General features: G+C 40.6%; 1 pseudogene; it reads right to left on the reverse strand.

Moving 5' to 3' along the window:
- Window positions 1-3,807: 3,807 nt before the first annotated feature.
- LOC109679459 (uncharacterized) lies at window positions 3,808-50,448 on the reverse strand (annotated as a pseudogene).
- Window positions 50,449-72,089: the final 21,641 nt, after the last annotated feature.

A 72,089-nucleotide genomic window follows, 5' to 3' on the forward strand; every position in this document is an offset into this window, starting at 1 on the left:
ACAAATGTAGGCTTTGAAAGAAACCAAGGAGGCCAAATCAAGAAATGTTTCTTTACACAATATTAGCAAATTGTAGAACTTAATGAAACCTTACAAGGGTCACTACGATTACATTACACAAGTAATTAAAGTAGACTGTAAAATTGTGTCATGGAAGGAGACCTGTAATAACTGTTAAGAAGCACCACAGATGTTTTAAGGTCAGTAAGGAAAGAGGCTACAGGCTATTGGAAGGTCATTACACCTAGGGTCAGTAGGAGATGGGGTTCTTTCCTAGTGTTAGGCATCACAAATTGAACTGCCAGTCACATTTGGGGTTTCCACAAGGATTGTCCACTCTTCTTCCAGATCTAACTCAGAATCCTAGGCTGGAACACAGTAACAGATGTGGGAAGACCTGTGCTATACTTAGAGTAAACACCTTGTGGTAGAAACCTTCCAAAGATTGTATTTACGAGTTGGAAGAAGCAAACATTTATATAAGGTTTATAGTTTTAAACTAACATTTAGCTCCATGATGTATTGTGAATTAATTTTTGTATGTAACACCTGAAATGAATTTAGGATATTTTTCTTTAGCTTTTTTGTTTTGCACCAGCTGTTGAAATGATTGTCCTTTTTTTGTTTATTTGCTTTTGTATCTTTGTCAAAACATAATTGTCCTATGTGTGGACTCTGGTCTCAGTTCTGTCCCATTAATCTGTTTATTTTGGTCAATGCCACACTCTCTTGACAAGTGAAGCCTTGTAATAAATTCTGTAGCAAGCAGTAACAGTCTTTAAGTTCATCCTTCTATTTCATATTTTTTTGGGCCTTTTATGGGTGCCAGGATTATTCTAGAAAGAATCTACAGTAAAGTCACCTCCCTCATGCATGATAATGGTAAATTTTATCTGTGTTGAATATGTGGGTTGTCCCAAAAACCAAATGCTTATTTCATAACTTTATTAGTTTTCTAGTGTTTATTTCATCATTGTCTGCTCTGGTATCTAGTATTTTCTTTTTGCTGTCTATTTAAAATAACTTTTCTTTCCTTGGTTCCTTCACAAGAACACTAAAGATGCTGGTATGAGAGGCACCTTTCCTCTCTAATCTAGGTATTTATTGCTATAACAAACTACAAACTAGTCTAACCACCCCCTAAAAGTTTGGATGTATTTAATTTTTCTGCATTAAAACAGAAATCTTAATTTCTCACTTCTCTCATGTATAGGTTCTTTAGAGGTAGATTATTAGTTTCTAACATTTAGGATTGTCAGAAATATTTCTATTATTGGTTTCTCACTGAATTCCTAGTGGAAATAAAATACTCTGGATGGATTGACTTCTATGTTTTTGAGATTTATGTTACCAACCAAAACATTCTCTATTTTGGTAAATGTTTCCTTTTCACTTGAAACAATGTACATTCTCCTCCTGTTGGGTAGGATGCTGTAGAAATGTGACTTAACTAAAGTTTGGTAATATTATTTAAATATTCTGTGTGTCACTGATCTTCTGCCTACTCGTTATGTCCAGTATTGAAAGGAGATGCTCAAATCATCAAGCATAATAGTCTAGCTGATTACTTTTTTCCTTGTCGTTCTAACATTGCTTCATGTATTCTGAAATGTTGTTATAGGTTCATAAATCTTAAGGACTGTGAAGTATGGATACATTTACTCCTTTATAATTTTTCAGTTTTCTTGGGTGGGGTGGGGAGCCGTGCTCAGGATTGAACCCAGGACCTCATGCATGCAAAGTACCTGCTTTACCACTGAGCTACAACCCAGCTCTTATACTATATATTATAAATATATTTATTATAGATATAATATAGTTTGTTACCTCCATTTTTTAATAGTTTTTTTTGTTGTTGTTGTACTAGAGCTTGAACTCAGGGCCTACCACTTGAGCCACTCCAACCAGTCCTTTTTTGTGATGGATTTTCTTGAGATAGGGTCTCACGAACTATTTGTCTGGGCTGGCTTCAAACCACGATCCTCCTGATCACTGCCTCTTGAGTAGCTAGGATTACAGGCAAGAGCCACCTGCACCTGGCTGTTACCTTTATTTTTTTAATTTGCACTCTCTGCTTCCTAATTTGGTTTTCTTTGGCATTTATATTTAATGCTATTTTTAATATGGTTTGGTTTAATATATTACCTTGTTTTCTAATTGTGCCCTCTGTTCTTAATTTCTCTTATCATTTGTTTCTGATTTTGTTCAAAATAATTGGTTATTTTTATGATCATATTTTATCTTCATTTTGGTATATTAGTCATCTTATTTATCAGAATCTTACTTTTTATGATGTCACACCATGCCATGAACAGTACAAGAAGCATACAATCATAAAATTTTATTTCCTCACCTCTCATACATGGGGCATATGTTTGAGGTTTACATTATATCATAAACACAGGATGTTCTTATTTTATGTGATCAGCTGAAGAGATTGGAAAGATTTAAGTGAGATTTAGGAACTGCTCTAGGGCTCTTCATTTCATTGTACATAATCAGTTTTCCTGGTATCATTTCCTTCTCTCTGAGTCGCTTCCTTTCACATTGTTTTCAGTGCAAATCTACTTGTGATCAATTCTTAAAGCTTTTATAGAAAGTATTTATTTCATCTGTGCCTTTTTTTAGCTTATTTAAAAATTAATTTGACCAAACTGCAGAAAAAGTGATAGCATTACATATGACGCAGGTGCAGGAATCTAAAGAGAAATGTGGGGTTATTCAGTTGCAGTTTGCTGGTTCGTCTCCTGGGTAGTGTTCTGCTCAGCTCTGCGATGTCAACAGAGAAAGAAAAATACAAGGAAGCCAAAGTGTGAGGCCCTGGAGTACAAAATATTCCATGTCCAGTTTAATCAAGAGTTTCTTGGTCTTTTTTGTTTGTTTGTTTTTAATCAGCTTGGTACCACAAGAGGAATTTAAATCCTAGGTAAGTAAACATTCAACTGAACTATGAAGATGAAATTAGGCCAACTCCTTTTCTGATCTCTGCTTTGTTGCCAGAAGGACACCTCTTACCCAAAACAAAACAAAACAAAACCCCCTCTCTTGCTCAGGTTTTAGGTGACTAGTGGTGTTTGTGAAGTGGTCCTGAAGTCTACCACACACCTGCTGAGCAGAGGCCTTAGATCTGGAAGGAAACATTGGTTCTCAGAGAACAACTTGACAGAGATCCAGGTAGAAGAGCTTAACATCAAGGATCTATCCAGAAGGCACCTGGGTAATTACTGACTGTTTGCTAAGCATTCTGGTACTGACTACTCAAAGGACATTTGTTGTGGGTTGTGAAGTGAGGACAAGGCCAGGGTGACTAGGTTGTCTGAGAGTTAGTTGACTATTGTTGACTTTCCACAATAGCCTTTTTCTCCCTTTGGATGTAAACTGTCTCCCATTTTGTTGTGACAGTCCCTAGGCTCCCATAATTTCACCAGTCGTGACCAGAAAGGGTGACTTTAGTAAAAAGTCAACTGGTGACTAGGTGATTGGAGTCTGTTCTTACAATATGGGGTTATTTTTCCCAGGAACTAACTGCTATAGATCTTAAAAGAAGATGCCCAGTGTGATAAACCCTGCCTATCTTAGGAAGAGAGCTGGAAAAGCTGGTAACACTAAAAAGAAAAAAAAAAAAAAAAAGGAAGTAAATTTAACATGCTCAAAGCTGGTCTGATACAAAATATTTGGTCATGAATTCCTAACTTGCTGGACATTTCCAACAAAGTGAGGAAGACGCAGTTACAAGAGAGACTTCTTACAAGAAAAGAGAGAAAGTCTGGGTGCTCTGGTTTCTCAGAACCCAACTTCTGGCTTTAGCTACACAAGGTTCAATTGGTTTAGTGTCTGGTCCAGAGCCAGGTGTAACCCATGTTCTCTTCCTTAGCCTGTGACAGTTTTTCTTCCAGGTGGACCATTGTCTTTTCCAGCTTGGAGACTGTTCTCGCAACAAATTCAGCCCTTGTCTCAGCCTCCTTTAGTTTGTGGGACCGAATTTAATCTCTTCTTCATATCCATGCTCCTTGTCAGAGTACTTCTCACAGGCAGCCTCCAGCGATGTCAGTTGCTGGGGACATTTTTTTGTTCCTCCTGTAGGCCTCCCCATTTTAGCTCAGACACCTCGCACACCCTTCAGCTCGGTCCAGCTGTCCCTCCAGGATGACCAGCATCCGAGCATCCCCAGGTAATGTGCTTGGCATCCTTCAGCTGCATCTCCTGCATCTCCATTTTCTCCTCATCCTTCATGGCTCGGCTCCCTCTCACCTTCATTGTCCCCTCGCTCTGGTCCACAGTCTCCTGCAGCTTCCACTCCCGCCCTGTGTCCAGCTCCTCGTCCACCAGCAGCCCCGTCTCCCTCAGCCTTCCCACCCTGTGTCCTCCGCATGGTCCGCATGGTCCACCTGTGGCTGCGGAGCTGAGGTGGCCCTGGCACTGGCCGGGCTGGGAGATGGCACACACCTCATGGTGCTCTTCAGATATATTTGTTGGTGTTTTCTATGTTGACAGCATGTTTTCCTCTCAATACTTTACAGAGGGCAAACTGTTTTCAGTGAGGACGTTGAGGTCACCCATGTCTTCCTGCCCCTGTGTACAATGTGTCTTTTTTCTTCGTCAGCTTCTAAACTTCCTTGTTCCTGGTAGAGTTGAGTATTTTGATGATAGTGCACCTTAGAGCTAGGGTTTTTGTTTATTTGTTGTACTTACTATGCTTGCGATGTTGAGTTTCTTGGATCTGTTATAACATCTATCAAAATAAAAAAATTTCAACCTTTATGTCGTCCATGTTTTTCTGCCATGCCTTCCCGTGCTCACAGGGTCAAGGACAGGCACAGAGATGGGTTTCAAGGTACCCACAGATGGCATGTTAATTTTTAATACTCATTTTCCCTGTCTTTTTATTTAGTTCCACTTACAATGTCATCGAGTGCATGGATATTTTCCTCTCTCACGTTTGAGCTGAAATAAACCCCTTCTGCTGACTTCTTTAACCTCATTGGTGATGTTCGTCTCTTGAAGTTCGATTTGGGTCTTTATATCTGTCAGTCTTGCTGAGATGTAGAATCTACCTTTAAAGTTTAAAATTCCTCATTTTTTATTTCTGGCATCTGTGTAATATCTGGTTTCTTTTGACTGAGTGATTTTTATCTACATCGTAGCTTCTTTTTTCTTGCCTGTTTTTGATTTGCTCCTGGACAGTGTGGACTTTGCTGGATATTTCTGTTTCTATGAATAATCGTGATCACCTTTCTTGGGTCACAGTTCAGTTATGTGACATCAATTTGGTCCCCTCTAGTCTTGCCCTCATAGGTGGGATAGAAGCAGTGAGCAGTCTATGGCTGGTTCTGTCCCTCTACCTAGGTGACACACTCCTGAGAATTCCAGTCAACACTGGTGGATCACAGGTCTTTCTAGTCTGTTTGGTACAAAGGGCACCATGTAGCCTTGGGCAAGCACTGTCCCATTTAGTCCCCTCTGGATGTTCTGTCATAGCTTCTGGAAGTTTTCTCCCTTAAAGTTCTGACCAGTCCTAAACAGAATACTCTGATGGGACCTGTCTCCACAGTACTGTGTCTATACATCCCTCTCCTTTTTGGTGCCCTGTTCTGCAAAGCTGTAGCCACCATCCTCACGCTGGGTGCCCAGCTGCATCTCAAGGGATTCCAGGAACTTTACCTGTTCCACGCACACTGCCTCAATACAGTGAGCTGGAGCATTCCCAGGGCTTGCCAGGCTTCTTCATTGCTGGGTTTTCAGTGTCTGGGGATAATCTAGTATTTCAAATAGTTCATCTATTTCTCAGCTGTATCACCCGGAATCATGCCTGGTTCCTATTACTCTATTTCATTTTGAAGTGACTTCTCTAAAATAAATCTGTTTCTATAATCAAAACCCTTTTATGAGAGTTGGATATTTGGGTTCAGTTAGTGCCAAAAACAACAGATAAACAAATACATCTATATCATATATATTCCTATCCTATAATCTGTTCCATGGGTGAGGCACACAAAGTACCTGAAAATAACTGAAAATGTCAAGCAGCTATCAAAAGCTATCCTCTGATCATTGGTAGAATTGAGGGGGTCTTGACAATGCCTCTGCCACTGGCATTGTCTAAAACTGTCCTGGTACTAATAATACTGCTTATTTACATTACAATTTTTCATGCATGATGGCAATTTGTAAGATTTCATTCAGTACCCACTGACTAGTATTTCCTTCTAATAATTTTTTAGCCAGCGCTTGGAAAAAAACTCTTCCAAGTCCTACATCTTCAACAGTCCCAAAGACAGACAGACATTGTAAATACAGGTGAAAGACATTTTCTCATCGCTGCTGGTTTTTATACTTACTCACCTATCCCTTGATTTAAAACAAAGAACTACTCTGGAGAATCAAATTATATGCAAACCAAGTATTTCCTGCCCATAATATTTAGTGTTTAGATTGCTTGGTTTGTGATCCATTTAATTAACATCTTTAATTTAAAAAATAAATTAAAGTTCAATGGGGGGGATATACTTGCTAAATTCTCCCTGAGAGTTTCCTTCCACCAGCTAAGTCATTGGGATTCTGTTCTGCTCCATTGCACTGCTGGCTGTTTGGAAATTTTAATGGTGCTGTCTTATGCAAGGGGTGTGCTCGACAACTAAAACACATAAAGGGGGGGAAATGTACACTTTGCACCTTGGAAAGGTTGCGTGCAGTGGCACACAGGACTTGGGTTACAATAACATCTAAATGGAGCCGGGCAGTGGGAACGGCGTAACCGCTGTAGCACTGGTTTCAGAGGAGCCAGGTGACTAAGCACTGAGCTGATTTAGTACACCATCTATTATTTCCTGCCTGTCACTTAAGCAGGCTATCTATATGCATGGTAGGACCACAAGTGCAAAAAGAGGCAGGCGGCTTGATTTACGGGGGAGGGCTAACACCTGTGGGTTCAGCGGCTCAGAAATTGGCCACAAGTAGCATATTAGCGCAGCTCATCAGGCACGGTTCAGGATTTCAGTTTCTTGATTTGCCCATAAATAAGCTTCTGTGTGGCTACCCTGAGGCCATCTGGTGATTAACTGCTTTGACCCACAGTAACGTACACAGATCAAGGAGCACGATGGGCTTTGCAGGGCCGCACTGCTGTCATGTGATTTTCACCTTCTACGTTTGTGGGCAGAAAGGCTGCTAGTTTTGAGACTGGTGTTAAGGACCTTATCATAGCACTTAACGACCAATTTCCTTTTCAACCACTACTCCTGCTATTATGTTGACAACTTGTAGACTCAAGTGCCCTGTGACCAGTCACTGACGGTAAAATATTTTCTCCTGAGTGTCTCCTGTAGCAAGGGAAGGACCTTTTCCCTGGAATGTGTATGTGTTAATGTTGTCACTTTTAGTAAGATAGGAGTCATTCCTTTTATATTATCTTTCATTCTTTTTTTTTATGGGAGAGATTTTTTTCATGGACTGGAATGTCCAGGTGTTTATCTGGAATATCCCTTCACATTGACATCCATTTTTAGGGATGAGGCTAGAGAAGAAGCGTAAGTGGGTAGGGTGAGCTAGGAGACACCCTATTACAGCTATCCTGTTAAAAATCGCATACACATCCATTCATCAGTTATTGCCTCTTTCTTTACTCTTAGAAAATAGCCACAAAGATTAATAAAGACAAGGCAGTCAGGACCCAGTGGCAAATAATTTCTGAGTTTTAGTGAAGGCCTTGACATTAGTGATGAGGGTAAGCCAATTGTTGGAAGGTAAGTGAAAATGGACAGGCAACTAACCAGACACCAGGAAAACCAGCATTTCTCCCTATTATCAGTTTCTGCCCCATCTCATTTATTTTCTGCTGGTTGTGTAATTCCCCAAACTCCTACAGCCCATGTACAATTCTGGTCATGCTAAGTGAGTCAGGACCCCAGATCACGGTAAACTTTGGAAAGAAAAATACAGAACCACCAAGCTTCTTGCAGAGGCTCATTCTAAAAGTACATGATTCTGCATGCCAAAGAGACAGAAGTCAGAGGCTCTCAGAGATTATGAGCCTGGGGAATGGAGAAGTTCAGAAATGGTTACTGGAAGATAGTAAACCATTGTAAGTGTATTTCCATTCGCAAGTTAATAAATTCAGGAGAAACCCAGCTGAGATCTGAATGCTCAACCTGTTAGCTGTTTGAGTTACAATTTAAACCAACAGGACTGTGTGGATGATGTCCCTTAAGGCAAGTACATTGTCACATGAATTGCAAATGCTAAACTGCTAACAGCTTTCCCAGGAGTTTACTTCCTGTTAGGAGCCCTTCGATGACTTCATCCACTTATGTGTGGAAAACCCTTGCCATCACGAGTGTAAGCCCCACTCAGAATATTTCCACATTATGGCTGGTGTGCAAAGACCAGCAGTGTGGCACCACTGGCTGTTGGTCATATTCCTTGTGGCGAGAAACTGCAACCTCTGCCCTCAACAGCTCTTCTCTGAGTCCAGTGAAGAGCTCTTTAATTAGTCCTTTCCGTGCCCTAGAGCTCCTGCCAGTACTGTAGCCAGGAAGCATGAACTCCTTGGTCCATGGGCCTCTCTCACAGGACTGTGTGCATTCTGTTTCAGCTGAAGAATCCAGACACCAATGCCCCATGACAGAAGGAGGAAGCAGAGGCAATCAGCCAACATTAATCTTCCAGAAGTAATCACTGGTATTACCATAATTAGCATCAAATTCCAAATTCCATTGCTGTGTTTCTCAGGATCAATGTGGGGCCATGTTATATGGACCTTGAGTGGAATGGGTCATTCTTTGGTCAATTCAACTTCAATGTCCTATCTTCTACCTACAGTCCTCCAGCTGGAAACAAAAGACTCCATCCTGTGAAGCTTGCACTTGTTGATAGCCTGAGTCCCCTAGTCATGACTTGGAAGAGACCAGAAGTTCCACATAGTAATTCCTTGTTCTGCATTGGGCTTGTTTGTTACTGAAACACTGAGTGTATCCTGGCTGGTATACCACTTTCTGATGCTGAAACGCTAGGCAGTGTGTCCCTTTCTAAACAGTGCATGGAGTCAGTCAGTGATACCACTGAGAGTCAAATGAACGAACTCATGGGTTGGGCTGTAACAGTACATGATGATAACCTAAATGACAAAACAATAATGTCACCATTTATAAATCAGTGGCCATTTTATCCTCAGACCTCACTTGAGAAACTTCCAAGGACAGCCCCGCCCTTAACAGAAATTCCCATGCTCTAAGACAGCCCCACACCTACCAGAGACCACCGCACATGCACTAACTTCCTTAATCTTCCCCTTCTATAAAAGCCACGTCTGGCCCATGTTTGCTGCTGCAACATCTTTTCCCCGGCCAGCCTGGCAGTTTAGGCCTGCCATTAAACTTTGCTCTATGGACATGAGACTTTTCTCACGCGCTTTCTTTGTGAGCAGCGTTTTTCCTAACAGTTGGTGCCGTGACTTGGATTGGGTTGCGCTCCTGGCACTGAACTTGCTCTCCCAGCCTCCCGAACCCCATCCCCTTCTCTCTCTCTCTCTCTCTCTCTCTCTCTCTCTCTCTCTCTCTCTCTCAACTCCTATTCCCTTCCTCTGGGATCTGAGCTGCTTTACTGGGACCCCTGATCCTAAAAAACACCACTCCCTCACTAGCTCACGGGGAAGTTCCTCCACCCCAGCGTGCCTCCAACGGCCATCCACCACCGGCCAATCTTCCCTCAAGGTCCTCTCACCCTCAGTGAGTCCTCCTCGCACGCAGAGCTGTGATCTCTTTCTGTCATTCCCTCAAAACCCTAGTGCTAGGTCTCAGCTCAATCTCTCTCATCCCTAGGAACTGGGTTCCCCACTAGGAACTTTGGGCTCCCCATGGTGAAAACGGTCCCTCTGGGTGCTCCACATCTCTCTCTCTCTTTCTCTCCTGAGGACCTGATATCTTGGGGATGCCCGCCATATCTCTCCTCAGGTCAGGCCTTCACCATGGGAGTTGGACCATCCCAAATTCCTTCAGACTCCCCACTGGGATGTCTCCTGGTCAACCTTGGGCCCTGCTGTCTAACACCTGATCTTAAGCAACGAATGCTCATTTTTCTCTGTAATCAGGCCTGGCCCCAATACCCATTAGACAATGCCTCCAAATGGCCACTTAATGGCACTTTCAATCCCAATATTTTAAGGGATTTATACAATTTCTGTGAACGTGCTGGTAAATGGAAGGAACTTTCCTAGGTCCAATCCTTTCCCTATCTCTGCATCAAACCCTCCCTCTATACTTTCTGTTCCCCTGTGCAGATTCTATTAGTCTCTAAACCAGCTTCTAAATCAACCAATTCATCTCCCAAACCTCCTCCTTCCCTATGTAAGAAGACTTCTTGTGCTGCTTACCATGCCTGTCTCTTCCTATCTTCCTGAGGGACTTTCCCGTCATGGTGTTAAACCAGCCACTCCTTGCCAACTCTGGCCTCATGGCAATTCCGGCTCTGGGGAGCTCATGCTCCCTCCCTATGGGCTGAAACCAAGCCCGGGTTTTATTCAGGTATGCCTCATGCTACGTGGGGGGAGTCCTATTTGATTATGGCATCTGATGACTGCTTCTCCTTCCCCTCCTCCTGTCTGATGTCCCTTTTTTCCTGAGACAGTGACTGGAGAGTGGAGGTTTCATGTTGCTGAAAATGTTCCAGTGCCAGTCAATGGGAGCAACCAAGAGACACAGGTGATGGCTAAACCCCTCAGGCATGTGTCATGCCTCCAGGCTCTGCCTTCCCCTCCCTTACCTAAGATGTCAGGACATCTTTTCTGTTTCCTCCATGGTCTCACCACATGTCCTTTGTCTCTGTCTGCCTTCCCCTTCCTGGGCTTACTGGGACCCTGCCTCCCATAAAAAACTTGTAACATGGTACCTTATGACTTAAGTTATTCCAACTAGTTTGCCAGGCCTCTCAGTCTAAAATAACTTTAAGTTAGCTGCTAGCCAAAAGTGCTTACAAAAAGCTGTGGCTGCCACGCTTTAACTCCGCCCCCACAAGGGGAGGAGGAAAAGCAAACAGGCACACTCGTGCACAGGATGCCAGCTTCTGGACACAGCAAAAATGCCTGCCATAGCTAAGAAAATCCATAGAGAGGACCCAGCACATCCTGGGCCACCAGCCACATGTGGTGATGACTGTGGCCCACTGCCACTTCTCCTAGAATAAATGCACGCAGAGTACACAGGAAGGGGGGAGGGGTGACAGGCTGCAGGATCAGGCCTAGGCAGACAGGCTCACTTGTCCCAAGTGTGTGTGGAGGGCATTGGGGCCTTGCACAAGTCCTGCTCCTAGCCCCACCTCACACCTGGCATCAGACTCAGCCTTTGTAAACCAATTGTTAACTCAAGGTTATTGTCCCAGAAATACCACATTACTGTGGTCTCTAAGCTTCTCATTTAAAATTTTCTATACCTTTGGCCTCAACACAAATTTTTCCCTCCAAATATTAACACTAGTTGTCCCATATGGTACTGTTATTGGCCCGGGATGCCCTGTGAATGCCCTTCTCTAACTTTACAGATGATTTATTCCTTTGTTAAAAAAGTAGCCTTTATTAAAGAGGCCGCCTGCTGTTAGCTAAAAGACAGGATCCTAGCATTTTGTTCTTTCTAGATGGAATCTGCACCTTCCAGTCTTCTGGCTGGTAGATGTTGAAAGCTTTGTACTGAGGCCTGGCCTCAATATGCCTTGGGTGACCAAGAGAAGTGGCCTTCACAAGGTTCCTTAAATTACAATACCATACTCCAATTAGACCTTTTCTATAAAAGGAAAAAAAGTAAACTGAGGTCCCCATACAAATTTCTACCTTCTGAGCCACCCCAATACTCAAAACCTCCTAAAGGGTACTTTCCCCTTCAACAGATAATAGTAGAAAGAGGGAAAATCTATGTCCCCTTCCAGCTATCAGATCTAAGGAAAATTAAAAAACATCTAAACAGCTGTACTGATGCCCAGACCAATACATTCAAGCCTTTATCTCTGTGATCCAAACCTTTCAATTGACAAGAAAGGATATTATGCTTCTGATAGACCAGACTCTTGTCTCATTAGAAAAGCAATGGGTTCTGACCCAGGCCAGTCAAGTTGGAAATGATTACCATTTACAATCAGCCCCAATACCCATGGCACCTGGAAATGAGGGAATAAATGTGTCTACCTACAGGGGCACAGGCAGTACCCTTGACAGATCCACACTAAAAGGGGCTGATGATATGGCTCAAGCAGTAGAGTGCCACTTTTCAGGCATAAAGGCCTGAGTTCAAATCCAGTACATCCAAAAAAAAAAAAGATATTTGGGGCCGAGAAAGTAGCTCAATGAAAAAATGTTTGCCCAGCATGTACAGAGCCCTGGGTTCAATTCCCCAACATTACTAAATCAAAAGAAAAAAAAAAAGGTGAGGAGGATAAGTGGCATTAATGTCACTTCAGCCATCTCATAGTGGAAGAAAGTCATTTAACCTACACCAGATCCCTCATTCTTCAAGTGAGGAAACTGAGGCCCAGAATGGCTCAGAGACCTGCTCTCCAGAGTGTCAGGTATCAGTGTAAAATAACAACTTTACTTTACAGCAAAACCCTAAAAGAAAATCCCCTTACCTTTCTGCAGCATCTTAAGGATGCTATCAGAAAGCATACCACAGTGGACCCAGAGTCACAGGTGAGAGAGGTTCTCCTCAATGATAAATTTCTAACAGTCAGCCCCTGATATTTGTAGAAAACTCTGTGGCTTAAGGAGAAAAGTCACTGGATCAACTAATACAACTAGCCATATCTATATATTATAACTGGGACATTACTAACAGAGAGAAAGGTAAGAGACATGACCTCATTGCTGCCCCCACCCAACTGGGGCCTATATCTCAAGTTTGCTACCATGGTGGACAGGAGGGGCACTTCTGCAGAGAATGCTTAAGGGGGGACAGCTTGGGAGACAGCCCTGCCCCCAATCGGGACCCTGCCCTCTCTGCAAAGGTAACCACTGGAGGTCTAAGAGCCCCGTCTCCAGATGGAAGGCGAGGTGCCACCTCCTATGGATTGATGGGTCCCAGCCTCCTGTCCACACTCCACTTCTTGGAGCCTTGGGATAGTCGTAATTGTAGAGAAGCCAAAGGTCATTTTCCTCCTAGACAGTGGAGCTCATTTCTCTGTTTTACCTTTCTCTCTGGGTCCCCGGTCCAATGGCAAAAGTTATCATTTGGGACAAAGCTGGCCAGCCCCTAGAGCGCTAGTTTTCCCAGCCTCTGGCCTGCTCTTGGGGAGACCGCCTCTTCTGTCACTCTTTCCTCATAGTATCTAAAACTCCAGTGTCCCTTCTGGGACAAGATTTACTATCTCAACTAAAAACTCAAATTCTTCTCCCCCCAGGCAGCAATTTCTGCTGCCCCCTCCTTCAGGAACAAATAGATTCCACAGTGTGGGCTGATGAGATGAGTGTAGAACGAGCTAGGACTATCATCCCTATTCAAATAAAACTCAAAAATCCCTCACAGTTTCCACCTCCAAAACAATATCCCCTCAAGCCCCTCTGAGAAATGATAAGACCTTATGCTTATCATAAATTCCATAAAAAACAAGGGCTACTAATTAGTTGCTCCAGCCCACATAAAAATTTCAAAACTCTCACAAAAGTTAATTTTAAAATACAAGTTACAAAGTAAACAACTAAAAAAGATATAGATAGGTAGTAAATGTAGTTTTTGAGAAATTAAAGGAAAAAGGATTGTTTTTGGATGAGAAAGGATTTTATAAAAAAGGGTTTGTCCTAAAGATTGTTTCAAATAAGAGAGATAAAGACAAGCCATCAAAGGGTTTAGTGTGTTATATAAAGGTCTGAGTAAGTTTTAAAAGTATAATAAAAAGCTTTGGTGTGTGATAAAGTTAAAGTTGACTATAATCTAAGAGTTGCCTAAAAGATTTTTAGGGTCATGTCAAACTAAAATCAAATTCTCTATGTCTATAAAATAATGATTATCTTAATATTGTTCTGCTCTGAGTAACATCTACAAAAAACCATTACAGGGAAAGATTTTGTTGAAGAAATTATTTGTGTTTTCTGCTCATCTTGTCAAGCTTTAAGTACTACAAAATCAGAGTTCATTTACATATTCACTTATGTGTCTTACATGACCACCTTGTGACAATGTTGTGTTTATACTTTATCTAAATATGGTACAAACATTTACAAAATTATATACAAAATAATTTTGTATATAATTACACAAAATTATCCAAAGGTGTTACATTTAACCTAAATCCTGACAGCCCCTGCCTTCCACAGGTCACCTACCTAGGTGCGGCCTTATAGGGCACCCTTTATGCCCTTTATTTATGACTCCCTGAGTCATAAATGCATCAATCCAATCTTCCGTTTCCCTCTCCCCCATACCATAAGGCAGCTTAGAGCTTTCTTAGGAGCTACAGGATCTTGCAGAATTTAGATCCTAGGTATGCAGTTCTTTAGCAGACATCTTTTTATGCTCCTCCTAATACTCTTATTTAGGTCTTAAATAATGTATGGCCACCTATTTCTCTTAGAAAACTTGCCTCCAACAGACTCTGCTCCTCTGGCTGACTACTCCCTTATCTTAATCTTCTCAGGGAACTTCTCAGAGAGCATGCAGACCAGATCCTGCCCCACCCTATAACAATTTCTATTAAACCAGGGCATCTTGATCTCCTAAAGGACCTTCTATGCCCTCCATTGAGACTTTGGTAGACCAGCCCTCATCTGGTCATTCTCACGATACCCACGGCTGTCAAGCTCAATGGGATCCCCCAGTGGCGACATCTCTCAAGGAACAGTTAGAAAAATGGAGAAGGAAATTGGAGGACCCTTGATTGTCTAGGAAACAACATTTCACAGTGGTTCTCCTGGCCAATGCCCATCCTAATGCCTATGTTTCTTGCTCTCCTATTCTTAAGCTTCCTCTCTTGTATCATACCACATGTCTGCTATTGCTAATCAAGTTTAACCAGTTGTACCTCCAGGGATATCAACCTCTCCAAAACCGTCCAGAGGACTGCTCTGAGGGCCCCCACCAGGACACAGGAGCCTGAGGATCCTGCCCCATACAACACCCCCTGCCAGCAGGAAGCAGCTAAAGAGACTGATGCTTCACCCCAATTCCTGACCCTCAGCCCTTACCCTCATCATTATTAAAGAAAAAGTGGGTGAATGATAGAACAATAATGTCGCCATTTGTAAATTGGTGTCCATTTTATCCTCAGACCTCACTTGAGAAACTTCCCAGGACAGCCCCGCCCTTAACAGAAATTCCCATGCTCTAAGACAGCCCCACACCTACCAGAGACTGCCGCACATGCACTAACTTCCTTAACCTCCCCCTTCTATAAAAGCCACACCTGGCCCAGATTTGCTGCTGTGCCATCTTTTCCACAGCCAGCCTGGCAGTTTGGGCCTGCCATTAAACTTTGCTCTATGGATGTGAGACTTTTCTCGTGAGCTTTCTTTGTGAGCGGCATTTTTCCTAACACTAAGCATATTAATGGTTGCAGTTATTAAATACAGAATTTTATTTCTCTGTGAATTTACCAATAAATTGGTCTGAGCTTAGGTTGGAAAACATTCCTCACTTCTCAACATGACTTTTTCAATATGATATTTCCAAGTGGAAAATACCAGCTAACTCCCCTTAGGTCTCTCTTCTCCCCTCTCATGATTACTCTGCAATGATAAACTAACATGATCGGTTGTGTAATATTTTATAGTCTCTGATTTGGAAGCACATTCTTTTCTCATCAAAGCCATTGAAAAAACTCACTCCTCCAGGAATACTAAGTGAAAATTATTTGAAAGAGAGGAGGAAAAAAGCCTCAGGTCTGTTGTAAACTTCACATTTCCTGGGAGATCAACTTTAGCTGAGAGTGGTTTCAATTAATAACTAATTACTTCTATGTCATCTTTATAGCATCGGAGCAGGCTGATGGTTTGTGGCACTGTCTCTTGCACAGAGCTGAAAGAAGGTTATGGTTTATATGAATGCTACAGTAATGCCACCGATTATTAGTAATTCTTTACATCTGAGAACACCTCCCTCTGAGTAGCTTTGAGAGAGTAACTTCGCCACATATTTAAGGAAAAGAAAGACAACTGGGTGTCCATAATCCCAACTATTCAGGAGGCTTAGATCAGAAGGATTCCAGTTCCAGGCTCACCCAGATAAAAAGTTAGTGAAACCCCCTTCTAAATAAAGAAGCCTGGTGCAGTAGCATACATCTGTGGTCCTAGCTACGTGGGAAGCACTAGGTCCAGGTATTATGGTCTGAGGCTGGCCTGGGTAAAACTGTGAGACTTTATCTGAAATATAACTAAGAAAAATAGAGCTGGGGCATGGCTCACATGATAGACCCCTTGTTAAGCAATGGCAAGGTCCTGAGTTCAAATCCCAGCAGCGTCCAGAAAATAAAAAGAAAGAAAGGAAATAATACAACTTCACCATTTTCCATGATCATAGCAGCCAATGCCAGGCTTCCCTGGCATTGTTCAGCACACTCTCTAGAAGGAAGAACTTAAACAGCTGACATCATTAGTGCCTCTCCAAAGCTTTGCTGTAGAGGAGCCTCAAGTCAAGTCCACCTTCTCAGTAAGGTGCAAAGAAAGAGGTCATTCTCGGTCTCGGTAGAAACTACTCCAAGTGACAGGTGTGACAAGAACCAGTTTGGGAGAGGAGCCTCAGCATGCTGTATCTGACACCCATGTGCCTGAGATGTGTCTTGGGCTTCCTTCATCACCGTATGCTGGGATTTGGGGAGGATGCCGGTCGGAGACTGCCACAGCTGCCCTCGAACCCTTAGCTCTGAAGCAAAGCTGTTATTTGCCTTCGGTGGCATCCTGAAATAAATCTCTTAAGAATTGCGTATTGCATGCCTTTTCCACACAGGGATCTCTTAGGGACGCACACGTAAGTATCCTTCACACAACTGATCCATGTCATACCTAAAAATAACTGGTGCGTCATAATTTATGTTATAAATCAGGAGTTGTTAATCACGTATTGCAAAGGATTTTATACATTATTCTCCTCCTGTCTGTCTCTTGGTCTCTGTCTGTCTTCTCTCTCTGTGTCTCTTTGTCTCTCTCTTCTCTCTCTCAGTACTGGGGACTAAACCCAGGGCCTTGAACATGCTAGTCAAGGCTCTATCACCACTATCACCACTGAATCACACCAACAGCCCTTTTGCTTTTATTTTGTTTTTGAAATAGGGTCTCACTGTGTAGCCCAGGCTGGCCTCAAATTCACGATCCTATGTCTTTCTAGTATCTGGGATTGTAGGAGTGCACCACCGTGCCCAGAAATATTCTCCTATATTTTGTTCTGTATATACACCCTTTTGCGCTGAGCTCAAGTTATCCAGCCTCCTTGCAACTCTGCTCCTTAGAATCCATTAGGGTGAGATTTGCTTCTCCTTTGGTCTCTGCAGCCCTACAGCCCTACCTTTGGCCAGTGGGAAATGGGAGGCCTTCATTGGTCATGGGTTCAAAGTTGAGGAAACCTGAAACAAATAAATCATAGACTGAAAATCCACAGCTTTGCAGTTTAATAAACTGAGCCTGAGAAAAACTACCTGCCTTGCATAAGATCACAGAGTGTCAACAAGAAGAGGATGCTTAGGAATTGTCCCCTAAGGCCCAGGCCCAGCTAGGACAGTGCTGTTAGGTCAGAGCAGAGGAGAAATGATAGGTTTTCTAGCAAGCCAGCTGTGGCTTTGAGCTCAGCTTACATCTCGGGGAAGACAAGTGTGTCTGCTGTCTATGTGCTCCTGGGGACATAGACACCTGGGGACAGTGTTAGCAGGTGAGGATGCTGGCAGGACACAGCAGGGACTGTCATGGAGGGAACTCACATGCACCGGGGGCACGCCAGTGCTCAACAGCAGACTTTGCTCCTTTCCTCTCCCCAAGACTCATGGAAGGAACAGGAACTTCTCTAGGACGAAGTGGTGGTGACTGGGGTGTAGGACATCCCTCCAAAGGATCTTCGTCACTGCATTCTAAAGTGCTCTACCAATCGTCTTGCCACATAATTTGTTGACTGGGACTTTTTTTTTTTGCTGTCCCTTTTGGGGTCGATGTCCTCTCGGATGGCTCTCACAATCCCACCTCTTGGATCAGTGCTTCTGTGTCAACACCATTCCTCACTGTGATTGATGGTCTTATGGTTTGGCTTCTCAGGACTGAATGTGACAGAAGTGACGGGACATCACTGACTGCCAGGGTCAGAATGCTTTAAGAGTGTGGCTTGGATCCCCCGTGTCTTGGAGTGCCATCTTGGATCACCAGTTGTCATGCCTTGAGGACACTTGGACCAACTGGGGAGGGTTCTGGAATGGATGAACTGGTCTCAAGAGGTCCCTGAGTTGACTGCTGCCTAATGACAGAAGACCTCAGCTTCCTGTGATTCTCTGAAGTGACCCAGGAATGCTGTGCCCCCTGCCCAGGAACACAGACTCTGAAAGATGCTAATGCTTATTGTTTGGGGCCTCTGCATTTTAACTAATTTTTTAAACAATGGAGGCAAGTTGGAAAGCCATGGATTCGAAATCCCTTTCCTCTGTAGGCTGTTGTCAACTGTTCCATTTTAGAATAAAGCTAGACTCAATACATAGTATGGAGAGGTAATAAGATTTAAAATACCTATTCTTAAGCGGTAGAATCTCAGGAGGGTGACAAGATAAAAGCAACAGTTTGAGCCATGTCTTTATCTTGTCAAAATTGGTATCATGCACCTTGCTTTATTTAGACTATTTTAATATGAACTAGATTGATATCATTAGGATACTTGAATGCATCAACACTGTGTTAATAACATAACCATTCATTCCATTACTTGATGACTGTTTCTTGAGTGCCCTAGAGGACAGTAGGCACTCCTGTCCTAAAGGTAATTAGATCAGAGAATCTTCCTCCAAGAGATCACACTCCCTTCTTCTACATTTCTCTGTTTAACCTCTTCCAATTGAGCATGAAAACTGTCCAACAATTTTGATGAGTATATTCAGTTGAGGATTACCAGCTTCAGTTGTGAAATTAATTAGCTGAATTAACCAATGGGAATGGCCCAGTGACAAACATCTTATTTAAATCTACCTTTTTCTTTCAGCCCCAAAGCATCTTATTTCTCAAGCACAGGCGACTAAAAATGACTACATGAGATCAAGGAGTAGTTGGAAAAAAAAAGAAACCAGGAAAAAGGAATTTATTGTGAGGAGCCTGAACTGATATCTGATGATGCTTGGAACAGCCCTTGAGATGTCAAAGATGATAATACAGTAACAACATTTGGGAAGTATTTCTGGTCGTACACTTAGCCCTTTGGCAGGAATTTATTAAGATAGAATAAGCCTGTGACTTTTCAATTCCAAGTACAATTTGTTTCTCTAATACATCACAGGAGTAATGTGTGATGGAATTTTTCCTTCCCTTGCCCCTCCACTGAGGGTGATGATATGCTATAATAGGTTCTCACAGGCCATATCTCAGCTATATAAAACACAACACATGTACATCTGTGGCCCAGTGTCAATGCCTTAAATGTACATCAGAAATGCATTAAATCTTCTGATTGCTATTCTGTTTGTACAGCTTGTTGGTTCAGATGTTCCCCTGTAATGTCCTCTGCTGATTACCTTGAATTATTGGTGTATCTTTGGTAGAACAAGCACACCTTGTTCAGAAATACAGTCATACTGAAGTGGCTTGAGCCCTTTTGGTGTTAAGAGAAACCAACACAAGTATTTCTTGGAACTTAACACAGCCACCGTGTGCTTACTTAAAGTCACACTCAGAAGCCATTTCGCTTCTAGGCACTTTTCTTGTTGGGCACAATCTCTGCACAATCTTGACATAGTTCTCCATGTTGGATGTCCTGCAGGCAGATATGCATGCAGACAGCTCTCTCCTGCAAAGAGAGGGAGAAAGAAAACAGTTTCTGGTTGATCTGTGCCCCAAGCCTGGGGAATGCCCCCTTTGTCTTTTGCTACGTGACTTCAGGGCTTGCAAATATGATTCAACATATACAACACTGGAAAAAGAATTAGAAATGGTTTTTAGAGTCTAGCATGGTTGTGTTTGCAGTGGCTAATATAAAAGTTGAAAAATAATTATTTTCATAATGAACATCTGCAGTTCCCTCAGAAAGTATGTAAGAAAATGTCACAACAGTCCCCAAATGAAAATAAAACAGCCTTTGAGTCACCGAAATGCTTTTAATCAGTGAGTTTGTGTGTGTACATGTGTGCACAGGCATGTATATTTAATGTTCAGACAATCATCATACTATATTCCTTAAGTTCATTTTTGAATAGTGAAAATAAATTCATCTGATAAAACAACATGCCTTAAGGCTTCTCCTCTTATGACAAGTCGTTTGTACTATTTAGACATGTATTCAATGACTGAGTAAAAATAGAAGAAAAAGTTGACAAACCAAGATGGTGACCTAAAACCTTCACCATTCTGTTCTTCTTCACCATTGCTGTTCTAGGTATATGAATAGTGACAACCAAAGGGGCTGTGACATGAGTTCACACATGGAATTTTAGATTTTGATATGCTGTTGTCACTTATTATTATCATCTGAACATTAAGATCCAAAGGTTGATGATTCATTCACACAAAAACAGCACTCGTCCACTTAGCGGTTTTTGTGCCCAGCACTATTCTGGACCCTGGAGGTAAACAGGAGCCCTTGTTCTCATAAAGGAAAAAGCAGGGGGAGAAAACAGACAGGGAACAAGCAAGTTCCAAATGTAAAGCTTATGATGGGAGAAAACTGGGCACCTGCTCATGACGAAGGTGTGTCAGTCCCCAGTAAAGGATGGGGACTGCACAGGGAGGGGGAAATGTGGGTGCCGAGGACAGACACAGCCCTGATCTCCCTAGCAATGCTCTGCCAGGACAGGGCCACGCCTACTCTTGCTTGACTTCATGTATGTTTTCTGGATGAAAATTGTATCCTTTCAGTTCACTATTTTATTGAAGCTAGAGGTATAATATATGACAAAATATTGTGAAAATAACATTCTTGTATGATAGACAGAAAGATGCATTTCCTAATTTCTACACTGGTTTCAACTTTGGACTTTCCCAATGTGACAGATAAGGAAGAGACAGTGTGACCCACAATGTGAGGGATGTCATACTGAGGACTCACCGTTTCATTGATTAGACAAAGTTAGTCTAAGCAAAGCCTTCATTTAAAAAAAGCCTGTATCTGTGTGCTTCAAGGGTTATTGGTATATAAATAAACATTCTGATTAATCTAAAAATTTTCAAGATAACTTAAAAAATCTTTCACTAAGAAAATACATCATAGTATTTGGGAATTTTCTAATTGTTATGAAATGTTTTCAAAATGCAGATATTTCATAATCTTTAAGAGTTTGTCATAATTATGATCTATAAACAATATTAGCATTATTACTAAAAATGCTTCAGAACCTGTGCTTGTGACTTTGCTGTTTCAGGATTTGAGCAAGTCAAATGGGGAAAGTTAAGCTGAATATTGTCACCTTTGTCTATCTGTTACACAAAATGAGAAAACAAATTAAGAAGGGATCGTCCTTCTCACAGTATTGTCAAAAGCCTCAACGTTTTCAGTTCAGCTGGTTAAAAAGGTTAAAATTCTACTATTTATAACTCAATATGCTAATTAGGATAGGTTAGTCACATTCTTTGTAATTGGAGAGAATGAATTCCTTCTGATTTGATGAGAAAATGTTTGTCTTAGAACATTCATACTGCTGTAACGAAATACCTTAAACTGGGTAGTTTATAAACAACAGAAATTTAGTACCATTCTGGGTGTTGGGAATCCAAGACCCCAGTGCACACAGAGGCAATATCTTTGGGGTGTCTTTCTCTTTCAAAGATGGTGCCTCCTTGCTGTGCCCTCACATGGTAGAAGAGAGAATAAGGATAGTCTCCCTAGGGTGTCTTTTGTAAGGGTATTCATCCCATTTACAAGGGCTCCGTCTCATAAGCCAGTCACCTTCCAGCCCCCAACCTTTTCAACCTGTTGCACTGGGAGTAGGTTTCCACATTTCCTTGGCAGAGCACAAATATTCAGACCATATCACTATTTAATTTGAAATGGTGTGTTAACATTTGCTTCATACAAGCGGATATTTATTTAACTACAAAAGTGATATCTCCCATGTTCTCAACAGAGTTCACATATTTACTTAATAATGTTAGGCAAAATTATTGCCCTTTTTATAAGGATTTTGAACACATTCTATTAATGTGATGTGATATTTGACCAGAAGTTCCAAATTCACCACTCATATGATTGGTAACATGATTTTCTAATCAAATTGATGAAAACTCAACAAAATTGAAGAGAGAAAGGTATCAATGGTCTTCTTATTGAGCTAATGCTATGACAGAAGAAAGAACACTATTGAATGTAAATCTACTGCTGTATATTAGGAATGAATAAAATCCCAAGTACAAAATCTTCTGACTGGGTGTGGTGGCTTGTTCCTGTAACCCCAGCTACTTGAAAGGCAGAGATAAGGAGGATCATAATTGGAGGCAAGGCCAGGCTCAAGTTAGCAAGACCCCATCTCAATCAATAAGCTGAGTATGGAGCTGAGTGCCTGTGATTCAACTAGCAAGAGGCCACCTATAGAAGGATTGCAGTCTGAAGTTGGTCCCAGGCAAAAATGAAAGACCATTCCTGAAAAATAACTAAAGCAAAAAAGGACTGTCCTGAGAGAGCACTTGCCTAGCAAGCACAAAGCCCTGTGTTCAAACCCCATTACTATCAGAAAAGCCAATTTTCTGTTATGAGTTGGAAAGAGCCAAAAAACAGGTATGTACATCAGTCAGCTGTCAAATGTGATCACAGGTCAGGAAAGGAACTGAGTTATGGTGTGTGTGCATGGGTACGTGTGTATCTACATGTGTAATATGTCTAACATATGAGAAAGAGAGAAGCTGAATTACATCTACGGTGCTAAAACCTTTGCCTGTGACTTATTTCTCTACTGGGTCCTTTGCATAATTATCTACTTTTTAAAATACTTGAACATCTGGAAAATCATGCTGTAACCAAACTTTAGCCCCAAACGAAGCAACATCTCCAGAATATCCACTCCGCACATGAGGCGTCAGGAAGAGGCAGAAGGAGGAGGTTAGCAGAGAGTTATCACTAACCAGAGGTAGGGAGGTGGGAGTGGCAAGAAGAGCCAGATGCTGTGTGAGCTTTGCAGGATCGACAGCCAGGGCAAAGAAGTCTGGAGAAGACATGTAGCCCCAAGTTCAAGAGCCATTGGCACCTGATGCTTGTGTGCGTTTCTCATATGACTGTTTGTGATATTGTAGTTAAAAGGCAAAGACCTGTTTTAGATTCTAAACCCAAGCTGCTCAATGAAAGCTGCATCCAGGCACGACATTTTATTCATACATATATTTTATGCTCTTTTTTTTTTCTTGAAAGTAGTGAAAACATTGTTCAAAACAGAATATTAGTTTTACATGCAAAGGAAAGTGCATAATTCAACAGTCCTATCTCCTTCACCCATGGAATTCAAGGTCCCTTAAATCAGGACATGGGACACTAGCTTAGAGGTAAAATGTGCAGGCAGACATTGGTTTCCAAGGAAAAGCTGTTTCACTCAGTTTTACACTTTCACTACTCCTCCATCTTTAACATGAGGGTGAAAAATATTTACCTGTGTGCACAAATTTACTTAGCTAAAATCTATGAAGGCCGTTAATATTTGATCAAAATTGTAATTGTTTTCATGGTTAGTGTTTATTTACAGTCTTTTTAGTAAACATTTCTTCTATTTATATGCATTTGGACTGCTTTAAAATCACCCCAAATTATTTAATAAATGCTTTCTTGATGAGTCAAATACGAGAATTATTTATGCTGTGAGATTTTGGTAGGCTCTGCTTTCAGTGGTAATTTGTTAACAATTCTCATATTAATAAGGAGGAGACAAAAGTAAAGAGGAGGAAGAAGAAAAGGAAGGCAAGGTGCTCTAGTAGGTATTCTACAGCTTGGCATATTAGTGTCTTTAGATTTTCTGTTCTCATCTATACCATGTTGGATAAAGCAATCGATGCTTTATAGCTTCTGACTCATCCTCTTTAAAGTCGGTAAGTGACAACTTCCTTGCTATCCTCACAATTCATTAACCCACATCAAAGTGTGTGGAGATGTTTAAAAGACTGTTTAGAATCTGGTTAATATCAGCATAATGAAGAATGAATGAAAATAACAACAAAAACAGGCTAGCAATAAGAAGGATGTAACAAAATAAGCAAGTGAGTAACCTGAATTTTGCCCTAGTGTTTGCTTTTTGAATAAAAATGCAAGCATAGTGAAAAAGTTTAAAGGTAGCAGCAGCTGACATCCTCCCTATAGCCAGAGCGGCACATGTGTCAAGGGAATTAAATGTGTGCAGGAAAGTTAAAGAATTTGCAAGCCACAGAGCTCAGCTCTGTTACTAATGTCAAACACAGGACACTTAAAAGGCGTCGTGTTGAATATGGAATTATATCTCCCCAGTTTCCTTTGACATTTAATTTAGTTTGCAGACATTTCTGAGTGTCTCCTATGAAATTTGTCCTGTTATGAGACACAGGCATTTGAGATTGGTGTGATCACCAACAGTGTTGCTGGGTTGATAATTTTATGTAATTTGCAAATATTGATGTTGGGGTTGGCATGTTCATGTGTCAATATCCAGGCAACTCTTCCCCACAATTGCTCGTTCCACATGTCTGTGTCACCTGCTTTCAAGATATTCATAGAATAACGCCAAACCTCTGTTTTAGAGGACACACAGCATTCAGTACTGTGTGCACCTGTTGTGAGTTCTTGTGTTATGCATTTTCAACACAAATAGCGTAAGTGAGTAAACTGAATCAGCGTGGTGGGGCCTTGGATCTTAGATATCTATCTTCTCCCTCTTTCTAACAGCACCATCTGCGGAGGGCTCTTCTCCTCCTTTGCTTCTTCTAGTTTGATCTTTCTGTTAATATTAATTTAAGTTTCTGCCTCTGTGCATCCCTCTCTTTAAGACTGGAAGAAGTAGTTGGAACTTGGGTCTGTAACACACATGTGTCTCCAAGAAAGGAAGCTAATAGATAAGAAAAAGCAAGACCCTTGAATTTTATTCAGTTGCAGATGGCCTGCAAATTTTGATTCATGCAGGAGCAGAGACTCTGTCGTGGTGAGCTGGAGGTTGGAGGGCAGTTTTTGTACTTTTCAGTCTTACTATGCATGAAGTGTTAGAGAAATGGTCAAAGGTGAGTGAGAGTGAGGCGTATGCTCACAATGCATTTAAGGAACACTTATTGGTGCTGGGTGCTAACACCTGTAGTGTTCATGATCTAAACAAGAAGACAGCTTCATGCAATATTCTGGAGAAAGGGCTATGCTGTCCTCACACCTTCACACCTTCGTTGTTGAGAATGGAACAGACCAAAGAGGAATAACTCCTGGCTGCCTACACATATACAGCACCTGTTGTGGTGGAAGAGGGATTTAGGTAAATGAGGTGAGACCTTATGAGAAGGAAGGTAAATATCACAGTATTCCGACTAGGATCCTCCTGTGGGATGTATGCATTTATTTACTGACCATGAACACACCAGTGCTTTCTCCTGGCACTTTCCTCTACCTATGTATATGCCCACACTTTTACCTATACAGATATCAGTAACTACATCAATATGTATATATAATCTATGACTGTGTCCTTCTATCTACATCAATATATTAGCATTACTACTGACACCAGCCCTGCATTATCATCTGTCCATCCATCAGTTAACCTATCTAGCTATCTGCATTGACATTGACAACATCCACACTGATATCCATGATTATATTTATCTCTATATCTAATCAATATCTCTGCTAATACCTATTCTGATGTAGCTAACACTATCTATATCTATGTCTGCACCCACAATAAGTCTGCAAGTGGATAGAGTCCACATCATCATCCACACCAATGCGAACAACAGCAGCAGCAGCCACATCTAATCCACACCTGTTCAACAGGGCTGGGTATGCAACCTGTGTCTAGGTCCTGGCCAGTGTCTACATCTACGTGAGGAAGTCAACACTGACACTGGTATCAACACAGACACCTACAACTTGACCTCACTCTGTGTCTGCACTCACGTCCATGCCTTATCTCTCTCTGTGCTTAGGAAATCTCAGCAATACTGACATGTACACCTCTTGACGCATCTTTATATTTGTTTATTTTGGTTTCTACATCTAATCTACGTGTACCACTACGTCCATATCTACAGCAACAACTGACAACTCCATCGCTATTTCTATATCCTATTTCTATGTTTATACACGTATTGATGTAGATTTGAAGCTGATCTGCTTATGTCTCATCAAAATCTATATGTCAGCATCTATACCATATGAACACTGACACTGACATCTACATATTCATTTAGGGCTAACTGAAGTTTATGTCTGTAGTCTGCATCTGTGTTGGCATTGATGCTGACATTGTCAGTCTACAATTTTATGAACTTGTTGAGCCACACATTCATCTATACCTACATGTACATATACATCTAGTTCTGTGGCTAACATATACCTACATTTACATCAGTTTTGGCTTCTAGAATCTCTTTCTGTGTATCTAAATCTATCTTAGCATCAACATTAATATTTAATTTATGTATAAATTTATGTCTATATCTAATCAGTTTTAAATGTCCACCCAAACTTATATATCTATGTTTACATCTATATCTTCATACTCTAGATCTAACTCACCTAGATTTACACCTGTCTCTCCATATGTATTTATGGATATTTATCTGTACAACTTTCTCTAGATCTGTAATAGCCATCAACTTAGTGAGTTACTAGGGACTTCATGCAAGTCACCCTAATCTTCAAGGAACACAAGGGAAAAGGGAGAAGGCATGACCTTCCACTTTTCATCTCACAAATCAACTTTTCCTAAACCCAACCTGGGCAGCTGCTACAAAGAGCTTATTTTCTGATAAGTGTAGTCTTAAGGTTATTGAATACAGCTGTGTACCCTCTGTACTCACCTTCATCATTTCTAGATTTGGCAATACAGCATTAATAACCACTACAGAGAATGACACTCCACGGTGCCAAATAAATGCGTGCTGGATGCTGTTGGATGATAGGAGTCTGATTTTAATGTAGTTATCAAGCTCAGTGAGTTCAGTAGGAGGAGAACCGATAGAAAGTTTGAAGGAAAGCAGGGTAGGATGTTCCTTCTTTTGGTGTTTCCATGACTAGAGTGGCTGTGACATGCAGACCAAAAGCCTGGACACTTGGCTCATTACACACCACCTTACTTCTAGATTTTAACAGCTGCCTCCCCCTGGTGGTTCTTCAGATGAAACTAAGTGTGACTTTCATCAATCTTAGACACTGTACCTTTGTTGTGATTTTTTTGAAATATACCCACACTGTGACAAATGAGGCTACACTAGTCTCCCCAAGTTGAGGCATTTTGTGTGTGCCTTCAGTGTCTGCTGGAACTTGAAGGGTGCCATAGCTTGGAGCTTTGTCTTAGCACAGCCCTCCAGTCATTCATCCTAGTGGTTGGTCCCAGCTACATGTTAGTTTCAGTAAGACTTTGAATAAAAAGTACAGTAATTTTAATTTAACCTGAAGTTCATCCATTGCCCCAAATATGAATTGAGCCTCTTTTGTGAGCTAGGCACTCATCTGAACATCAACCTGAGTTAGACCCAGGCCCTTCTTTCATGGGCCTTACATTCTAATGGAACAAACAGACAAAAAGAACCAAAAGAGGTGGCCAGTGTTCTAGCAAGTATAAAGCAGGGAAAGCAAGACAGGAAAGTGGAAATTGAGATAGTTCTTGCTTTAGCTAGAAAGGTCAAGCAGACCTTTCTAATAAGATGACCCTGAGCTATTACCTGGGGAAATGGGTGATGAACCTCATTTATATTTGAGCAAGAGATGAAAAAGCAGGAGCGGCAATAAGAACAAGTGTCCAGAGATGGAGCTGACTCAGCAATCTCTAGGAGACCAGGGTGGCTGATGGACATGAGGAGAATTTGAGAAACATGGCTGGTGAACACTGAAGGCCACAGTGGAGCATCGGACCCATCAAAGGGAAGACATTAGGATCCTGAAATGACTAGGTGTGCAGATGGAAACCAAGGAGGCAATTGGAAGTTAGATGGAAGAGTGTCACCACGTGACTCACATACAGCAAGGATCAATCTGGCTATTTTGTGGAAAACAGATTTAGGTAGTCAAAGAGGAAGCAGAGAAATCTTTTGTATACATTGGCTGTTAACTTAAGTCAGTGCCACAGGCCAAGTAGATTGTCACCAAACCATGTCCTCTTTCTGAGCACTCAATTCAGCCTCATTTCCCAGCTACTTTGCATCCACAGGCAGCCAAGTCAGCAGAAAAATGTGGGTAATTGAACACCAGGTCTATTATAGTAAGTCCAAGGAAGTTAAGAGAAAAAATTTATTTTCTGTTCTTTCTTTCAACTCCTCCACCATCACCCCCCACCTTGTGCTGTTGAGATCCTGAAGCCTAGCTTCAGACTGGCATAAAGATGCTTTCTCAGGCTCTGCCAGATTGGATCCCTCCAATACAGCATGGAGAAGTGAATTATCTACCTCCATCAATACTAACCAGCTGCGACTTTAGAGCAAGCCTCCTGTATAGTCAGTGAGCAATACGTGAAGTCTATTATTGAATCTAGCATTGTATTCTCTGGTACTTCTACCTTGAAGTTGAATGCCATTAAACACTTAAAATACCTAAAAAACTAGATAGCATTTGTTGCCCTCAACGCAGAGAAACTAAAGCAGATACTTTAAAGCAACTGAGGCCAATAGGAGAAGGGGGCCAGGAACTAGAGAAAAGGTTAGATCAAGAAGAATTAACTTAGAAGGTAACACACACGCACAGGAAATCAATGTGAGTCAACTCCCTGTATAGCTACCCTTATCTCAACCAGCAAATACCCTTGTTCCTTCCTATTATTGCTTATACTCTCTCTACAACAAAATTAGAGATAAGGACAAAATAGTCTCTGCTGGGTAGTGAGGGGGTGGGGGAGAGGGAGGAGGTGGGGGATAAGGGAAGGGGTGGGGGAAGAGGGGAGAAATGACCCAAACATTGTATGCACATATGAATAAAAAAAAATTTTAAAAAAATGAATGCCAAAAAAAGAAAACACTTAAAATTCATTGACAGTAGCATAGTCATGTCAACTGGAAATATGGATAGCATGATTTCCTCCTTTTCTGTGTGAATGCCCCTTTTTCTTTTCTCTTGTCTTATTGCTTTGGCTAAGATTTCCAATTCTATGTTGAATAACCATGGCAGAAATGTGCATCTTTGTTTTGTTTCTGGTCTTAGATGAAATGATGCTAGCTTTTCTCCCATTCAGCATGGAGTCTTCTGTGAGTTTGTCAAATATAACCTTCATTATGTTCAGGAAATCATTTTGATACCAAATTTGTTCAGTTTTATCATGAAGGGCTGTTGGATTTTACCAAATGCTTTTCTTAAGTTTTATGCATCTTTTCCATAGAAATATTTCCTATGTGCTGCAGTTATTGCATGTGGTATTACTAATTACATTTGCAATTGGTTATTGTTACTATGGTTTAAAGAAATGAATTTGATTTTTTCATACTGACGTGTCAATAAATTCACTCATTAGTTTTAATAACTTTTTGTATATTCCATTAGACTTTACATAAATTAACACAGTCTGTAAGTGAAAACAATTTTACTTCTGTCCTAATGTAATGGTTTTATTTCTTTATTTTGTTTTATTGCATTGGCTATCAACTCCAGTATAGCACTGAATAAAAATGGCAGTCACATAAGTGCTCATTGTTTTGAATATTTTACACTTATGAGTCCATAGCATCTCCCTTTTACTTGCTAGCTACAACTCACAGGGTTGCTATTTTAGTGATTTTCATCAATTTATTGCTATTTACCATCAAGTTATATTAAAGTACTTCACAAATAGAATAAGAATCTTAATGCATTGAATTTTCTCCATCTCTAACCTTTGTGCTGTTGTTGACATAGGATTGTTACAGCTATTGTTTTCATGTCTTCATCTGGAAGTCATGAATTCTTTTACTTACAAATTCTATGTAGGTGTAAGACTTTATGAAATGAAATTTCTTCTCATCATGGTTATATTTTCTGCTGCATTGCTAGTTATCTCTGCTGGATGTGGACATTTTGAATTTTACCTTGCTGGATGTTGGATAATTTTCACCATAATTATGAAACAAAAAATATACTTTACTGCCCGAAACTCTGATCTTCTCCCGTCTCCTTCTCCTTTCTGTTCCTGTCTTTCTCCACCTCTTCACCCTCCCTCCCTTTCTCTCTTTTTCCCTCCCTTCCTCTCCTCTTTCCTTTTTCTCTTTTTTGGTAGAATATGATGTATTGGATTGAAGGAATCTTCTTTTGCATTCCACCTAGCTGTTGATTAATTTGCATCAGCAGGTCCACAAAGCTGTGATGAACAGATTGCTGTGTCACTGTCCTGAACCTCTGCAGGAGATATCACTGTGAACCTCTGTTGATACTTCAGTCAATAGCGTCTGCTTATAACTTCTGCAGAGGCTGTGTTTCTCATTTTTAAAATGGCTGGAATCTAATTTATTTGGAAGCATTAGGATGCAGTTTCCTCTTAGAACTGTCACAGAATAAAATGGAGGTTGACAGCAGTTTCGAGGGTACCAAGATGAGGCATAAAAGCACCTTAGGGAAGTCGTCTGCTCTGGCACCAGTGTTCAAAGGTGTTTCAGAAGTTTATCAATTTGTTTCTAGTTAGGTGGTACATAGTGTCAGTTTGCTCCTTTGAACAGTCCTCAGGCTGGAACCATGCTTTGTGATGAGTAATATGCATTGAGAATAATAAAACCCATCTCTAAAAGAGGCTCGGGGAGTCTGTGATGAGAAGGGGTGGCTAGAATAGTTTGAAAGGACTTTCAGGCTCCTGAAAGGTGCATCATGACAGCAACCAATGGAAAAGTTGGGGAACAAGTAAAGAAGAGCAGTTTTATGTCACTGCCAATTCTTTTCAGGTTTCTGGTGAAAGCCTAAGTTCCTACTTGAGGTAAAGTATGTTTGAAAATGTGCAGTGATCAGTACTTTCCAAACTAGTGTCCTGGTGGATGAGAAAGCATTTAAGTGACACTGAAAAGGAGACTTTGGGTTTGTTTTGTTTTGCTTTGTGATAGTCATTTGCATCCCACCTAGGAAGAGAAGCAGGCATCACAGGTCGTAGAATACACAGTCCTTGTAGTTGTGGGGCACACTGAATTTTGCTGTTTTAATCTTACTTGCAATCTAGGATAAGTCCAAAACTGGAGAAATACAGTTCAAATGAAAAAACGAAATGATATTCTGTCATGAAGCAAAGGAAAGCCAAGCTCGGAGCCATATCACAAACATATATTACAAGACAGAAAGTGTGTGTGCAAGAAATACCTTGACAGCACTCATCCTTATCTTTCTAGCAAACTATGCATTTGTTTAATGGCAAGACTTGGAATTGCTCACTTTGAAATTTTATGCTCTACAAATGTAGTCATATATTGATCGACACAGGGACCCTAAGTGTTTAACTGCTAGCTTAGCATGTGCGAAATGTAGATATGCCAGTGGGCATCGTGTACACAGACACAGCACAAAGACGATTGCTTTGATGCAGATTGTAAATGAGTCAGAGTGCACTGTACGAACTCACGCTCGTGTCTCCTTTCTGCCACGGATGAACCCCACCTGCTCCTGAAGGGATTGCTGACTGCGTGGGGAGAGGCAGTCATGTACAGAGAGTGTAATGCTGGTGTTTGGGCCCTATGCAGATTCTAGAAGATATGAGGAGAAGCGGACCACTGAGGAACCCAGCATGAGAGCTAGGAATGCAGGTCCACTCAGTCCACTCAGCCCGGGGGCATGGATTCCACAGGAGAACACTGATTTGGGCTGTCATGTCAATCACAGCAGAGGTTTCTATAAAGCGAGACCCCCTAGGCATTGGCTTCACTGCAGAGACTGAGGGCAGGATGTGGAGATGTGAAGCTGAGACAGCTAGGAGAATCAAACCCAGCACAGGGCCAAGAACGGCAGCTAGGGAATTCATAGACTTCCATTCTTCCATCTCAATTGGTTGAGGCAACTTTTAGTAGGTCAGCAAACTCAGTTTGGCATATGGGAAGGAATAAGCTTTTTATTCAATTGAGTCAACTATTTTGAGGTTTAATTTTTGTACAAATTTTATAAGCATAGAGTCCAACAAGTTTTGATAGTTAAATACATTTTATATAAATATATACATGTACTTCATAAATATGTACTTATACATATATATGTGAAATGCATCCATGTAATTCCCAGTGCAAACAAGAGTGGAATATGTGTCACCACCAGATAGTTCTCTGGGTCTTCAATCTTCCTCCTGGACCTAGAGCTGCACTGATCAGTTTCCTGTCATCAAAGGTTAGTTTCCTTGTGGAGATTTTTGCATCAATGGCATGAAACAGCATGCCCTCTTTCATGCTTTGCTCAAGAAACTGTTCTGAAGATTGTCTGTGTTGCTACCCTCGTCAGAAGTAGCTCTCGTTCGTCGGTGACAAGTGTTGGACCTATGAACACAGCACACTGTTTACTGATTTGCCTCTGGTGGGCACGTGGATGGTTTCCATGTTGGGACTGCTGTCTGTGGGCTACTGACAATTTGTGTTTGTTGACGAGTTATGTCGAGCAGTTTTTCAATCACGTGTGTTTTCTCACACTTGTGAGTGTCCCATGGGAAGGTGTCTGTCACTCTGTTTCTTTGTTACTGGGTGTATCATTTATATATTAGGAGGATAATTATTTTACCTAATTGATGATTGTGAATACTTGATGATGGAAAACTTTTCTTCCTCTAAAGTTACCTTTAAAGTTTTTGGATAAAGTTAAATTTAGCACATTTTTTTTTGTTGTTCAGGTGATTGTGACGTGTTTAGGAAATCTTTGTTTTTCTCAAGAATTGAAAGATTTCTCTTATTTTTCTACAAATCTTACTGTACTGGCTTTAAATTTTTAATAGTGTATGTTAATTTTACAAAACAATGGGTTTCACCACAACATCTTCATACAGGCATATAAGGTTCTTTGATTATATTCATCCCCATTATTCCTCTTGCTTCCCAAACCCCCTCACCCTGGTCCCCTCCCAAAATAATTCCCCTTCTCCTTTCATGTCTTTTTCCTTTTTTGTAAACTCAAATTCCAAATATGAGAGGAAATACATGATGTCTTTCTGAGTCTGGCCTATGCTAGCTTTCACATCTCTAGTTTGATATTACACTTGCTTCATGCCATCCAGTTGTCTTTCTGGTATCTTGTGAGGCAAAGTCGAAAGTTCATCTTTTCCACATGTGGATAATTATTTATTGATGATTCTGTTGCTCACTGAGTTACCTGGACACACGAGACTGTGTCTGCTTCCACAATCTCAGTTCTGTCCCATTGAGCTCTGTGGTGACCATTTTGTCCACATCACAGGGTCTCCATTTCTGTAGCTTCATGGTGAACCTGGAGGGCAGAGATGTTCCCATCTTTTTGCAAACTTATTTTACCTCTTCAATACTACTTGCATTTCCACGGTAACCTTAGAATTATGTTGTCAATTGAATTACACATGAATTTAAAGAACATTGGCATTGCAATAACGCTAAGTCCTTCAGTCCATGAACTAAGGTTATTGTAAGACTCCAGAGTCCAGCCCTAAACACTCAGTGTTACTCTGTGATCTTGAAGGGACAGGTCTTACACATATTCAGTTAGTTTAACTTTTTAAATGTTGCGTGTTTTCAATATTAAGGCACACGGTGGTTCTAAATTTCTAACTACTCATTACATGAATGAAGGAATTTTATTTATTTTTAACATTTTATACTACCACCTTGAATTTTCACTTGCAAATAAGTTGTAGTGAATAGTAGCTTTTTTGTAAATTCTTTAGGATTTTTTAAATATTCTGTCTTGTTTCTGTGAATAAAGATTATTTCACTTCTTTCTTTCAAAATTTGATTCTTTTAATTTTTTTCTCTGATTCTCATGTCCTTCTGTTAAAAGCTTTAGGAAAATAGTATGAAAGTATACATTTTAAATCCCAGTGTCAGGGAGAAAAATTCTCATTATTCTCCATTAAGTATCATGTTAGTTGTAGGTTTTTTAAGTAACTGTCCTTTATCAGATTGATATAAGATTGGGTGAATTCTTTACCCAATTTACTGACATTTTTAAAATTATGCGTGGACTGTGCTTTGTCAAACTATTTTTGGTATCTACTGAGATGGTCATAAAGTCTTCCTGTTTTCTGTAGTGATGAATTATGGTTAATAATTATTTTCAAATACTGAAACAACTTTGGAGTCTATGACAAACCATATTTGATAAAAATGTGTTATTTTCTCCCACATTTCTAAAAGCACCGTGAGGGCTTTGCACATATAATTGGGAGTTTCCTTTTCTTTCTCTGACTCTGCTTTGCCTGGGGAATTATGACTTCATTAAATGAGACGGGGATGCTCCTCCTCCTTTTTTTTTTGTTTTTAAATGGAACTATCAGCAAGAAGAAATTTTTTTAGAATATATCATAAAATATATGTAGGTGACTGTGGAAGGATTTGTTTTGGTTTGTATTAGTTTGGTCTGTTTTGTGGAAAGATTTTCAGTACTTCAGAATTCAGGGTATTCAAGTTCTCTTTCTTGTTGAGTATGGTTTGGTAGTTTCTTTCTTACAATCAATTTGTTCACCACATTTAGGTTGATCAGATTTTCACTAAAATGTTTGTATCATTCCATTTTTCTGTGAGTATTCTTAGGATATTTAGTGTGATCTCTGTTTCTAATTCTAGCCTTGGTAATTTTATTTATCCCTTCCCATGCTCAGTAGTTGTCAAATTCATTGACTCTTCAAAGATGTGGTCTTTCCTGTTAGTAATTTTCTTCTTTTTCCTACTTTATTATTTCTGTAGACTCTTCACAAATTAAGGTGTTTCAAATCATAATTTTTTTCTCTAGAAATTGCTTGATTAGCATCAAAAAGTTTTGAAATATTTTTTCATAGTTCAGTTGAAATATTTTTAATCTATCTTGTAATTTTCATCTTTAACCCATGGAATAATTATATGTATTTTTGGTTAATTTCCAGATATATTGTCATCAATTTTAATGTAATTTCTGCTTTGGTCAGAAAATATGTTCTGTATGATTTCAGTTGAATTTTTTTCATACTTGCCATACTCAAGAGACAGATCTCTTGAGAGTTTTTAGTGTATATCTGAGGGAACAGTGGATCCTGACTTAGTTGGGAGGGCTACAAATTTACCTAAGTTCAAGTTGGTTGATAATGACTGATTTTTTGTGTATTCTGTTAGCTGCTGAGAGGGAAGTGAAGAAATATTCAGCTACCATTGTGAATTCGCAATTTCTCTTTCAAGTGTGTGCTCTTATTGCACAATTCGATGTTCGATTTCACGGTGCATCATGATTTTACATTGTTGTGCATTCTCAATTAATTTATCGTTTTATTTCATGAAATGCCACCCTCATTCCTGGTAGCAACATTGGTCCTAACGCCTGTTTCATTTGATGTTGGTACAGTTACTCCATTTGCGTTGTGAATGTCTGTAGCAGGGCATGTCTTTTCCTGTAGTTTTACTTTGAGACTGTCACTGATGTTACATGCTTCCTCCATGCCATGTGCACATGGACTCTGCTTTTCCATCCATTTTACAGAAATGGTGAGTCTGAGCACTTACTCTTTGGGACATTGTTGGTTTCAGTGAGTTTAAGTCTTATATCTTGCTATTTTTGGAATAAATGCAAGGTTTTTCTTATCTTTTGTATTTTGCTTTTTAAATTCAAACTTTTCTTAAATTTTACTTTATTTTTAACCAACATTTACTTTCTTTCTAGTTCATGTAATGATTACAATGTCTTTCAGTGTCTCATTTTGTACCTTCATATCATATTATAGTAACTCACACAAACTTTAGCTTACAATTGTGCTCTCAGATGTTTCCTTCGTTCATTGTAATTGTGAACGTGTTATAAGTCTTTAAATGTCAACCTTATTTTTATTTTCAATGTCCAAGTATCTTATAGGAATTTCAAATTTAAAAAAGAAACTTTAGAAATTGTGCCTTACAATTACCTTTTCCTTCATTCTTCATTCCTTTTTTGTAGTTTCAAGTTTGCCTTTAACCTCCTTCTGTTTTGGCCCCAAACCTACTCTAACCTCTCTTGTCCAGAGGGTCTGCTGGAAACAAACTCGGGTATGATTGCTGAAGTTTCTATATGTGCTTCCTTTGAAGAGAATTTTTCCAGGATGTATATATCTCTAACTTGACTTTTGTTTTCTATTTTATTATTTCGCTTCCAGATCACATATTTTCTGATGAGAAACCTTTGGTCTTCTGTAGTTGGGTTTCCCCACGTATAATTTTTGCTCTGGACATCCCATGATTTTTCTCTCTCCACATGCTTCTGACTCTTTGATAATAATTTTTCTTGGTATTGTTGCCCTCATATTTATTTGATTACTATGTAATTTTAGTTTCTTTCATGTGTGCATATTTAGTTTATTCAAACTTGAAAAAATAGTGATAATATTTCTACATTCTTTATCTCTCCCTTCTTTCTGTTCCTCCTGAGGATACTATATGGATTTTAAACTTTTTGATACTATGTTTTATGTCATTAACACTCTGTTAATATTGCTTGGTCTTTTTTGCTCAGTAATTAAGTTTTATTTATATTCAACCCATGATATTTTATACTGCAGTATCTAATCTGCTATTAGGTTCATCCATTTCATATGTTGAAGTTTTCAACTTTAGAATTTGCCTTTTCTGCTTTTCTTATAGTTTCTATGTTTACTCTCATTGTGTCTGTTTTCTTAACCAATTTATTTTAAAAAAAATGATTGTCTAAAAATTGGACCATCTCTTCCATTTCGGATCATTTGTCTACTGACTTTTAAAACCCTCTTTGTTTTGCACTGCATTTTCCTGTGTTTTTGCTTGTCTACCCAGTGTTGACTAAACATTTGGCAATGTATTAAGTACCGTCTTGACTGTTACACTGCATTGGGGTCCTGAAGACAATGTTACAGTTTGTTCTGCCAATAGTTTTGTAAATTAAAGGTTCTCTGGGACTTCTTGAGCTCCTTTTGGTTTCTATATTATACTGTTTACATTAAATATATATTTTAAACATTTTGTTATCATTTTGTTTATATTAGCTGTACAGAGGTGTCTCAGTGAGACGTTTCTATATGTGCTTGCATTGTACCTTGGATAGGTTTAACCGCACACCACTGTCATTCTCCTACATTCCTCCTACCCTCTTCTTAAAATAATCTCAACTGGTTGGAACTGTTTCATTTTCATACATGCGAATATATAAACTACACTAACCATATTCACCCTCCTTCACCCTCTCCATTCACTCTTCCCTCTGCCATTGGTACCCACCCCAAACAGGACCCCTTTTACATTGCTGCTTTCATTGTCAAGAGCATATTAAGTGTTCAAAGGGGTCATTGTGGTATTTCACATATGCCTCTATTGTACTTTTATCAAATTAATTCCTCTGTTACTTTCTCTTTCCCTTATCCCCTGAACCCCCATTATTCAACAGCCTTCAGTGAATTTCATTACACCATTTTCACACAGGTACACCGTCTTTTAATATTATTTTCTCTCTATCATTCTCTTTTCCTCTCCCACCTACCCCTAGCCCTCTCAGTTACACTGCCACAAGCGTGTTTTATTTACATATATGTGTATATACGAATATGGTCATGTATGTATTTATGCATACATTTATCTTTTAGGTCTAGCTTGTGCATACGAGGAAAATCTTGTGAACTTTGTCTTTGTGAACCTGGCTTACTCATACTGTTTTCCGTAGAAACTGTGCTAATTTATACTCCCATCAACAGTGTGAATGAATTTGTTTCTTCCAACATCCTCAACAGTGTTCACTTTGCCCATGCCTACCTGATCCAGTGTTCTCTTCAGTCTTTCCTGTAGTAGATTTGTAGGTTGCATTTAGTCCTCCATTTAGATTTTTTGATCCACTTTGGATTGACACTAGTGCAGAGTGAGAGACAGAGATCTAGTTTCAGTCTTCTACATGTGGAGATCCAGAACCACTGCTTGAGATGGTATCAGTTTTCCCATTTAATATGATGTTGGCTGTAGGTTTGTCATATACAGCCTTTACACGTACATTGAGTATAGAGCCATATTTGTTTCCTATCAGTGCCATAACAAAATACTACAAATTTAGAGGCATGAAACATCATAAGTTTATTATTATATTCCACACTTACAGGTCACAAGTCATTAATGAGTCTTGCTGAACTACAGTCAGAGTCACAAAGCTGTGTTCCTTTGAATTTTCTTTGTCTCTTCTTTCTTTTCTTCTTTCCTTCTTTCCCTCCTTCCCTCTCTTCCTCCCTCCCTCCTTCCCTCTTCCTTCCTTCCTTCCTCCTTCCTTCCCTCCTTCCCTCCCTTTCTTCCTCCCTCCCTCGCTCCCTCCCTCCCTCCTTCCCTTCTTCTTTCCTTCCTTCCTTCCTTCCTTCTCTCTCTCTTTCTCTCTATCTCTCTTTCTTTCTTTGATACTGGGGATTGAACCCAGGGACTTGAATGTACTAGGCCAGTGTTGTGCCACTGAACTATGCTCCAGACCTTTTTAAAAAAACTTTGGTTACAAGACAATGCCTCACTATCTTTCTCCTGGCTGGCCTTGATATCATATCCTCCTCCCTCTACCTCCCAAGTAGGTGGGATTGCAGGTGTGCACCACCACACATGCAGCTCCCTGGAGTTTTAATCCTTTCCCAGCATCTAGAGATGCCCATTTTCTGGGGTCAAGCTTCCTCCATTTCCAAAGCCAGTAAGGCTGGTCTTGCTCTGTTCATGCTGTGTTATTCTACCCTGCTCTTACTTTCCCCTGGTCTCTCTTATGTCCTGTCCATAACCTTCAGAGGATTCATGGTTAGCCATGACTCTCTGTGTCTCTTCTTAGTGTACTCTGGTCTCATGGGAACAGATAAAAGCCCACTTTCTCTGTATGGTTCTTATATCTCTCCGTTGGAGTCCTTGCTGGTCTGGTGGCCTATTCTTTGTCCAATCAGGATTACAGCTTTAGACTTCACACAACAGTGACATGTCCCTGTCATTTGCTGTGGAGATACCTGCTATCTCCAGTTAGTTCCACAGACAGAAACGGGGTCTCTGTTCTAAGCCAGCTCAGTGTCCCCCAGAAAGAAACTCTTGAGTCCAGAGATTGCATGTATTTGAATGGATCAAGAGTGGGCTGGGAGCCCCAGACAGAACCAGGACAGAGGTTCAGTGCTCTTTCCCGACTTTGGATAGCTTTCCATGAATATGTGCTTAGCAATTTCTGTATACTTTGGTCAAATTCTAGAGTCCTAAGAGGAGGTTTTTGACAATTTTGTACAATTTTATCATGGATTTTGGGAGAGATTATTTTCTGAGCTACTCACTCCCCTACTGTAGAAGACTTTATTCCATTAATTAAATTAAGTTAAAATTAGTTTTTCTTCTTAACTCACTGCATTAAGTCCACTCTAGGAAATAATAGATTTTCATATGTGCACTGACAATTTTCAAAGATTATGAAGAACTTAGTTTGCTCTGATCACATCTGCAGCTAAAACAAAAACTTCTATTCTGCCACGTTTGAAAGCCTTCTACAATTGCCACTTAGAGATCCCCATCAATGCCTCCTCCATTCTTTAAAAAGACCAACTGAAATATACGAGGGCTGCTGAGAAGATTGGTTTAATCTTTCCTTGCTCCGTTTTGCAGTCTCAGTAAGCTGGGTAGCTTAAGGCACTTGAAGGAGGCTGTGTGTGCAGCGTCTTGCTGAGCTCACACCCCCTCCTGTGCACTGGGCACAGCAGCTGGGCATCCAGGATGAGCTCCAGCAAAAAAGGCACACGATGGACCACAGTGCATTTGTAAAACTCTGGAATGCTAATCCTCTGTGTTTCTATTCAAGATACTAAGTACAGATTTTGAGTTACTTAGATATACTTCTGAAATCAGCTCTGAAGGAGATACTTATTATGCTAAAATGGAGACTTTGGTTAATTCAATTGAAATGTTTGAAAAAGCGTGTATTCACGCTGGAGAAAAGAAGCCATACCATCTAATCTGCTTGAAAGAAAAGACAATTTTCTTATGAACCTTATTTGGAAGTTCAAAGCTTTCAACATCCTCTATTTATATATAACATCGTGGCTGAATTCACCAGTAGGAAGGTGTAGAAAACCTTCAAGAAACATGCAAGCCAGAACAGAAAACATGCTGCAATACACAAGCCTACCCACTCGCCTGAAGCTTGCCTCTTTGTGCTTCTATCTCCCACTCAGGATTCAAAACCACATATAAATTGCCGATAAGTTATGTTAGATTAAAAGCTGAAAATACTGGCAAGACTTTCACAGTTTCATTCTTTTCAAAACATTTCTATTTCATGGAGGTATAATGACACACAAAAATCTGTACATATGAATTGATGAATAAGTTAGGTGACAAGAAAACACTTAAAATTCTTTTTCCTTTTATTTTTGACATATTGAGGATTGAACACAGGGCCTCACAATGCTAGGCAATTGCTCTACCCCGTTATCCACAGCCCCAGGACGTTCATTTGTAATTATTTTTGAGACAGTATGCTTGCAACTTTGCCTGGGCTGGCCTTCAACTCATCCTTCTGCCTCTGTCTCCAGGGCACCTGGGATTTTAAGCATATGCCACCACACTGGGTACGTAACGATGCTTCTTGGGATTTCTTTATGAGGACACTAATCCCATTTGTGGTGACTCCATCCTAATGATCTAATTATTTCACAAAGTCCTGAACACCTAACGCTATCACCTTGAGGATTAGGACTTCAACACATGACTCTGCAAGACAAAACATTCTGAGCATAGCAGCATCCATTTTTGAATTTAATTTCTTTGTTAAAATTTTCTTATGAGGCTGGGAATGTACCTGCCTAATAAGAGGAAGGCCATGGGTTCAAACCCCAGTACCATCAACATTTTTTTTCTTCTGATTATCATTTTCTTTCTTTGTCAGTTTCAATAAACAGAATTTATCTGACAAACTTAGTGGATGCTCCCTCCCCCATAGGTGTGGGGTGCATAGAGCTTTGTGAGCCTCCTTAATGCTGTCTTTTTGTCCGATTGGCTGCTAAGGCAATGCACTCTGTGTTCAAGATGGAGAAATGAAGGAAATACGGGAAATGCCCATGAGTAAATCAAGGCAAGGCAACAGGACATCAACTCTATGCGCCGGGATGGTGAGGCTTGCCCCATCGCTGCCCTGGAGAAGCAAGCCCAGCAGAAGGAGTAGCTGTTTTAGAACCCCGAGGATGAGCCCTAGAGATGCATGACCCCAGAAATACAGGACAGCAGCTACGCTGCCCCATGGGGAAGAGGTTTATGCAAACACACACAATTATACAAACCTGGGAGAAAAGAGCAAGTAGTGCCTCGAGCTGGAGAGGGCAGTAGAGGAAGATGGCCCAGGAAGGTGAGTGGAGCAGGACCTGTGCAGGGAGTCTGTTGTCTCCTGATGGTGGGACTGGGAACCTGCAAAACAGTCTTGGCAGAGGACTAAGGAAGAGAATGACAAGAGGACATTTCCCACGGAGAATGACTCTGGGATGACATAATCACATGATCAGGGAAGTTAGCGACACATACGGATAAAATCTGAGTAAATGTGAGAGAAAACATTTACTTAACCAGGGCACACCCATGGGTGTCACAGAGGGAGATGGAACTTGGGAGTGCTTTAGAGTTACAATGGCCGTGTGGTTGCTTATGTCATGAAGATGACAAACATGAAGTGCTCCAGGATGATGTGTCCATTTCTGTCACAGCATCTGAAGGAAAGCCATATCATCACCAGTGCAGTGAGTATGGCAGTGAAGGGGTGGAGGATGGGGTCCGGGGAACGTGTGTGCGGGAGAGGACACAAGGGCATAAGTTGATAGTGTGCTTAGGTCATGAAAATCCTGTGAGAGAAGTTCTGATAAGGACTTCAAAGAGGAAGACCAGAATGCAGGGCAATGTTTAAGTGAATAAGCATTATGTTTCAACAAAGCATTCAAACCATAGCTCAATACATCTAAATACCACAAAAAGAGAGAGATATCAAACCAAACATCAGATAAAAGCAGCATTTGTAGTAAGCAATCTCAAACATGGCCTCCAATGATCTGTTCCTATAATTCTCATTGGAATTGTGCCACAATCTCCTCACATATGCCTTGGTTCCAGCAAATAAAAGGTGGCAACATCAAGGGTTTGTCATATTTCTGATTGAGTCACAAAATATTATCACTTCCTCTTTTACAGGCAGCCTGCCCCTGCTACCTTCCCTGTTTGTGGACTTTAATGAAGTAAGCCACCATGTTGGAAAGGCACATGTGACAAAGATCTGAGGGAAGCCTTGGTCAGCCTCTATCTGAAAGCCAAGGACCTCAGTCCAGCAGCCAGTCAGGAGCTGAGCTCTGCCACAGACTGGTCATCTTAAAAGCTGACCCTTCTCTAAGTGATCCAACTCAGCATCCACAGCCTTGTGGGAAACCCGAGAGGAAAAGGATTCCTGGTGTTGGTCACCTTAGGCTGTTAAGTTTTGGGGTAATTTGTTATGTATCAGTAGATAGATAATAAAATATTAATGAAAAAATTTATGATTTTTTTAAAAGAAAAAAGAAGAGAAATCAAAGACTAGAGTTTAAAAAGCTAATAGAGGAAAGAATAGTATAATGTAAGAGAAAAATTCAGTGCTCATTGAAAATTTCTGATTAACTTAACACCAGAGAGGATATTACTGCTTCCTTTGAAGCTTCAAGTTTGCTGAAAGGAAAACAAGACATGTGATGTAATGAGTAAGAAAAGACGGGCATGGAAACAGAGAAATGGGGACAGGGTTGAGAACATCGGGGGTGGTCACTGGGTTGAACAGGTGGACTCTTCATTGCTCCAAGTTAGGAATGACTTGGTACATTTACTGGTTCGAGGGATATTGCTAGAGACGGCATGACTGAAAACAGTTTACAAACAATGGTTGGGACAGACCCACTGGGTTGAATGGACTAGAACACAAGCAGGTCCCTCTGGGGAATCTGACTAATGACAGACAAGGTGAATCTGTAGAGTCAGCTGTGGAGAGATGCCTGATGGATCAAGAATGTGACACAGGGTAAGGCTATAAGGGACCAAAGGTGACACCAAGAGGGCAATGTGCACTGCCCCCCAGGAACATGCCACTCTATACTCTCTCTCTCTTTTTTTTTTTTTTTGGTGGTACTGGGGTTTGAAGTCATGCTTGTTAGGCAGGTGCTCTATCATTTGAGCCACTCCATCAGCCTTTTTTTATGTTGGGTATTTTTGAGATAGGATCTCATGAGCTATCTGCCCAGGGCTGACTTTGAACCATGATCCTCCTGATCTCTGCTTCCCGAGTAGCTAGAATTACAGGTGTAAGCCATTGACCCTGAGCTCCTGCATTCTCTTGATTTCTCTGAGAATGGTTGCTCAGAATGACCCATTTCTGGAGTTTTTGGCTGCCCTCACACAAGTGATCTAACAACAATTGCTAGAAAACATATTTTTCATGAATCTGGACAATTTTAAAATGAATGTTACCTTTACATACTGGAAGGTTTAATTATATTTCCTTTATGTTTGCAACAAGACAGATTTTATCGTGTCTTTTTTCTTAATGACAGCTGCAATATTTTCAATTTTTCTAAACTGAGGTAACTAATTTAATGACTCTGTCCTGATATGCATGTGCTAGTTTACAGGTACAGTTTTGTATTTATTTCTCTATTTAGCGACTCATTTCTTCTGAAAATTTCAGAGGAGTGTCACAGAAGGATCAAGGGTATGAGTGACCCACAGGGCCTGTGGTTCTTTGACATCAAGCTGATTTTTCTAAACCTGCAGTGTGATATTCTAGCACTTAATTTCAAAATGCAGTCTAAATCACAGAATCCATGATATGTCAAATGATCCCACACTCGCGGGGGGAAACAGTAAGTAATGAAAAAGCTATGATTGCTTTTCTCTCCTCCAAATGACACTTATCATCTCAGTGACCTGCTCCGGGCGGCCCAGTCTAACCCTGACACACTAAGGGATAACATCATCTAACAGGGTAGTTACAAAAATCAATACAAAACCCATTTCAGAGCTACTCTGTGTAAGAATCCCGGCGTACTGTTCATTTATTGAATAGGCCTGGGGAGAGAAAACACAACAACTTTTCTGATATATACGCCGTACCTCCCAAGCAAAGGAATTCTGTAGGTAAGCAATAATTGTATCTTTCAATCTATTACTTAGACTTGCCATGGCTCAAGCTGGAATTTAATATATGGATGATGGCTATAACTCAGTTATGAGCTTCAGCTGAGTCCCAGTGTGTTCAGAGTAAAGGGACAGAACCAGGCATCTCCCTGGGCCTCTCTGGATGTGTGTGTGTGTGTGTGTGTGTGTGTGTGTGAATTCTTTACAAGCTCGTCTGGATGTCCCATGGGCTAGGTAGGGATTTGCAAATCTAAACAATGACTGTTAACTAGACAGCTTCCTTGCTTTCTTTGTTGTTAACTTCTCATCCCATGTTAGGTCTGCATTGGGAAAAAATGCATTTTGTTTGAATAAACAGATGTACAATTGCCAGAATGGGATGTGCTAGTTGAAAGTGTCTCTTTAAATGCTAGGCCAAGGGACAAGTGGCTGTAGATGTGCCATCAGCTGAGACAGAGCTCTGGGCATGCTAAATCTTGGTTTCAGCCAGAGGATCAGGTATGAGAAAAAGCTGAAGAAAGGCATCCAAAGAGGACACCCATACAACAGCCTACAAGGAAATATCCCGACAGCTGGTGTAAAGATTTTAGCGGAATTAGTGCTGCTCCTGGGAGATGCTAATGAGAGCTGTTAAATCAAGCTATAGCCCAGAAGTCCAATCATCTTAACCTTCACACTTTGTGACCATCCCACAGTTCCATTACCTGGGTGTTCTGATTCTAAATGAAGAGCTGTGGTGACATTCTCCAAGTCATGGAATATTAACACAAGCAGTGTATGGTCATAATAATGCATTTCCAGATTCTTTATGCTAATTTCATAGAGCTAATATTCATTGACAATACTGCTGATTAAACCTAGCAATGGATTGGATTTTAATTATTCTCTACTCCTCCTCCATAATTTCCCACGTAAGTATTTATGAAATGACCTAGAAAGTCTCATTGTGACAGTGCTCCCTTGCTTGTTCAAAACGCTCTGAAATTTGAAAGATATTTGGCAGCTATCCAAATATTTCCATGCTTCCTTGGACCATGCATCACATTCAAATGTGCCCTGTGTCTTTAACCAATCATAATCCAGATATTTGTGAGGACCTTTGACTCAAGCACCATCAAATTTCCATGTCTACAGTATCAAAACCATAGAGCGAGAGCACGATCGTTCTCTTGTTAAAAGCCACTTTCCCATGATTACCTAGCTTGAAAGATGAAGAGATGAAGAAATTTGTTTTGAAGCCTCAGAGTGATGTCTTCATTTCCTGAAAATGGGCTACTGACACTGTCATTCTTTTACTTTCCATGGTTGAGAGACAAAGCAACAGACTCTTCAGCAGATCACCTTCATTCAAATCATGACTTCAACACCCTTTGCATCATCTAGGGCAAATCACACAGCACCTCTGTGCCTTGATTCTGCCTCCTGTGAAATGGAGGTGGTATAACTCTGAGCTCAGAGTTGATATGAGACATGTCAGAGTCAGAATATGCAGTGCACTAAGAGCTGTGTCGCTAAAGAGTATTTCAAAGGACTTAATGGTTACAAACTTCCAGTCACTTGAGCATCTGCTTCTTGTGAATTTGTTCCTTGGTGTGTGGGAGAGATTAATAGGTTGGGTGCCTTATCTTCAAGGCCTATCCCGAACACAAGACAAACAAGTGTCAGAGTGGTAACAGGGTTAGAGATGGTCTCCTGACTTGACAAAGGCATTGGATAACTCCCTATGCCATCTCCGTGTGCACTCCAGAAGATGAAGCTCTCAGCAACTGAGTGTCACTGGGGGAGCCTGCACTGCACGTGCCATTATGGTAAGTTCTAAGACAATAAGCAAGGGAAGAACATTTCTGTAGGTTCGCTGAAGCAAATTAGAGAACAATGAGTAGCTAAGGATTGGTGTCACTGAGCATGTGATCTAAAACCTCTTATACTTGGAATCTTTCAATGCTTTATGTATTTTGTCTTTAAAACTATACGACATATTTTCTTGTCATTTGCTTTTACAATGCAGAATTCTTTTTGGAAGTGAAAGTCAACCAAATCATTGAGGTTGCCTTGTAACCTTCACCACATCAGATGGAATGTTCAATCAAACCAAATGAAGATTTTACAACACATTAAAAACAAAACTTCTTTCTTGTTAGAAAACCAACACTTTGTTAGAAAACTCACTACCTGAGTTATAATTATGAAAGCAAAAAGGTATTGTGCAAGTTTCCTATAATTAGCATGCATGGTTACTTGTTATTGTGTTTTAACAGAGAAAATCTAATCCTTTCAGGTACGAAGTATAATAAGTCCTTTCTTAAGTGATAAACTCACATGAAAGAATTTAAGCAATATAGTTTTTATATTACTAGTTAAAATATCAAAGTTCATCCATTAGTGTTCATTGGCCCTAAAATCATGGACCCATTATGTTGACTTACAAATTTTACTTAAACAAAACATCTTCACAAGCTGGACATTATTTTTCTTTTTAAGACTAGCAAGTGCTCACAATGATGCTTGTTTTGTTTTGTTTTGTCTTCTGGTTTGTGGTGCTGGAGACGGAACCTATAGCCTTGGATACACTCTGCGAGCACTTAGTCACTAAGCTACATCAGCAGTCAAATTAATGCTTAATTTTAAGCTATAATATTTATACCATTTATTTTTTATTTTTTATTTTTTTTCATTTTTCTTTTATTATTCATATGTGCATACAAGGCTTGGTTCATTTCTCCCCCCTGCCCCCACCCCCTCCCTTACCACCCACTCCGCCCCCTCCCCCTCCCCCCCCAATACCCAGCAGAAACTATTTTGCCCTTATTTCTAACTTTGTTGTAGACAGAGTATAAGCAATAATAGGAAGGAACAAGGGTTTTTGCTGGTTGAGATAAGGATAGCTATACAGGGCATTGACTCACTTTGATTTCCTGTGCGTGGGTGTTACCTTCTAGGTTAATTCTTTTTGATCTCACCTTTTCTCTAGTACCTGTTCCCCTTTTCCTATTGGCCTCAGTTGCTTTAAGGTATCTGCTTTAGTTAGTCTGCGTTAACGGCAACAAATGCTAGCTAGTTTTTTAGGTGTCTTACCTATCCTCACCCCTTCCTTGTGTGCTCTCGCTTTTATCATGTGCTCAAAGTCCAATCCCCTTGTTGTGTTTGCCCTTGATCTAATGTCCACATATGAGGGAGAACATACGATAATACCACTCTTGGGGATATACCCAAAAGACTGTGACACAGGTTACTCCAGAGGCACCTGCACACCCATGTTTATTGTGGTACTATTCACAATAGCCAAGTTATGGAAACAGCCAAGATGCCCTAGCACTGACGAATGGATTAAGAAAATGTGGTACCTATACACAATGGAATTTTATGCAGCCATGAAAAAGAACAAAATGTTATCATTCACTGGTAAATGGATGGAATTGGAGAACATCATTCTGAGTGAGGTTAGCCTGGCCCAAAAGACCAAAAATCGTATGTTCTCCCTCATATGTAGACATTATACCATTTATGACTGTTTTGTTCCCCCAAAGAATTTTTGGTTTTAAAACCACCATATTGTGTTTTTAAACTCCGTAGTGGAGAAGGAAAATAAAGTATATAAAGTAAGTAATAAAGTGAGTATGATGGCAGGTCCTATATGGTCTACACAGCCAGCCCTCTGGTTTCCTGCCTCAGACCATCAGATTTTGGGAATGTGGTGTAGCAATGTTTGCTCTTGAAATAACACAATGGAGAAAGATAATAGTCTTCTAAATGATGGCTTGTACTACTAAGTACCTAAAATTCAAACATGGCGTGCTTAGCTAGACTACTGAAAGAGATTGACTCATATATTGTGACCGCCATACGTACATACATACAGTGTGTTTACTGATGTGGTGTGGTCTTTAAACCAGGCTTGGCCTCCAGATGCCACCTGCACTACAGAACACGCAGGTAGCTGGTGCCCAGGGGCAACTGTGAAGCAAGCTCTCTCCTTCATTCTTGGAGTGAATTTTGCTTTTCTTAGGTTAATTATGACTGCTCTTCCTCTTGGAGTTACGGATTTTGAAAGAGGAAAATCAGGGCTCTTTCAGAGGGTCCCTCAAGAAGATCATCTGGGCCATCACTGCTTGCAGAACTCACTTGACCAGTGCTCCAGCTTCAAGACATTCTTAGAGGGGCACTGCCAACACCCCTACATGTGTGACTGCTTTTCTAAGTGTGACTGTAATGTTGGAGATCGCTTGAAAATAAGGAAAGTGACCTCTTATCCTATCTTGCAATTTACTGAGAGATTTATAGAAAAAATGCACAAATATGTATGACATCTGGCTTAAGGCACAAAGAGAATCTGTCACATTGAAGATTTACCTAGTGTCTCTACAGCCAAGACTGTCAACATGAGAAAAGTTTCTCTTCCTTAATATGAACTGAGACATACTGTTTATAATATTAACACTATACTTGGAACAGAAGAATGTTGTCCAGATCACTACTAAAAGCCCTTTATTCCTGACCTTTCATGATCCAAAACCAGGAAGAACAGTTACTAAGCATTATATTTCATACTTTGACTATCATGCTCTACTTAGAAGATCAAATGCCATAGTAATTCTTGCCCTCAAGTGCATTCTGGTCTAATCCCTTTGGAGTAGTTCAACCTCCAGGTAAAGCAATACCATGGCCTTCCATTCTCAGTGAAGGGCCCACCATGCAGTCACTCAGCTGCTCAAGCAATAAGCTAGCAATCTTCTCTAGCTATGCTCCTCTCTCCTTCCTCTACTGTTCATGGTTTAGCACAGCTAGTTTCACAGTCTAGGTGTTTGTCACTGAATAGTCAACAGCTTGATTAGTTTCTGGGTGTCTAGAATAATGCATAACAGAGCAAGACCAAGGCCCTGACCTAAAAAACAAAACGGTAAGACAGCCCAGACCAGGACTGTTCATTTGCAGGTAGAAAAAGAGTTCAATTCACAGACAGATTGAAGTTACAGAAGCCTGTGAACCCTCTGCAGTATTTCCTACCAGTTACCCTCAGGCCTTCATAAAATTCTCATCACTCAAAATACCTTTTAGGTGGTCCTGTGAGGACTTAATGACGACTCTGGGAGACAGAGTATCCTGTCAAATTTCCCTCTTGGATGTCACAGGGAGGCAGAAATAGGATATCAATTGGGGTTGTAGCTAAGAGATCCTGGGACGGACAAGCAGCCACAAGTATCAAGGTGCAGACACTCTGTGGAGTGCCTAGACAGTTGAGTCAGAGTAGAACTGAGGTGCCAGTACAAACATGCACACATGAGCACACACACATGCATGAACACACCATGCACACAAAAGTAGGGAGGAGCACACTATACAGAAGAGCTGGATGGATGAATTAGCAAAGCTGAGTGAAGCCTACAAACACAACACACAAGACACACACACACACACACCAGTGTAGGCAGTTTTGATGTTACCAGTGTTTTAAGGAGGATGGATCAATATCTATATTTGACAGTTGACAGTAAACTATAGCACTTGATGTGTGGCCTAAGGATACGTTATTTTCTGTTTTCATTGAAGACAACACACTTCACTCTGTAGCTTTTGAATCCAAAAGCACTGTATCCTTGCCCTATGGGTCAGAGAAGAGCCAAAAGGGAGAAGATTCTGGCACAACTATGCCAAGATACCACCCAGACAAGCATTGGTGACTATTCCCACTATTCTTGCATTCTGTAATTTTATTGCTGATAACATGTGGATTTTATTCTTCCAGTCCTAGGAAATGCCCATAGTAAACATGGGTGATGGACTTTGATTGTTGCTTTACCTTAACTCCCACATTTCCATCTGTCTGGTCGTTGACCCACCTGAATGGAGAGCGACATGCTGAGAGAGTCTGGACTGCCTTGGGAGATGCCTCTCAGAACCAGGAGTAACCGTCCTGAGCAGCGAGGACCTGTCTGGAGGTGGCTGCAAGCTCCTGTCGCTCTCGCAGGATTACGGCATGCTTCAATAATCATGTTGAAAGCATTTTGATCTTCTGGGTTATTTATTTCCCTTAGACTCAGTCTCAGATTGTCAGTGAGTATTATTTCATTGTGACTGATGGTGAGTCAAAGTAACGGAATGAAAAGTCTCCAGAATACTATTTGTTAGAGGTTTTATTTATTTGTGAAGTTTTAATCAATGATTCTATTTGTTACTCTGAAGAAGGGAAAAAACCTTCTGTGGTCTCTAAAACCATAGATTACAGAAGAAAATGAATTCGTTACTCTTGCAGGTTTACTGTTTTCTTTTATCTATCTTCAGAACTTATTTTAAAGTATGGATAGGTGGTTTTCATTATACTTAATGAGATGCCTATATTGGAACCTAAAATGTGTTTTCTACATTGGTTTTTGATTTAGGATCGATGCTAGATATGTGTATACATATACACACAATTATCAATGATAGAATTATAAAGCAAAACAATTTCCCATCTCAGAGTCACATAATGACAACAGATCTTTAAGCATGTCTTTAGGTTTGGGACATGATTTGACCTATATCTGATCTTTGAAATACTGCTTCGTGTGCTAAGAGGAATCTACTGTGAAAGGATAACTTGGCTTTTCCAGGTAGGAAAAGACATATACAAAAAATACAAGTGATACATGATAAAAATATACCTAACTTTGATTCATGGATAAAATTAAATTAACACATCAGAAAGCACACAAACACAGAGACACACACAGGAGAGAGCACCTCAGATAGGGCTCCAAAGTCATTTGTTATGTGTATTTTGTTAAGACGACGAGGTCTCCATATTTCTACCCAGATCCCCACAGGGAGTCTTCAGTCCACGGATGAGTCTAATTGAATTTTCCCTGCCTAAATGGAGTCTGCCCTGACATGAACTTGCTTTGAACATGGTGACAGGATGGGCTGGCTCAGAGCTGCAGCTCCTAAGACTCTGACCCTCCTTCCATTACCTCCATTACCTAAACAAATAACCTTGGACAAATCAATTTACATTAATCCAACCTTGTGGTACACAACTCCCCAGTTCCCTTAGAATGTCTCAATCAAGATTCAAATGAATTTGCTTCAATATTGAGCTATGAAAGGACTTAATCTCCTACTTCAAACTCAAGTCCATTGAACATAATCTTCAAATAAAAAATTTCAATAAAAAAGAGTCAGAAACCTAAGTGGAAAGAAGCAGAGATCATATGGAATTATAGCATCTTTAAATTATGAAGGGTAGAATTCAGAACTTGTCCTAGATAGATGAAAAATAAACCAAAGGAGAAAAATACTCTACATTTGACACGGACCTCCCTTCTCTTACACTGAAGGCTTTGGTTTACTGGTAATTTTCTTTTATTCCTTGATGCTCAAGGCTACCATGGCTTAGCTTTTCAACAATTCAGTACAGTTCTTTGGATTTATGGTGGAGTCAATTGCAGAAACAGTCACTTCCTTCTCCTTCCCACCTCCCTGTTCTATTTGCAGTAATTTTCACTGTCTGCTCTGTCTTCGCCTCCTGGTGGACAGGTGTTTTTTCCCCTTCTTGGTTTGGTGCCCAGCCATGTGATTCTCCTACACCACTGAGATTTAGTGCAAGTGCATGACAATGTCATTTTTAAAAAGCACCCCTTGCACAATTACTACCCCAATAGCCTGTGCTCAGAATGGAATTACCTGGTGCAGACCCGAGACCAAAGCCAGGGAAATACCCAACTCTGCTATCCACAGACGACTTGAGCAGTTACATCCAGCCTGTATCAATCGGCAACCCGAGCACATGCAAAAGAAAGAACTAGTGATTGTTGTTTAAGTCAATGAGTTTGGGAGGGAGGTGGGTGTACAGAAGTGCAACTGCACTGGAGGAATGAGCAACGCACTAGAGAAAAAGTTTCTCCGTGATGTTGCGAGGTTCCACCTCTCAGGTGCTCACCCTCACTTGTTTATACTCAAGTTCATTGTGTCCAGTGCTTTGCAGGAAGGACTCTACATCAGGAATCCTGAGTGACAAGTCGGAAACAGAGCAACTCCAGAAGCAAAAGCTGTAGGGAAAGATTTCTAACTCATTTAGAATCCAAAAGCTGGAGTTAATTACTTTTGTGTAACATTGGTAAAAAAACAAAAGTCTTACAAGTATAGACAGACAATCCCTGTCACTCTCTCCCAGAGCCTCTAGGACATTTTAGGACATGTTAAATCTTCATGGTTGTAAGTCTGGGATAAAAACTTCCTACAGGTGGGTGGTCAGGTCTTGCCTAACTTCTTCCTTGTGAGGAGTTTCTTTTCTCTTATGTTGTTATGATGTCAGACATTTGTACGTTCATGCAAAAAGAATGAGTGCACATTTAGGCAATCTCAGAGGTAAAGAAGCCTCAGGTCTTGTTTTCAAAGAGTTTTAACCATCTAATAAATGATCCAGACAGAGACCCAATTAACTGTAATTTGGATGAGAAATGTATGCTACAACAAGACGGTAATGACATGCGGCCATCACCAGAGGCTATTTTATATTGGGCTTTGTGTTAAATGTCTTATAAAACATTTAATAGGATGTGTATATATATATATATATATATATATATATACATACATGTGTATATGTGTGTGTGTATCCTGTTAATTTAATTATTATAAGAACTATCTAAGTTAGACATAACCATGTTCAATTTACAGAGGAAAAAGAAACCTCATTAGGTTAAAACAACTTGCCCACGCTCACCTAGCTGGATGTTGATAGGAATTTAAGCCACCCTCTTCCTGACTTCAAAGTGCCTGCTGTGGCTCTGTGTTACTCATGTACTGTGACTTCCTTCTAGGGTGTGAGAGGACAGAAGGGCCTGAATTACACTGGCAGAGTGAGATTGCACAGCATTTACAACCAGTGTCCACAGAGCTGGTCCAGTGTAAAGACCTGAAATTTGGCAGAAGTCCAAGGAAATGGAAAGGGTTTAATTATTGTAGCTTATTAGAAGGATTGAGCTGATAACAGCTGAGAGAAAAAGAAAGCAATTTTAATGAACTGAGAAAGAAAATGGTTTTGATTGTGAGGTTAAAAGGCACCAAAATATTATGTTCTAATGTTTACTTTTGTGTCTTTGCTTGGTCTCATCCTGCCACAAACTGGGAGTGGCTGGCCATTATAGATGGTACTTTTCAGAGTTCACATTTTAAATTTTCTTCAAATATTTGTGTCTGTGTACATGAGTGTGGTCATGTAGTTCATGCTCTTTTAGTAATGTTACAAGATCAGTAACACTAAGAATCTCAATGGCAATATAGAAAAGTTTTCTAAGTTTATCAGTAAGTGATGTCCTTATTCTATTATTTGTTTTCTTGATGATGATTTTCTTGTTTTATTACCCACTACATGTCATCTACAATGGGATGGGACTACAGATGACTAAAGTTTACACTGGCAACTTCCCAAGAGCTCATTTGGAAAATCCTCTGCCGTTTTTAGTACCTGTAGAGTTCCACAATCCAGAGGCTTCAGAGCAATGAGAAAACATGTCATTGGCTTTGTGTCATACATGGAGGAAGAGCCTACTTTCCAATCAACAGTGGACCACTCTTCATAAGCACACTGCTGGCTCCATGATTAATTCCAAAACGTTTAAAACAAGGAGTTTGCTGTTGCCTGGAAGGCTCTCAAGGCCAAGGTTCCACTAAGGAGTATGGCCTGGGTGTCATGACAGGGGACGAGGGGATGCTAGGATCACTGCCTCAAATGTGCTGTGCCCACCCTTGGAAGAGGGGCTGGACTGGAGTTGAATCTAACAGAGCAACTGTAGAACAGAGCAGCAGGAGGCACCATAAGCAGCCCAGGAAGCTGAGTAATTCCTATCACGCTTAGGAGCCAGGCAGGACTTTGGATCACACACAGAAGGAGAGATACATGAAATGAGTTCTCGGCGTTGGTTGAATGAAAAGAGAAACGTGACAGGTTGGCATAACTGTGCCATCAGGTTGGGATTGATCCAGAAGCAGCCAAAGACTCAGGGTCAGGCAGAAGCCATGCTGGGATATGACCAGAAGCCAAACAAAGAACCACCTCTATCCTAGACAGAGCAAGTGCTCAGGTGTGGACAGGCAGTTAATATAATTCAAACACCTGTGTCACCCAGGCCCAGGGGGGCCCATCAGTGATATTTTTTACAATAAAATTGCAAAAAATCAAAAGCATCTGCTTTTGCCTATCTCTTCTTTTAGATGGTTCTCACAAACAAATTATGGTAATGCCACCATTAAAGCCATAGCTAAAGTCTCCTACCCTTCTACTTCCATCTAAAATGTAGCAATACCATTCACCAGAGGAGTCACCAGTTTGGTATAATCACAAGCCAAGCCACACATGCTACAGAGGAGGCCTCTCTGCAGTGCTGTAAAATGGAGACACTTGAATTTCGCTCTCCTGCATATTAATACGTGGGCTGCCAGCAGCCCAGTGTACATCCTGCCTTTCTCCGGGGACCTCGCAACACTTCATAGGAATTTCACTTTCCTTTACTCTCCCAGCAACCCTTCTAAGTAGGCAAATTAGATTACTTCTGAGAAACCACCGAACTTCACGTGTGCGATCACTTTATCCTCTCCATGTCTAGGCGAGAGTCAGAGCGAATGCAGATAAGGCTGGGGAGTCTGGTTTTCCCTCTCCCACGGAGGGAGGCGGGCTGGAGGAGAGGAGAGGAGCTTGTGAGTCCTAGCTCTTTGCACACTAATCAGGGAGAAAATCAGCATTAGAAAAGCAACTTCTGACTGCAAGCTCAGGCCACAAAGACTGTCATCACTATCATTTCAATTTAAGTAATTCCTTAAAAAAGACTGAAATACTAAGAATTTTGTTCAATGCTTGATAATATTTTAACAGTGTGAATGTAAAGAACAAAGTCTGCTTTTATTCTCCAAGGACACTTGAAATGTTCTTTAGTTGTCAAGTCTTAGTAACAGGTTTCAGATTAATCATTCTTTTATCATAATAGAGCTATAAAATTATCTACTATGCAAAATTTCTAGAAAGTTCCTCCTACTGTATAATAATTTTTATTACTAAGAAAATAGCAATGGTTTTGGTCCAAGAAGAATCTTAACTTTCCCCATTTTTTCTTTGGCTGCTGGATTATAAAAAAAAAAAAAGTTATAGGGATCTTCCTTTTGGATATATAATATTTTAGATTCATTTTTCAACCTAAAATGAAAACTTTGCTTTTGTTTTATAAGTTTTTTCTCCATTACCATTTCACAGGCAGAATTTTCCTGCTATGGAATGAAGCAGCATTTCTCCCTCCCCTCCCCCATCACACAAATTGTTTCCTTTCTTACTGGAATTCCGTCTTCCATGTTGGTCTGATGCCTCTGGCCTAGGAGAAGCCTGTGCCCACTCCTGGTGGTTGGGCCACTCTGGGGAATGCTCCTGCAGACACTGGGTTGGTCTCCTGTGCCTGCTGTAATAGATTCAATAAATAGGTGGCTTTAAACAACACAAAATTATTGTCCCTTTGTTCTGGGGCCAGGAGTCTGAACTGAAGGGGTTAGTCAGCATGGCTGGGTCTTTCTGGAGGTTCTTGGGGTAAGCCACCTGTGACAGTATTAACCACGAATGTCCCCCAAATGCCCATGAGTTGAAGGCTTGATGCTATATTAGAGGTGGTGGATCCTTTAAAGGCTGGAGCCTGTTGGGAGGAAGTCAGGTCTTCCTTGAAGGGGACACTGGGACCCCAGCCTCTCCCTGTCTCTCTCTTTACTTTCAGGCTGTCATGAGATTGGTTGTTTCCTCTGCCACATGCTCCCCGTCTATGATCTGCTGTCCCACCACTGGCCTAAACAGAGTCACCAACTAACTAGGGACTGAAACTTCTGAAACTAAGAGCCAAAATGAGCTCTTTCTGTTTTTTAAGTTGATTTTCTCAGATACTAGTGGCCATAAAGGAAAGGTGATTTAGAAACTGCCCTGTGCCCCTCTCTTGCCTTTTGGTGGCTGCTGGGAACCCTAGAAAACCATAGCTCACCTTGCAGCCCAGTGTCGGCCCATCAACATATGGTGTTGTCCAGTGTGTCCATCTGCATGAGGATGCCAGTCCTTGTGTTTAGGAACTCCCCTAATCCATGGGACCACACAAATACTTGGATACATCTGTAATGAGGTACATGATTTTCAAGTAAGGCTGCATTCACAGGTGCCTTGGCATAGGGCTTTCACACATTGTCCTGTGGTGAACCATTCCACTCTCAATAGAAAGAATGAGGAAACTGGCCAGCTAGCAGCCAATGGCTCCATGGAATCAAGGGTGCCTGATATGGGAAAAGAAGAAAAAATGTACCTTCCTCTACAGCTGAGCTGATGGCTTTCAGAGCTGACTCAAGGACAGTGTTAGTCTTCTCCCACAAGTAAACACAAAAGAGTAAGCTTGGGGAGGATGCCTGTGCAAGCACGGGGTCTCCCAATGTGAAGTCTGGCAGGCTCCTGCACCATGACCGTTTGATGGTCTCACTGTCCTCGGAGGTGCCAGCTAAGGGAGATGTTTGTAGCTCTCTCTCCTGTTCTAGCTTTGGTTCCTATTTGTCTCTACAAATTATTAAACTTCTTTTTATTCCAATAAAGGTTATAAACAGCAGCAGATTACTTTTTGTTTTTCTTATAAAAGTTGCAGTAATACATGGTTTGGGACACCAGCAAAATGAACACTGGTGCTCAGTCCTCAGAACAGAGATGAGCAGCCTGAACAGGGCAGCCGTGGGTCACCCAGGACCGAGTTGCTGAGTGGGGCAGAACCTGGGCTGCTGTTCTTCCCGTAGATAGCTCATGGCCTTCCTCACTCAGCTTCAGGCAAGAGTGTGGGGGAAATGCTTGAGCTGTGAGCTTCCTGCCTCGCTCACACCCTTGGAGTCTTGGCCTCCTCTGGACCCTGGGTGGCACTCTGGGAATGGGTACCTTAACAACTTAGGCTGGTCTCTTAATTTCTCCCTCTGTCCTATTTTAAATTGTTTATAATGATTTCTTATCAGATTAACTATAAAAACTTAACTACAAATATGGCCCACTGGTGCTAATAATTTTGCAAGCCAACAGATTTTAATTGTACAGTTATTTGTAAATCACTAATTGTTAGAATGTTAACCTATTTGGGGATATGGTTAATGTACATATTTCTTTTATTTGAATAGCAATAATAGTTTCATATCTTAATCATTTTCATAGATTTCTGTATGTGAATTATCTACTAAATATGTTGAATTATTTTTTACTCCATCTGAATTTAACAAATGTTATTTCCTGTTTCCTTTTCTTCTCATTCTCACAGAATTTGAATTTAGATCATTTGACAGCATCTTGGAATTATAACTCAGCAACTGAAAAATAGGACAGAGGGTAATTTTAAGTGAAAAAAAATGTTTAATGTGTTCCAAATTTTCCTACTGTTTTTTTGCTGAATATATAACCTTTACATGAACTTACCTCATTAAATTTATGGGGAAATGCAGCCACTTCACATATAAGATTGAGGAAAATCTTATTACAGCCCTCCTCCATTCCATGGTACTCACTCCTCACAAATGGAAGAGTTGAGAAGGTATGGGTTCAATACCAACAGTGTTATTTATGGACATACCTTCCCAGAAGTGCTCCCCAGTTCTTTGTGTAGTGGAGTAAAATAGTCACTGGGCTCCCATGACACTTCTCTGTCATTTCTCCTGTCCGTAGTCTGGGCATAGAACAGGTGATGAAGGTACAACTTTGCTGGTGAATTAATATATATCTATTAGTTGAATTCTTTGATTGTAAAGCAGATATATTCCAACTGGAATGATTTAGGCTGAAATTATGCTCTAACATCTATAATTAACCTAATTTCTGGGCGCTTCCTAGATGTATGAGTATGTTCCAGTGTTAGTGGACGATGTACAATGGGTCCTGGGGGTGGCTCCAAGCCCAATGCCCCAGCACTCTTTGGGAGGGCTGTCTGCAGTGCAGGCATCTCCTCTATAGGACACGAAACCCATACAAATTATCCATAAAATGTCTTGTTTCTCTTGGATTTACTGGCACGCTTAGTACACTACTGACTGCATTCTTGTCTCAACAGTGATTAGAAAAACGAGGAGTTTGAAATCCAAATCTTTGACCCTTAAGGAATGGAGGCAACTAGAGAAAAGGGTTGTAGAATCTTTCTACTTGAAATAAGCATATTCTGCTCACGAACTTATTTTACCAGATTGTGCAGCTGTTAAGTAAATTTTAAGAATCTCTACTTTAGGCTTCTTGTATTAATCAAGAAAAATATGTTCAAATTGGATAAAAATATGATTGTGGCCAAAATTGACAAGAACATCTGGAGGAGGTCTCAGCTCTCTCCTGGAGCCACATGGCTTCAATATCAGCAGGCAGATGAAATTTGAGAGAATCAAAGGGATGCAGAAAAATCAAAGACAGTCCCACTGGATGCTTTTCCTTCATCAGTTTTGAGAGGAGAGCAAAATCTGGGAGGGCAGGGATAGTGAGTTTACTTTGCAATCTTGATGATTAGCCTGGGATGAACTGAGGTGAGGCTAATCCATAGAGGCCTAATTGATGGAATTAACAGAACCTAAGTTCTCAGATGACTGCCCAGCCTTCCTCTGCTCATTCCTTCAGCAAATATTTTCTGACATCCTTGGGGTATCTGGCCATGAGTCCAGGCATCAGAAACAAAGCAGTGAAAAGAAGGGACAAAGGAACTCTGCTCTTGTAGAACTTATCTTCTGCAGGAGAGAGACAGGGATCAAGTAAAATAAGGATGGAATAAGAATAAGCTTAACATTTGCTGTGCATGTCAAATATTTTGACAGTGAAAATTCAGCAAGGATGAACCCAGAGAGACCTCAAAGTAAACTACAGTTTTAACTAGACTGGAAAGGAAACATCATCTTGAGAAGATGCCACTTGACCCACCTTTCTAAGGGTGAAGAGGGAGCCCAGCCCTGGGGATGAGGCTCTCAGGCAGAAGGATGGGTGGCCCAGGGCTTGGGACTGGGGCTCAACTATGGTTCAGGAGATAGCAGGTGGCAGGTGTGGTTGCCATAGGGTGAGTGCATGAGAAGTAGTACAGGCAGGTCAGAGAGGTACAGGGAAGGCCACCTTAGCCCTGGATTCCTACAATCTTAGCCTACTCCATTCCAAAACCCTACCCTTCCTTGTCCCCCAAACTTGCTTTCCCATGTCAGTCAGTTCACCATCTAGTTGCTCATACTAAAAATTTCAGCAGTATCTTACTTTCTTCCACACTCCACCTCTTAATCCTTGGATTAAGCTTGACTTTCAAATACACCTAGAGTCAAATATCCCTCAGCCATACAGCTACCACTCTAGCCTCAGCCGACCTCCTCTCTGTGCCACTTCCCAAGCCTCTGAACTGGTCCCCTACACCTTCCCTCACCACCTCCCTCCCTCCACCCAGCCCTGTACAGTCCCTTCTCTGAAGTAGTCTTTTGTAGATGCGAGATTGGTCAAGTGTAGTCTCTGTTCACAGGGACAAGGTACCCATTCCTCAGAGGAAAGCCAAAGTCTTGTAATGACCTGTTCCCTATCTGATTGTCACCTGTGTCAGTGAAGGACCCAGCAAGACCTGGAGGCCACACTCCACTAAGAATATACTGAGGAGGGTTGAATAAAAGTATTTTCACTAAAAGGTATGAGCAGTTAAGAAATGCAGTAATGGCTCCGCTAGCAACAGAAGTCTGATAGCACTCTAGGGAGGAGCATGGGTGTGACGAAGAGGGCTATCTTGGAGAAGCCATGGCCCTCAAAGAGTCAGGAAGGCAGGCCAAGGTCACACACTAAACTGGGACAACAGTAAACTGGAAGGAAACCTGGCAGGGGAACATGGATGCAGCCCCAAGAGGCAATGAACAGGATGGAGGAGGGTAGACACAGGTCTACATGACAAGAGAGAAGGAGGGCACTTTCCCCACTTGTTTTGCTGGGTCTCTTTCCACTCCCCATCTTCTCTCCACCCCCCCATCTTCTCCACCCTTCATTCTGCCTGTACTCCTCCATCCCCCTTCATTCGCCCATCTTCCCTCAGCTCCCTCATTTCCCCTTCACTCCCTTTCCTCACTCCAACCCCAGCCTCCTCAATCCCCCATGCTCCCTTCACTCATCCATCCCCCCCTCAATCCTCCAACCTCCCTCCACTCCAGTCCTCCCTCCACACCCCTGCTACCCCTGGGCAGCTACACTGGCTCATAGGTTTGGTGGCACTTTCCTGGCAGGCCTTGTATGGCCTGTCCCTTGTCCCAAATACTCTTCACTCTTACATTAAGAGGTTATGTCATTGTCCAGCTGCCACTTCCTCACTGAGGCCACCTGATTCCCAATTTGCAGACTTTCCCCCACTCCTCAACGTGGAGTTTGTGGTGTGTACATAGTAATGTACACAGCAGCAGCAGGAAGCCCACAGGAGCAAGCCATGCTTATTGAGACCTTGGGCCACATCTGTGATGCTAGAACCCTAGCTGCCTGTGGCTCAGGGTCCAGCCATTGTTTGGGCACAGAGAAGATTTAATGGTAAGCATCTTTAATTTGTCAATTTTAATAGTGATTAAAGGGGCTAAACTGCTTAAAAATTAAAACAACTTTGCCTATAACTGTGACTCTGAAGAAAAATTAAAATCTTTGAGAATTTAAAATTTAAAAGTAACATGACCTCCTTTCTTGGTGTTTACTTACTCCTAAATTTAAAGAAGCTGTTTTGTACATATGGTGTATATGCATAGATATGTATATAGTGTAACTACCATCCTTGTGCTGAATAATTTCTGTCCTTGTCTTGGTGTGTGTATGTATATATACAGGCATAAATACATACCCAGAGTTATACACAGACACACACACGTATACATATCTACATACTAGTGCCATTGTCATGTTACCTACAGCAGCTGTTCAGTGACGTCGTCACACAGAATTGGGATCAACAGTAATGACTGCTGTGAGCACATAGGTGCATTAATTGTTCTAATATTAGAAATAATGACCACTGAAAGTATCTGTGAACTTCCTAAGAGCCCACTGACACATTTTAAGTAATAAGTAATCACTTCATGATGGTAATTTTTTTCAGTATTCACTTCAATTTTAAGCCAGGAAAGAATTGCCTGTCAGGGTTGATTTCTTGAACAAAATCCCCCAATTTGCATTAGAATAGACTTTTAAAATGATTTGGCCACTTTCACATTGACTTTGGGTCAGCAGAGTGAATGATCTTCTTTGAGAGTGAGTTGTTCGGCTGCCCTTCTAACTCACCTATTGAGAGCTTGCAAAAACCAGTGTCAGAATTAGTCAAGTGGATTTTCCTAGTATTTTTTCTTTTCATCACAAATATCTTTTCACATGGCCAATTTTTATCAAAATAACTCCACAATTCCATTCCTTTCTGTGTCTCTTATGGTTTTGTTCGTTTTCTTCACTGTGGGTTAAAACGATTGGTCAGTCTGTGGTCAAACTGCCTCTGGATGAATGTACCACCTGGGGACAAGTGTTGGAATAGGATATATAGCTGCAGGAGTTTTTAACTTCTATTTTGGGATTTATTTATTCAGCAAATGTAGCATCAAAAGTGTCATTTGATTGAGAAATCTGCATGATTTATACCGCTGTAGATAGGCAATTTCAGGTAGCTAATAAAGAATCATCCCAGTTAATTCATCAATTACTATTTCTCAAGTCAAGGCAAAGGACAGTAGAATATAAGGTCACCGTTCATAGTAATGGGAAACACACCAAGTCTGCTTACTCTTTTCTCTGGGTTTAGAGAGTAAGAAGGTCAGAGAAATCTGGCTCAATGATTTGACTTGATAGACGAGCACACTGTACCAAGTGCACACCTGGTGAGAAATGCCCTGCTATGTAGCCCTCACAGCTCACTCCTAAATGCATGAGTGTCTTGGTCTCCCTCCTTCTCTCTCTGTCCTTCTCTCTCTCTCTCTTTCTTTCTCTCTGTCGGCCTCATCCTCTCACTGTTCTCTAAGATGAATCTCAGTCCTCTTTCTTCTCTTGACTTCTCCAAAGCATTACCAACATGATGAGCTCATTTATATGTTAATGATTTCCAAATTTGCATTCCTGAACTCTCATAAGTGAGTTCAAACTCACTTTATTATATATAAACATCCTCCTATTTACACTCAACTGCTCAAATCTACAGCCTCAAAATCAACAATTAAACCACATGGTTAATGCATGAATTGTCTGCAAGGCTGGAGAGATTCCGCAGTGGTCAGAGGGTCAAGGGTTGCACCTTAGGAAAAGAAAAATTCACCAGGGCTTAGAAGACTTCCTCCTTTGGTCATAGTGGTTATTGTCCCTTCCCCCCAAGAAAAACCCCTGAAAGCACACGTGTTTCCTATGAAAATGCATCTTTATGAAAAACCAAAGACCCTCAGCCCCACCACACTGCCAACAAGACCATGACTCTCCAGTTCTTCTCAGCCCCACCACACTGCCAACAAGACCATGACTCTCCAGTTCTTCTCACACGCACCTGCCTGTGCACTCTCCCTACTCAAGTTCGCTCAGAAGGGATTGGAGCACATGAGCAAGAGGTAGGGAGCCCAAGTGCTAAACGCCTATCAGCCAGGTCTTCTAATTCAGGAGGTAATAAATGCCCTGTAGATTCAAAAATGTTAAAATAGTATCATACTATTAAGATCAAGAGTTTATGAAATTAAATTACACTTTTTAGCTGTACCCTATAAGAAAAACATGGAAAAAAGAAAAATGCTTAGTTGACATGTGCACTTTACAAATATCAGTGTTAAGCATCAGTGTCATAAATGGCCATATCCCCTGTGTATGTTTAATTCTAAAGGAAATAATGTGAACTAATTTTGCCAAAAGAGCTCTTTAATTATCTCTATTGGAAAAACTTCAGCAAAAGGCAAAGTTCAAATACTAAGCTAATTTATAGTGTTTGAGAAATGCTTAATGCCTAAAAACAGCGAAATAAATTTAGATTTATTATGGGTAATAATGGATAATCACAACCATTCCAGTATATTCCATGATGACATAGCATTACATAAGCTGCATTATATTTATTATGAACATCTGGCATACTGTACTCTATTCAGATAACTTTAATTAAACCAGCCTCTAAGCTCCCATATAGTGCAAAGTCAGTTCTAAAGGGAAGGAGAACAGCCCAGCACATTCATGAATGGCTCAGCCTCAGAAGACTGACAACTTTTGAGATTCGTAAACTGTTTCCTTTACACAAGAGGGACTTAAGATGAGAGTTTGTTCAATACCCTTAACTTCAGACCTAGAAACAAAACCTCTGAAAAGTGGTTTAGTCTAGCCAACTAAAACTCAGTGAGTCACATACATTCTGGTCATTGAATACAGTGTCCTCTGGACTTTCTGTATAGAGAATCATAGGCTTAACACCAGTCTGCATGTAGCTCCTCCTCCTCCCTCAATGGTGGGGACTTGTTCACAGTTTGTGCAGAGACAGGGAAGAGCCTGTTCCCACTGCCAAGTCTCTTTCCTCAGGAATGGAGGGGCAGGATAGGGAGGCATAGAAGTGGGTACACACTGAGATATTGTCAAACAATAAATATTTCCTGAGTCCCATTACCAGTAAAACAACAGCTAATCAGAATACAATGCTGAAGGAACCAGAAAATCCTCTCGTTGTACTAGTGTAACACTGTTGGTAGGAAAAAAGTAGGGCACATACATACAGATGTGTGTTCTGAAAAGGTAACAAGGAGAACCAGAAAACAGAGGTTAGGACAAGACATTGGGGGAGGGGAAGCATCAGATGCTGGGATCAAAAAAGTTATCACCAGGAAAATAACATTCCAGAAGGTCCTTTCCCTCACTAGGTAAGCTACATAACACATATGGATTCATACATATGCACACTGCACACACAGATGCACAGACATATCCACACATGCAGGAGTACACACGAACACATGCATGCACACAGATGTACAGACAGACACAGACATTGGGACACATGCACAAATACAGATTCCAGTCCACCTTGAAGGAATTGTTATAAAGCAAGATGAACACAGGTAACTGTACATGAGGCACTGGCAAAATGGAGAGAAAGAATGGTTCTTGCTGTCCTTGGAAATGCAGCATTCTTTTCCTCCAAAAGTAATATTACTTGCTAAAAGGCAGAGGGGCTGTGACCAGATCATGGAATGAATTCAGAGACTGGACATGGACATGCTGGAATCCCTCAGCAGCATCAGGATTACTTTTATGTGTAGGAAAAATAAGAGTTGCAGAGTAACATCTTGCAACATTACGTCTTGCCATATAGCTGCATTCCCCTCAAAATTCTGAAAGAACAGGCCTGCTCATTGAGATTGGAAACGAATCCATTTAGCTTGTAAAATAATAAGATTTTCAGGGACTCAGAGGAAAAGTATAAATCTTATAGGCAGCAAGCATGGGAACCCTGAAAACATGACCTGAGACTCTGCTCTGGAAGGTGAGGAAACCATTTTTCAAAACTGCAGGTATGTCAGAGGCCAACGCTGAAAATCAAAAGAAAAGCATGGCTGATGTTTCCACTTAAACAGGTGGGAAGGAGAATAATACACAAACAGACTCATGCTTTAGGAACATAATTTACTCTTAATGTATTTCATTAAAATCATATCCGTTCTCCTGTATTTTTTTTCTAGAAAGAAAAAATAAAATTAATTCAAGGAATTAATAAAATCAGCATCTTAAAAGTAGGGGAAACCAGACCCAGTGAGGAGACCCCCCCAGGCATCTCCTAGCTGTTGCCAGTCAGTCCTAAAATGTGGCTGGGCTAATGTGTTAATAGCTTCCTCTTCAAGGGTAGAAATCATTGTGTCATTTTCAACAGGAAGTCATCCCCAGATTTATTGACTGATATTCTTGTCATTGATCCCCAGCAGATTTCAATAATAAATTATGAGGTGGGCTATTTGGGAGCCATTAGGGAACTGGCCAAAGTCACCCAAATTGGCACGGACTCCCTGGAAACAAGTCTTGTCCAGCTGATGGCACCCCTGCATTGGAGCTCAGAACAGTGCGTGCTGTGGACAGCTGCACTGCGAAACACAAGGCCCTGTCTTCCATGATGATTTTTGGAAGTACATGAGGAATAAAAGGCACACACATTCACATGAGTCAGGTGGATTTGTTGCCAGTTATGAAGAATATCTCAAAGAAAGGTGGATTGATCAAAATCGATTCCTGTGAGTGTCTCAGACTTGTCACTGGAATAATTATATTCACATAATCATTCATGAGTCAAAAGAATACTTTTAAGACACTTTTATGAAGTATATAATCAAATCCAGGAAGATTACATAATCTATCAGGGATATATGATTCAAGCAGGGATATTAAATTTTTGTCAAGCAAGAAGCAAGATTAGGAGACAGATAAAATATGGTGTGTCTGTTGGAGAGGTTGTCTCTCACAGGTTTCAATGGACAACATGAATTTTTTGGGAAGTGACACACTTTGGGGGAGGAAGTATTGGGGAGAGGATGTGCCAAGGAATTTGTTCAAAGCCCCATCCTGTCTTTTGACAGTTGACACAAGTCTTGGGCCCAACAGGAAAGAGGGGAATTGAATGTATGAGGTAATGGTTACTCCAGAGAGAGCAGTCAGGAGGTTTTTGATGAGATGCATTCACGTAGACTTGCTTTGGTATTCAGGAATTCTATAAGGAAAAAATAAAAAGGTGGTATAAGCTTTTGTAAGTTAGTGGTCCAACACAAGTTTGAATGAAGCCAGAAGGGATGACAAGGTTTTATGTGGCCTGATGTTAGCAGCAGCTGGCATGGTTGTATAAAATAAAATGTGTCCTTCCTCCTACCACAGAGACACAGAGGGATCTCTACAAATGCCTGGAAGAGAAACTAGCTGCAGTTCTTTGGGCTCTTGAGATCATTGCTCCCTCTGGAAAGGAAGTTGAGAGGCAATGAGAGCTCTCTGACACGAACTGTAGCTTTCATTCTTTTATTTACACAACTACTGTCCTGATAACAGCCAGGAGACTGCATCCTTGCCAAACAGGTCCTGAGATTATCCTTCTATCTCAGGCCAGGTAGCCTAAAGCTTTGGCAGCAAGTCATTGTGGGAAATCAATGGACACCCTCAGGGTGCCCATTCAAGGACAGTCCACTCTATGACTCTAGAGAACTGTATTATTCCTTTTTAAGAAGGATCCTGACTTCCAGAGGTTTTCCTTCTTGTGAACTTCTCAGGTCTCCTCCATGTAACCCCTCTTCACTCCAGCAGATACCTTGTCTCTCCCTCTTACCAGTCCTCATGAAGATATGGCCATAGTGAGCCAGTCAATTTCCATGCAATGACCTTGGTGGGCAGAATTCAGATCTGCAACAAATGTCAGGGTCACACAGAATTCAATTGGTTTGAAATTTGGAGAGAACCCTGAGTGGTTTCCACGTTGGTGGAAAGGTAACAGCTACAAGGGCTGGTTTTCTGTGCGCCTCTTTGTGGGAGGTGAAGAAGTCCAGAAGGAGCCAGAGAGAGCAGGGGAGAGGTCAGACCACCACGTGAAGTGTGCAGATGCAACCAGCATCTCTTTCTGGACGGAATGCCTCAGTATCCCTGCATGCTTAGCCAATGGGGGAATAGCCTGTGTGGCCTCGGTGCCAACACGATGTGGATTTTCGGGCTCAGTAGAAGGTTCTCGGGCAACTCTGGCCCCTGTTCTTGGAGATCTGCAGGTAGCACTTTTATGGCCTTCATGAAGGGTGAAGTCTCTGTCTGGATCTCTGCAGCATTTTCTAAGAGCCCCCACCATGTCTGGTCCTCCACATAGCCTCCCTGGGCCTGGTTTGTTCTGTCATCCTCCCCCTGCTTCTGCTCTATTCATTTCTCCCAAGGACCTTAACTTCCACGTACACAGTGAAACAGTCAAAAATGCTCATATGTGGAACAGTCACAAATTTGTGCTTGTCCCTATTTATCTGGAGGTATCATTGAGCAAAGCAATCTCAGAAACTCTTCAGTTGTCTCTTGGAGCTCTCAGTAGCCAACTGTGAAACAGATGGACACGTTGAGACTTATTTTCCAACATAGGCTCTTTCTTTTCTTTTTGCCTTATATAGCTAAGACCCCAGGAACACTGTTGGCTAAGAGTAGGCCTCATTTACTTGCTCATAGTATTAATAAGATTTTCACTGGTGTTTCCTTCTTAATGCTGGTGTTTCATGCTGAATTCCAGTGTGCTCAGGCTTTTTTCTGTGAAACAGTTTTTTCTTTCCTTAAAGTATTAATTAAAAATAAGCTAAATTTATCAAATGTATTTTCTATCTCTCAGTAAGAACAAGGGACCCTCACCCATTAAAAACTATTGTGATAGGAATACCCTTTAATTGTAAATAACTTGAACCTTCAAATGTATACTTATTTGTGATTTACAAGCATTTTATGAGAATGTGGTCTATGTTTTTCTTTGACAACATTTGGGATTCATGTTCAACTGGCTTCCAAACAAAATGAGTCAGAAAAAGTCTTTTTATTACAGCTGAAAACAAGAGAGTTTTCTGCCCCATAGATGAATCATACAGCTTCCCCCAAATTCCTTCATATCAAATTCTTTTGTGGAGATGGGCCATCATCAAAAAGGCCACTCTGTGCTAAGTTTTACAATATTATCTCTGTTACTAGGTTATCAACTTTCAAGCAGAAAATTTATGGCTATTCTTCCATTTTTTCAAGAAATTCCACTTGATTTTTTTTGTATTTTTATTACATTAGAGATTGGTTTGGAAATAATTGACATTTTATTGTCAAACATAGTCCCTTGTGGTGAGTCACATCCTGTATGGACTCACTAGTGTTTCAGGTCATTTTTTTGGCAGTGGCAGGGATGGGACCCAGGCTCTTGTGCACGCTAGGCTCTAAGATTGAGCCAGCCCTAGCCCTTCCAGTCTTGTTTGTATACATCCTTTGCTTCTGTGGTTAAGTCAATGTCTAAGTAGTTCATATTTTTGTGGCTATTGTGAGAGGGTTGTGCTTGAAATATCGAATATGCTTATTTTGCCACCAGGAATCTTAATACTGCCGGTTGATTCCTTTGAATTCTACAAACAGGAACTGAAATGGTTGATCAATAATAATTTTATTTCTTTATGCATAGCATTTGTAATTTAATATTTTTCTTTTCTCTGAGTATAGACTGATGCATTCAGAATCATATTAAGGAATCCTCATTAAGATAAAGACCTAAAGCATTTTTCCTTATGAAGCTAATGATTCTTAGCTTAGAGAAGATATTCTTTTTTTTTTTCCTCATCATGGTCGTTCTTATTTATAAGCACCAATTCTGTAGTAATTCATTAAGATATCAATTTGCACTTGTAATAGTAGAGGTGAAATTTGCAGGTATTTAAACCTCACTACTAGATATGGTTATAACTCTCATTTAACTCCTTTAGTGTTGTGTGAATCAGTGAGTTTCCCAGGGGTAAGCCACGATTCACTGCTGCTGAGCTCTTGTTTGTGGCGTGGTTCTTGAACACATGCTGCATTGCACCTCAGAGTATTACACCTCGTATTTCCTGTTCTACTGATAACTGTGGTTGACTGATTTTCTTTATTGGGCTTACTTGGTTTTACTAACTGCTAAAAGTTGGTACTGGGCAACATGTATTTCTTTGAGATTTTGAGGACATTAAAACAGATTTAAAATTTAGCCATTTATTTGGTTTAAAAGTCCCAAATAATTTGTTTTTCAATCAACTAGGTATAGTGCCTTGACAGTGGTGTTTTCACAGCATTTATTTTTTTCCAGTGTTTAAACTTCAGTGCTTTGTTTTAACATTTTAATGTTTTATATGTGGATGGAAAATGTGAACTGTATAATTGTAGTAGTTCTATCAAGGTACATTTAATATGCAATAAATTACATATACTTAATGTCTATGAATGATAATTATGGACCTATGTATACCTCCACAAAACCTTCACCCAAATTAAATAATGTCCTCATGCCCTTTTGTTATCCTTATTCAGAGAGGCATCTAACCAATCTATGTTAAGCTTTTACCTAATCCCGAGTTTTATACGTGGAATTATATAGCATACACTGTGTCTTGGCTGACATTTTGTACTCAGCACAATTACTGCGAAATTCAACCCTGATGCTAAGCATTCCATAGTAGATTCACCTGTGTGGACAACTGGCATTCCACTGTGTGGATGGACCACCATTTGTCTGCTTACCTGTTGATAGGTGTTGGACTTGTTTCCATGTTATGGCCATTACATGTTAAGCTCCTAGAAGTATGCCGTATAAGGAAGCTTGTGTATAAGCATATATTTTGTTTTCCCTTTGTTTAGAATGGGTTAGTGACCTGGGGTAAGGGCCATGCATTTATTAAAGGAACACAAACTGTGTTCTGAGTTAGTTGCACCAAGTTGCATCCTTATTGCATCCAGTACCACCCATCCTCACCAACCCTGGCTATGCTCAAGTGTTTTCATTTTAGGCATATTAATGGATGCGTAGTGATGTTGTTGTGGCCACAATTCACATTTCCTTACATATGGTTGTTCTTCACTGAGACTGTACCTAAAAAAAGCAACTTAAAAGTAGAAACATTAATTTTGTCTCCTGGATTCTGAGGTTTCAGTCCATGTTCAACTGGCTCCATTGCTGTTAGGCCAGTGAAAAGGTGCAAACATCATGGCACACAGCATGGGTGAGCAAAGCTGCTCACCTCATGGCAGCCAGGAAACAGAGAGAGACAAGAAGGGACGAGGAACAAGATGTACCCCTCAAAGATAGGCACCCAGAGGACTACTTCCTGGTATAACACCTTTACAAAATGAATGTTGGGTTGTACTTCTCTCTTGTCTCTGAACTTTTTGAAATACATGTCAACAGAATACTCACCTGAAGATGCTGGTCTATGCTGTTCTTGGCTATGTACTTTTGATTGTTGCATCAGTTTTCAAATTCCATCACTAAATTACACTCTGAAGGTTGTAAACAGCCTAGGACCAGGTCCACATTGCGAGCCCGTGAATGTTCACCATGGTTCATGCTTGCCTTCATTTTTTTCAATAGTATCATCCCATAACGTGTAAGAAAACTACAACTTCCAGTGTGCCCTGCTTAGTGAGTTCCTCAAGCCTCCATACTGCTTGTAGCAATGTACAGTCTGAACTGTGGTGCTGCTCTGGCCTTCTCTGCCCATGCAGTGCTTCCTGCAGTTGCATGAACCTGGCCATGGCTGCCTCTAGAAGGGCTATTGAGAATGTTGCTGTTCTCAAGAGAACCTGTATCACATAGGGTAGTCACATAGTTTCTCTAAGTTTTTCAGACCTCAGATCTTGATCATAAAGAAGGCACATTAAGGTCCAGTACGAACACTGTTGTCATTTCCTCTAAGCCTGGATTATTGTCTTTGAACTCAAACTCTCAGCATGACCTACCTCACACAGGTTGCAGAGGATAAAGAACATGATGGTGCCTAGAAGATCTCAGTACCACTGGATAATCCAAGACTGGAGCACTGAGAGCTCACCAAGGAAAATTTCAGCTATGCCAATGGCATCTCAGCCCCTGATATTAGGACACCACATAAAGGCAAGTATTATATTTTGTAATCATCCAGTTCATTTGGTCAAGACACTTGGAGTAAAAAGAAATTAAAGTTTTGAGTACATGAAGATGTTCTAGGGTGGTTTGAACATCACATACAAAGAACAAAATTTAGAATTCAGAATAAAATTTCACCCTTTGTATTCACTATGATGTATAACTAATGAATTATACTTGAAGCCATTCATGACAATAAAATAAATAGTAAAACTTACATCATATAATTCAGATAAACAAGAAGAGAGAACTTTAAAAGTACCATTTATTAGACAAAGTAATTTCAAAATATTGTCAGCAGTAATGTAATCATGGTTTACTATGATTGTTGTACCGACATGTTCAACTCTGTACTGTGGTGCTTGAGTCACTTTTGGTAATGCTCTTATTGTGTATAGAATGCTTGTTGCTGAGAAAAATGAAATACCTACCCTCATGGTAATTATTTAACATGAGCAGAAAAACTTGTTTCATATTTTAGTTGACCTATTTCAATTGTGACATTCCATTGATTAAAACTCTTTATCTAAAAGTAAACATGAAATTGTATGCTTCTGTGCTACAGCTGTAGATATAAACAACTTCCTAATTAAAGGGTTTAATATGAATTTCTTTTATAAAACTTATTGAGTGTAGCAAGTAGATACAGGTATAGACATATTTCCTGGGGACTTACAAGATAGTTTATTTCTCAAGCTCCTAAGGGTGGATTGAAATGTTCTTGTGCTCTTCTTGGTGTTAGATATATAGAAGTCAAAAGTTGCCTAGTTTCCATGGTGGGCATGCCTGCTGAGGGCCAAAGTTCTCAGTTCTTATGCATGTTCCTGAAGGAAAGGATGGAGAGAAAGAGGTGAAATATCTTATTTAACAGGATAGTGGCTGAATTTTTCTCAAATCCTGAGTGGATATGGGTGTCCAGATTCATGAAGTTCAAAGGACACCAAGTAAAAGCAACATGAGTTAGGTGGCCTGAGGTACATTATGACAAAATTATCCAAACTCAAATACAAAGAGAAAAATTTGAAAGGAACAAGACA

This window comes from Castor canadensis, chromosome 6 (genome assembly GCF_047511655.1).
Source record: "Castor canadensis chromosome 6, mCasCan1.hap1v2, whole genome shotgun sequence".
Classification (NCBI taxonomy): domain Eukaryota; kingdom Metazoa; phylum Chordata; class Mammalia; order Rodentia; family Castoridae; genus Castor; species Castor canadensis.